Source organism: Lissotriton vulgaris, chromosome 5 (assembly GCF_964263255.1).
Source record: "Lissotriton vulgaris chromosome 5, aLisVul1.2, whole genome shotgun sequence".
In the NCBI taxonomy this organism is placed as follows: Eukaryota; Metazoa; Chordata; class Amphibia; order Caudata; family Salamandridae; genus Lissotriton; species Lissotriton vulgaris.
In genome coordinates, this window is record NC_141693.1 from 1,060,283,021 (window position 1) to 1,060,355,109 (window position 72,089).

Here is a 72,089-nt window from a genome sequence, read left to right on the forward strand (position 1 = left end):
TGGACCACACATTGCTCCTGCCATGCTGCCAGTGATAGTAACAACGCAACTATTAACTGTCACACTCCTACAAGTGTGACTATTCAGACTATTCCAGGCCCCCAAAGGTATAAGAATTACTTGGGCAGCAGGAAATACTCATTTTTAATGTATATTTAATTAATAATTACCTTTTGTTGTGGTAATCTCTAAATTAGCCAGCCAGCGTCAAACTTGTGACATACAGTCACAAGCACCGGTGTTGACAATTAAGGGCTGGTGCCAGGCACCGGAAACCACTGGCTCAAATTAGGCACTGCTCACCACTCACCCCAGAGCTGTGAGCAGTGGGAAAGCAGCTAAAGGGAGTGAATTAACTTTAGCTAAGCTTCCACAGCACCCTAAATCCAGCATTTCATAAACAATGGTGGGCAAACGACCTTCTTAAAGTGCCCTTGACTCTCTCTTACAGTAGGTGGGTCTGAGTTTTACAATTTAATCTGTCAGAGGTGCTGAGAAGTACAAATCAACAACCACATTGCAATACAGTCGAAAGATAAGGAACTTACTCTTTAGACAAAGACTGATGTTAAAATATTAATCATGTTTAGACTAGATAGAAATAGAAGGTAAAGGGGGAAACAAGTCATTACAATAAAATACATTTACCTATTCATTGAATAAAAGATAAAATAAAAATCAACAAAATAACCAATAGCGCTTTTATATTCCTTATCACACATACTAAAGATCCCCTAAACAGAAATAATCTGCAAAATGTGTAAATGTCCTTGTCCACCAGAGATATGTAGCAAGTTATGAGTGTTGTCTTTGGGGATGCATTAACATATGTGCATATGAAGGGGCTATATTTGTATGGGTGATTGAGAGCCTGTGTCGTATGTACTTGCAGCACAGGAAATACCTTTCGCCATATGTCACACCTTACATGTGTAACACAAACATACAATATTTTAGTTTAAATCGGCAACATTAAAAGTGCAGGAAAATATATTTTTTTTAAAGTTCATAATATGCACTTTAAATTTCTCTCATAAAAAAAATGGCTGTACTTTTTCGTTATACTTATGGTACAGTGTCTACTGGCCACTCGGAGTAAAGGGCTAACTGTTTGCTAATGCCTTTGAAATGGGAGAAAAATGAAATGAAGAGGAAACTTACTCATTAAGGTAACTTCCATTTTAATTTTCTTCCATTTAAAAGCATTCAGAAACATCATTTAGTTCACAGCTCCAATATTAGGTTGACAAGGAATTTTATTTAAGAGTTACATACCTCAGTGCTTCAGTTGTTCACCTCTGTGGCCTAGCCTGGGTCATAAATATGACTGAGCACTGCTTTTTATCAGGGCCTGCTATCTGCAGCCTGATGACAATAATACAAAATAAGCACAGTGTTCCTTTATCTTTAAAAGGAATATATGACCTTGTGCTTATTTATAAATGAACTGGTCTGTGAGCTAATCTGAAGGTGTCTGGGAGCTACTGGTAACTAGTGGTGGACTGGTTGGAGACACCTGCTCCATGCAGTGCTAAACACCAACCAAATAGTGGATGTATACTGATTAATTTAAGGATATTGCTGCCATGTTCTGAACAGTCAATTTCTTCAATCTTTAGCACGTATGTGTAGTGTTGGACTGGCAAGTGGGGCTGACAGTTCAGTGTATGGGATGGTATTTTTTTCTGGTTGTGGGCCCGTTTTATAGTCTGCTGGGCCAGCTTTACTGTTGACTTCCCTGTTAAAAAAAAAAGCATTTCCTGCAACAATCTCAAATCCATGCAGTCTTACATTCCTTGCAAAAACACTTAGAGTGTCTTTGAAAGTTCAAAACTGCCACAATTTGCAAAGATGGACAATTTATTTAGCTATTTGATTTGCTAATGGGGGCCACTTTTATTTTGGTGCCTGGGCCTGTTTTCTTTCCCCGTCGCGCCCTGCTTCTGTGTTATATTTAACTTTACAATTACCATGTTCTTTATTTCTTTGTGATAAGTAAAGTAGTGTGAACGTTTATACAGTGATGGCACATCCTTCACGCCTGCTGCAACAGAGCTCTGCCTTCACTTTGAATCTGCTGCATAGACTAGAATAGTTGAGAGTTGAGGCAATTGAAACCTCTTGCTACATTCTTGAATTTCTTGTCGCTCCTTCTCCTCCCCTCTATGTCTACCATCAGTGGGCTATATGTGAGAAATAACAATCCCAGGCATACACTGAGGAAAATACACAATAGATTCAACAAACAAACTAGCTCAGTTAGAAAAAATATTCATATTTTAATTTGATAAAAAGGGATAATAAAAATTAAGTACATTAATCACAATTGATAAAAATAATGATACATATGTATTCACAAAACAGATAAAAAAGTGGTCAAATGGTATCCAGTCAACGCGTTTCGACATATACAATATGCCTTCATCAGGACTTTAACCATCAACAAGCTCTGTAAGACATAATTATAACATAACTATTAGTATTTGTTAATTAAGTTATGTGCTGCTTCAAAGACCAACTTGTATGTATAGGTATTTTAACTGTTTAGTTGTCTTATTAGAGCGGTATATCATTAGCTTGGAAGGAAGATTGTACTTTTTACCAATAGAATGTAGTAACAAACTCCAAACTAGTTCAGTTGTAATCATGTGATATTAGCTTTACAATAACAATAATACTATGTTATAATTATGTCTTACAGAGCTTGTTGATGGTTAAAGTCCTGATGAAGGCATATTGTATATGTCGAAACGCGTTGACTGGATACCATTTGACCACTTTTTTATCTGTTTTGTGAATATGTATCATTATTTTTATCAATTGTGATTAATGTACTTAATTTTTATTATCCCTTTTTATCAAATTAAAATATGAATATTTTTTCTAACTGAGCTAGTTTGTTTGTTGAATCTATTGTGTATTTTCCTCAGTGTATGCCTGGGATTGTTATTTCTCACATATTGTTGACCCTGTCCCAGGATATTTATCCTCATCAGGGGGTCCTTGCTACCTACTACCATCAGTGGGCTTCCAGCCTGCTGGCATGGCCTGTCTCTGGTCAGCAGTTAGCATGCACTGGATACATTAATTACATTTTGTTCATGAGCCACACTCAGTTCCGCACATGGCATCAGCCCCAATGTGTGATAACATGCCATAGTTAGCACTCATTTTTGACAACTTTCTTGGAGGGGAGCAACTAGGGTACCAGTAATCTATTGTCCCCTGGAAAATGCTACTGGACTGACCCAACGTCCTTCAAAATGCAAGCAGACAACAAGTCAACACATTGTATATCCACCCACTTCAATTTAAATTAAGCTACACACACCCACCATCGTAGTCGGGCACCCAAACACATCCAGCAATACACATATTCACTTATTGGCTTTATCAGCGCTTGATTTATAGAGGTGGTAACTTTGCAGCCACTGCTGCTCCTCGTACACATCTATGCTGTATGAGAACAGACATCCTGACCTCCTCCCCTTGATCTTGTCCTGGCGCATCCTTGTCCAGATTCCTACATCCAGAATCACTCAAGGAATCTAATAGTCTATTCCACTCCCTCCTCTCTACGGAACATATTAGAATGTGTGAGTCACTGTCGCACAAGAAAGAGTCAAGATAACAGTGGCCCACGCTTTACCTTGAAAACAGGCTCTGGTAAATGTGGCTGTCATCCCAGTCCTAAATTCTCTGCCTTGTCTCCCAATGCCTTCAGGTGGTCATAGCATGTTCAAGGCCGTGTGCCTTATGGCCAGGCACTTTATTCGTCAGCTCAAAAATCTGAAAACAACTTACATTGAATGTTCCCAATACTCCTTTGTGATTTCATCAAATTCTTTAAGATTCAAACCCAAATATTTTATTGGAATCCTTTCGAGTACATGAAGGATCTGTACTGGGCACACTGCCTGCCTGCTGTTCTTTGATTTACTGCTCCACCAAAGCCATAAGAACTCTTGTACCATAACATGGTCCATTCAAGAGAAGCATCACAATCTCGCTACTGAACTAGCAAAAGGCACAGATTAATCATGGCCTCAGCCTGTGAGCCGTCTTACATCAGAAAGGAGCTAATGAGCACAATGCGTTAGGTCAACATATGGGAATGAGGCTCCTATAGAAGACAACAACAATACAAATACTACCTGAGATGGACACCAAGGCACTCACAATTCTCTCATGCTCATTTGAGGCTCCTACGCTTTTGTCACCTCTGAAACCCAGCATGCAGTTATGTCTTTAGGCATAATATTTACGGTGGAAATCAAAGGACCACATATACAACTGGTGAGGCCACCTATAATGGGCAAACACCAAGATTGTGTATCGGTGTGTGTATTTGTGAGAGTGTGTGTGACCCTTTCTTCCAAATGTAATATTCATTCCCCCTTTCACTTTCACATTTCTTTCTATTTCACTTTTTTATTTCTCTTTTCTGTCATTCCTCCAAATCTTTTCCTCTCCACAGTTTCTGTTTTAATGGTGTCCCATCGCCATTTTCTTTACATCTTGGTTTTTGTTTCTTTTACTACAGCCCTGCCTTCTCCTTCAGGCTTCACAGCCAGCTATAGTACAGGTTTTTGACTTTTTTTTATGGTCTCTTTCCTTACTAGACGTGTTGATGGAGCATAAGGTTTGAAGTGTCTTTGCTTTTCCTAATAGAAATTATGATGGAGCAGACAGAGGGGCCAGAAGGAATGCAGCTCGGGCATTGGGACCCGGTTGGCCCCAATCTGGTGATAACACTGCAGGCATGGCCAATGAGGAGCCAGTGATATCCACCTTTGCCACGCCAATCTTGCACTGATGGATTTTAACTGGCTCACTACTTTGGCAACTACTTCTATTCCATGCTCTGGGCACGCCCGCCATCCATACTTATCTTCTCATTATTCTAATCTTCTGCAACCTTCCATCTCCACAATCTGTCTGATGTAGTGAATCATTGAATTCAAGACAGTTTTGCTGTATTCATGCATTAACTATCCTTCAACTTGCATGAGAAGCACATTACTCAGATAGATCCCAAAACAAAATTGATGTTTTCAATGAATAATTTTCTTCTGAAAATGTGCTTGTCACTTAAGGCCTTAACGTTTGGTGGTTGGGTTACTAGGATGGCTATCTCTTCTGCCATATTACAAGTGCCACAGGCTGTACTGACCTGAGTTGCAACATGGTCCATCCACCACCATGTTTATGACAGAATACCCCATGCGCCAAACTTTAAATAAGACCCCTAATTTTCTAAAAAAAGAAAAAAACTACAAATGGACTATTGCATTTTGGCTTGTACATTTTAAACATCTGTGTGCTTGGCTTTCCTTGGCTCTTGTGAAAAATGCCACCCATTACACTCGCTGTACCCCCCTAGGCACACTGATTCCGTTGACCGGCAGTGTGGTCGCCTGGCGGCTGGACTGATGTCAAGAGGGGGTTTATCTTCGTACCAGGTTTTCAGGAGACAGTTCATCTGGTCGAGGTCGGTGATCCCGCGAATCTGATCCTCTTCCTCCTCTTCCTCTTCCGACACTTTGGTTTTAAAATTTCTTAACCTCATCTCGTTCTGCATACTCTCAAAGAAGTAAACAATGCACTTGTGCGCAAATCCCCTTGCGTGCTCACAACAGGTCTCGTCGAAAACTTTCTGCTCCAGGTCAATGTAGTTGCTCCAGTAACGGGTTTGCAGGAAGGCAGTCTGGTTGAAGCAGGGCTTGAGGGACCGGGCTAGGAAGGCCAGTACAATCAGGAACAACAAAATACTCCAGCCAAGAGCCTAGACAAACAGAGAAATATAAACAAAAGGAAGGTTGTTAAACAGGTGTGAATGGGTCTGAGGCAGAACAAATGACTTCTTCTACGGTTGGGGCATGTGAAGAACAGTGGAAGTTGTCTAAAGAGCATCTAAGGGGAAGGAAGTTGTTACCTAATGCTTGGTGAATAATCTCTGGGCTCTTTCCAAATCCAGTTGGATTCTTGATTTTTTGCACCTACATTTGGATTTTGAAATTTGAGGTAAATAGCACACCTCCATGTTTTTTCCCCCTCAATCATTTTCACCTTATAAAATCTGGTGGCATTTGCATGGGGAAAAAGCCATAAAATACCTAGTTGTCATCAGTGCTTTAAATGGGCCAGTACTCACTGATACTGAGTACAGCACTTCTGATTTTTTTGGCACTCAGTACTGGCACTTCTCTGTAGCCAGGGAGAGTACTGGTATTCTGATCTGACCAGCAGAGGTCGAGTTAAAGACGAATGGCCAAAGGAACAAGGGATAGTGAGGCCAAGTTTTTTTGTTGAACACATACCACAAACTGTGACGGAAGAAACTGAAAACAGTGAGTTAAGTGACAGTGAAGACAAACAGCCAATATTAAGGAGAACGGCCAGAAGTTAGGAGATCAAAAAGAGCACAGGTGCCTTACAGGAGATATTCAGCCCCTGAGTTCCATATGATTTAGGTGGTAACAGTGCAGCTCTAACCGACGTTCAGTGAAACTGAACCCGCCACAGAAATTGCATCTCAAATTGATTCAATGACTAAATATACTGAGAAACGAACTGTGTTTTTTGTTTTATTATTCCTGAAATGAACATTGACTTTTTATGAACTTTGGATTTCAAAGAACTTTGCTTTACTGAATTAAGAAGATTCCCTGGGGCCAACACTGCAAAAGAATAGTAGAATTGTCATTCTAGAAGAAGACGGAGTAGGGATAGTTTGCTGCTTTTGCTACTTTGATGGTCTGATTGTAGAGAAGCCATGAATGTCTGTAATCCTGGTAAGCACCGGCTGATAGTATCTGGAATATTAAACATTGCTATCCTAGTATTATATGCTTTGCTTATAGGATTAACTTTGCCTACTCCCACCAACCCCATTAGGTCCCCCCTTAAACCTACCGCACCTATTTCTGCAATTGAAAAATTCCACAACTTTAATTTTGAACTGTTACACAAAGATGCTTCAAACTGAGATTTTTCCTCAAATGCTTATTTTAGGTTGCTTTATGAATACATTGACACAATGGATATAAAGAATTCTTATGATTGCACCCAATTTGATGCTTCAGTAGCTGAGGTATTACACCTCACCACATTCCTCTTATCTATGGTATCACCCATAGTATTTTATTTATCTTTAATATTAACAGCGCCAATCTGAGTATTGCTTTTCCATATATGACTCTGTCTTTTCAGAGGTTGCGATGTACAAACATTTGAATTCACATCCTAATGCCAATGAGACTGAAACAGTTTGGGGTTTCTTTCGGCCTGTAACTAGGCTTAACACTGCTTTTGCTCATAGACAGAATGTGATGTGTTCCAAGACTGCAATTGAAGATACATTTATCGATGAATTGAAAGATAGAAGAAGGGTGATTGAGGAAAGAAAAGAAATGGGAAAAGATAACTGGGCAAAGAAGGAAAATAAACAGTTGGGAACTCAAAATACATTAACTTTAGATAAGCAACACAGAGGCAAGTTGAGTGTGTGTATAGGGATTACATGTGGCACATTATAAGTTCATCAGAGCAAGTAAGTGTGAACATGCGTTTGAGTTAGGAGGTGATACAGAACCGATTATGGGAGCGAAGGATTCTGTTATTTCTGGGGTCTCGTAAATGTGTACGACCTCATGCCTATTTTGAATTACCCAGAAATTTGGCTGATACCTGTTATTTATCTGTAGTATTTCCAAAGCTCTATCATGTAGAAAGTTAAATGAGCATGACATGGGTTTCTTTGCAAGGCCAGAGCATAGTAGTAGTGCTTCTGAAATAGTTGGAGATATTTTTGCCACAAGGATTCCTTCTGTCAGGGTTGTTTTAAATGACCTCAAGATTAGGAAGCTTTCTACAATATCTGACACATTAGCAATTAGCACTGCTTGGTCATTGCTGACTGTTGATAGTAAAATCATAGCAATTAGATTCATGGTATTGCAAAATCAGTTTGCATTACATATTTTGCTGGCAAAGTAAGGCGGAGTCTGAAAGTTGTTGAAGGTTCAGCAATGCCACACTGGTATACCAGATAGGAGTGAGGAGATAAGAGGGTTTGTGGAAAACATCACTGATTTGAAACAGCACTAGAAGGATTTAGAAACTACAGCACATGGGAAGCAATTGGAAAGGGATTTGCCATAATAAGCAATTGATTGAGTAATACAGGTAGTGGGCTTTAAGGCTCTATATTGAACCCTATTAGATTTATTGCAATTTGTTTGATTTGTTTGTTTACTTTGTTTAAAGGATTCACATATATGAGATCAAAGAAGAAGTAGTTGAGAGGAAGGGAGCTAAGAAAAAGAGAAGCGAGTCAGTGTAAAATTTACACTGAAATTAAGTAACTGGTAAACTCCAGATGCAAGATGTTGTAGTTAACAGATTTTTGAGATGTCTCTAGAAAGATTAATTTGATTTGTGATGGACATACTAGCCATCAGTGGTGGGGGGAGCTTTGGAGCAGCATACATTTAGGTTCCACCTTCTGTTTATAACGTATATGCATTTACGTGTAACTCTTATATTCAACATGTGTTTAATTTCATTAATCTGTGTGTTCCACTCTAATAAGAACTTTGGTTGGCTATCACTTTCAAGTTTGTTAAGAAATCATACTTAACTGTACTGAGTTAGATGATAATCAGTGTAACTGCATTTACCAAATATGTATTTACACTTTAATAATAGTTGTTTGATTCCTAAGGTTAATAATATGGTATTGTGCTTCCATTTTGATTCTCGAAGAAATCTAGCCTGGAGTCAGGTCTTAGCTGAGCATTGCACGCTTTTAGGTTGGCAGTATGCTGGTTTTGTCTCTTCCACATGTGTGGTATCAGGTTCCTCGTTAGTTAGAGAAAGGGTTATTGTTATATATTAGACTGATAGTGAGGTCTGAGAAGGAAAAGCTAGCAGCAGAGTTGGAAAGATGACGGTGAAAGCAGCCTCCTGTGCTTGGCATACTAGGAAGATGCAACTCTCATGAGCAAGCACATGTGTACCTAATTGTGTGAGTATGGGAATTTTAGGGAGTTACCAGTTCCCATGAAATGCTGCCATGGGATTGGCTCCAGACTGTGTGAGCGAGATATAGATGTTCTGGAACCTTCAATTGTGCGTCTAATTAGTGTTCTATTGTAGTAAGGGCTGGGCCTTGTTGCGCACACTGTTAAGTTAGCATAGGCTTATCAGAAGTTTAAACGCCATTTTACCTTTTTGCCGCATTTGCACACGACACTGCATAAAACTGCTGTTGTTGGATGAACATGCAGAGAGTAAAGACATTTTAGCGCATTTTAAAATTATTGCTGCTACAATTAAGGAGGTTTTGTGGATTATACGTAAACATTGTCTAAAAACTAATAAGAAATGGTTTGATAAGAAGTGTACTAAAGCCTTAACAAATCTTAAACATGCGATTCATCAGAGACCACGGGATGTAACTCTGATCAGAGAACTACGGAAGAACTACAATACTGTACTGAAAGCCAGAAAGGATGTGATAAAAAGGGAGGCTTGGGACGAACTTTGTTCGGCGTCACAATCTAAGGATCAGGCTGCTTTCTGGAGGGTTATAAATACTCCGCTCCCTTATGATAACAAAGCACGCATGGAAATTGCCATTACAGAAGATGAATGGGTGGCCCATTTCTCCACCCTTTACATGACTGCTGAACTGGCGCTCGATACAGGCCCTGATCCAATGCTGGAAAATATGAATCTATCAAAAGATTTGGTCGTGACCCTCCCTGAAGTCCTGGCAAGTCTGAAGGCAACTAAGGGGGGCAAGGCGGCTGGGCCCGATGGCATACCAGCTGACCTTTATAAGGCTAATACTGATTTATGGGGGCCATTGTTGGTCCAGCTTTTTAATGTTGCTCTGACTAAAGGCCTAATCCCTACCTGGTTTACATCAATTATTGTTCCGATTTTTAAGAAAGGAGACAGGCAGAATTGCACATGTTATAGGCCGATTTCTTTATTAGATTCCTCCATAAAAATTCTTGGGAGAGTAGTTTTAGCTAAGTTTCAATGCTGGGCAGAAGAAAATGGGGTGATAAGTGATTTCCAATACCGATTTCAAAGGGGTTTGGGGACCGTTGAGCAAGGGTTAAACCTATTTATTTTGCAACAGAAGTATATAAGGGTTAAAAAACAACGCCTATATCTCACTTTTGTCGACTTATCGTCAGCCTTTGATTGTGTGTCCCATAATAAGTTGTGGGAAATAATGGTTGAACTGTGGGTAGATAAAGCTATTATATGCTTTCTGAGAGATTTATATTCTGGGGCCACTGCAACGGTACGGTAAAGAAGGTGAATGTAGCAGACACTGTGGGATAGGCCGTGGTGTACGCCAAGGGTGCGTTTTAGCGCCCTTTTTATTTTTAGTTTATATAAATGGCCTGGAGCATCACCTCGTGCAGGAGGGCAGGGATATGCCTATGGTGGGAAGGAGACCTGTCCCTGCACTACTGTATGCGGACGACGCAGTACTGATGGCACGCACCCCAATGGCTCTTCAAACTTTGGTTGATTCTTTTAATAGTTTCATGCTTAGCTTGGACTTGAAAATCAACTGCTCCAAGACATTTTCTATGTATTGTGGGACAAGAACACGCAGGCATTTGAAACCTATTTTTATAGATTCCAAACCCCTAGAGCAGACCTCTACTTTCCCGTATTTGGGCATCTTGTTTCATGAAAGTGGCTCATGGACTAGTGCTATTAATGCTAGAACCCTGTTGTTTTCTAAAACTGTTATGGCTTTACAGTGTTTTCTAAAAAAGTTGGGGAAAAAACCCATAAGGGAAATCTTAACCATCTACAATGCCAACTGTATAGCGGTAGCTACATACGGTTCTGGATTATGGGGTTATTCAAATATCAGTTCGATCCAAACCGTGGAAAATACGTTTTTACGGCACATTTTGTCCATCCCAGAAAGTACTGCAACTTTTATATGTCACGCTGAATTAGGTTTGGTGTATATTACTGACACAATTAAGATCCAGCCGATTCTTTTTTGGCATAGGGTTTGGACAAGCGATGACTGTGTGGTCAACCGGGCTATTTTAAAGGACGTATTAGTACTTGATAATATTAACAAAATTTAAATGGATATGTTATGTTAGAAATTTTCTTGAAGAACGAGCTGTATTCAATACTTTGAGGATCCATTATCTATGGTACACATTTCGAGAAGTGGATTAAAAAACTTGTGTATCGAACATCTCAAGGAACAAAGACGACTAGAGGAGGTGAAAAAAAAGACTGTCCTTGCCCACCAGTCGATCATAACTGGAGAGAAACTGCAGCCATACTTATCTTTATACATGTCCAACCATGAACGTTTCCTTTTAACCCGGTTTAGACTTAACATTGTCTTTAGGTTACTATCTTTCCCGGAGATGAATTGTTGGCTGAAAGACTTGTGTCCTTGCCCATGTGACGATGTGTCCATGCAATCCGATATTCATATTTTATTTTTTTGTAAATGTTATACTTTCTATCGTAGGAAACTTATCATCCCAATTCTTAAAGATCTAAATGTACATAGATGCCGCCTAGCGTTTTTAGAGCTTCAAAAAATGGAAACTGTTTTTATGGTAGCTTCACTCTCTGAATTTCTTAAACTGGTTTTTAATTGTCGTAAAACCCTTCGTATGAACTAATTCTTATGCTGTATTCATGCTTTTTAATATGTCTTTTTTCTGTGATTTTAAATAATTGTCATCTGACCCATTGTAAACTGTATTTTACATGCTACTTTCAAGGTTATTCTCTGTTTTTAACCGAATAAAGTACTTTTGAACCTTTGAACTGTTGTTGTAAGTTAGGCTGCGTGAAAGGCTTCACATGAGAATGGCTTGTTTTCAGCATCCCTAGACTTACATTGTGACTCTAGTCTGCACACTGAGTTTTAAAGCCTCCAAGGTCATCATAACAAGGTGGCTATTGTTCGGGCTAATCGGCTCACGTTTTTAGCCATACCATAAATGCAGCTGCAGCCAATGTGATTCTGGAGTATTTAATATCGCACTGTAAGCATGATTGCAGAAATTTGGAAGAATCCAGTTTTTCTAGAGAGACAGAGAACTTTTGCAGGGTGGGCGTTCCGACGCAGGAACGCCTCCCAAAAGTGGCTGAGTGAAATCTACAAGATTTTCACTCAGTCACTTTTAAGGCCATGCTGCGTCAAAACCCTGCGCCTGCTTCAAGCAGGCGCAAGGATTGACGCAGCATGTTAGGAATAGGACACCCCCGAGCCTTGCTGGAGCTGCATCACGCTTGCGACATGATTCCAGCAATGCGCCGCCTTTCCGACGGAGGATGCGACACGCATCTGCCCATCCATGCGCCACGGTGCGCCACATTGTAAATGCGACGCATCAGTGGTGGCGCACGGGTGGGCAGATGCGACGCAACTCTTCTGGCGCATCCCTGCTGATTAGCAGAGATGCGCCAGAAGTAGTATATCTGCCCAATAGTTCCTAGCTAGGGAGGGTGATTCACTAGGCGCTATAGGACCTATTTTCACCATCATTATAATATGATTTCTCCCTTTGTGTTTTATGGAATTGTAACAATGCTGATCATATTATTTCTAATCATATGTCTGCTTATGTTAGCAAAGATACAGCATCTTATAGCACGTCATTAAAATAAATATTTTAACCTTTCCCGTGTCTTGTTTTTACTCCTGTTGTGGACTTGTATGAGAGTATAACAAAAGAGTGTTCTTGCCTCCCACCATTCCTGAGTATAACCTAAGTCGCATGTTCTGGGTTGTCTAATCATTGGTTCCTTTGCTATAGGACGAAGAGCTAATGTGACACTGATGCTAGCTGGTTAGGGTTTCTAGGCACTGAGGTGAGTTTTTTGGTACACCACAATTCACTGAGGTCCTGGGTCTCTGTGCACAGTTCTGTGTAGGAGCAGAATCCCTGAGACACTATAGTTAGTTAGAGCAGACCTTACCCCCGACTTAGAAGCGAGAAGATCTCTCTGTTGGGTTTCCCCCTGAGTAGAGGATTCATGCTGGACACTTTTGTTTCCTCTGACTTTCTACTGAGGTTCATTGCATGCTAACATCTTCTTACCTTCCTCTTCAGAAATTCCCAACACTCTTTCATTTCTTAATTTAGACAGGGTGAGTTTCTTCATGGAAGACATCATTTGGATATTTTGCATTGTTTACATTTTGATTGTTTCTATTGGGTATTTCTTAATACTAAAATGTAGGGTATTTGAACATCTTAATATCCTGTTTGGATTTTTTATATTTTCTCGACCACTGCCAATTTTGTCGAGTGATGATTTCACTGATATGGAAAACAAATCTCTACAGTTGAATACCATTGTCTCTGTTGTTATTGTGAAGCCACATTGGTTTATTGTACTGGAATTGTATTTTTGAATTTAGGTCCCTCTCAACACTTCAAGTTGGCAACCAAAGGTCTATATGACCAGTGGGGGATTCTGTTTGATGGTTTTACCAAGAGATTGAGATTCAAATACCCCATCTCCATCAACTGCTGGTGCCTGTAGGAAAAATCCATGTGCCAATAAATGCTGTTGCAGGCAGAGCTCTTCTCAACTGTGGGTATCTCAACTTGAATGATACGCAGTACACAGTTGAGGGTCAGCCTACTGGCTGGCTGTATAAATCTTCAATGTATTGTTTATGTCAGAACCTCTTTTACCAAAGCAGCAAAGCAGAATTTATCCAGTTAAAAATTTCAGAGGCTGTAACTAGGTTGAATATGTGAGGGAAGATTTTATTGTTACTGCACAGTAGGTACATATTATGTATGAGGCAATCTTGAACAGGTTTTGCCTGTCCTTCATCTGGTAGGTGGTGTGTGTGTGTTTGTAAGCTGCCACCCTGCTGAAGCCTATGTTGCCCATGCTCTGTGTGTGTGAGGAAAGTTTTCATTGCTAATACTTGTTCTTTGTCTCTTAGGGCCAGATGTAGGCGCCCTAATACCGGTCGGTAACGGCCGAATTCGGCCGTTAACAACCGGTATTAGGGTTTTCAGATGTAGGGGGCCTATATTTTACCGATTCTGTAAATTTACCGAATCGGTAAATTTACCGAATCGGTAAAATACCGCATCGGTTATTTTTACCGATTCGGTAAATTCACATGTAGGTGGCACTCCTAAGAGTGCCACAGGCCCTTAAGAATCGGTATTTTACCACCCAATCCTATTGGGTGGTAAAATACCGAATTCAGGTGTGCATGCACATCTGTGCATGCACACCTGTGCAATGTGGCACACAGACATGCCCTTTGGGTAGTACTATTAAAATGCTGCATCTTGGCACACACCACCACCCTGTCTCTCTTTGACTCATTCGGCAGCCATATTCTGCCACTTGGCTTCTTCCAGTTACGACCCTCCTTCTATTCCTCACCCTATGCATTATATCAGTCACTGGGATCAGTTTATCCCTGCTTCTTCCCCCACTGCACGTGTCCACATTTTCCACCAATCCACCTGCATGTTCTTCAAATCCGAACTTGTCCCCTTTCATTCTGCCTCTGGAATATGAAGTTTACTGGGAACAAGAGCAGGCAGCATGGCCAAAACACCACCCCTTCTTCTGTGTCAAGCCCTAATAACACTCTTCTCTCAATACCCTACCATATCTTACAATCACAGATATACTGAGATGATTTCACAATGACTGGGACCTTAATCTCAGACATTTCATCCCTAAATATCCTCCATTCACTGACCTTGGCCACCTCTTACCCTGATGTCCTTACCAGGGCCGCTTTAGGGCAGTGCGACTGGTGCGGCTGCACTGGGCGCTGACCTTTGGAATGGGGCGCTGACCTCGGGGGTTGGAGGGGGGGCACTGTGTTTAGCAATAACGTATGATTAGAGAGATGAGGGGCACTTTTGCCAGGTGGTAGTGGGAAAATCCGAGAAGGTGGTCATGGGGTATTGGGGCACTAAAAATTATTTTGCACCGGGCACCACCAGCGCTAAATCCAAAGCCAGCCCTGGTCCTACCTGTCTGTCTTTGACTCCCACACCCATGGAACACATCCAATTCCAGTTCGAAATTTAATGACCACTGTTAAAACTGTTAAAATGATTTGGACAATGGCATATGTACTTTAAAAGATATCAATACCCTTAAACCCCGGTTGCCCTGTATCGAATGGGATATCAGGAGAAATGGAGTCCCTAGAGGTAACTTCCTATTTATAGGTCTTGCATGTTTTTTATCAACATACTCAAGCATGTGCATTTATCCATCCACACATTGATCCATACAGCATTCCACCAACATTTATCCATTCACAAACCCCATCTTGCTATTGACCCAAACATTCATCAATCATCTGTGCATTCATTCATAAACCTGACTCTGAAGGTCTACCTGGATATGCGATGGCACCTGCATGTGTGTTTTACATATGTTTACATCCATGCATACATATAAAGGAACCAGATCCAACCATTACAACAAAAGTTCATATATTGGCTTGTAATGGTGCCCTTGTTCAGAAGAGGCATGCAGGAAGTGTTACCTGTGACCAGCAGCGCAGGTACCTGGATATGGCCTTCCTGGAAGTGTGGTTTTTCACAAGCTCATCCTCTTTGCACGGGACCTTGGAGAGCAAGATTAGAACCTCCAGGGACGTTTTATTCGCAAAGCCAGAGAATCTGTCGGCATCAATTGACTCGCTGAAGGCGCAGATGAAGCACTTTCCGTCGAGGAGGGTGACAATTATCCAGACCACAGGAGCGATCATTGCCCGCTGGATCACAGAAGTGCACATGTACCTACAACAAGAAGTAGACAAGAGGTCGCGTTAGGCATCTCAGAATCTTAACTGTGTGGGACCAGGGTTAGACTCAAATCATACAAAGTATTCATTTAAAGCTAAACACATGATGCCATGCATTGTGAAATATTTGAAAAGCATATCTATGTGTATTTGTCATGCAATTATCTGTATCACACTGGCCTATTTTCCATTTGTTCAAGGTATATCAGAGGTGGACTTGAGCTGGACATCTGAAGGAAGACGCAAATGTCAGGCACGAGCCAAAGGTGTATTCTAATGTGGATGTGGGGAAATAGAGTTATCTTCAATCTCTAATATCTCACCCACCAATCAGAAAATTAGCCTTGCTGCCAAAACCGACTGTGTTTAGCACAATGCGCTGCCTATGACTCATTTGTATCTCCTGCACCAAAAGGTCCTGGTAGTCTCTTCTTGCTTCTGCAGTTTGATATGGGTCCATGGTCTTCAAAGCACTTGCCTTAACAAATGAACAAGAGAGGAATGGCACTGTGTACTACAGAAGATGCGACATCTTTCTAGCGAGTATTTTTCCAGTTCTTACACACTTCAGATATTTCACTAATAACTTGGTAACGAATGACTCACCTGAACTATAATAGTTAAATTATTGTGTGACTTTCCTTTTTACTCAGAGGCACATCAGGGAAAACAGAAAACAAATGTGATTTCATTCTTTCTATGGCGGAGCCCACGTATTTATATCACACCCCTGACTTCCATTTTTAAATCCTGTTAACCACAAGCACCTCCATTGATGATATAACAATAGGAAATCGATGCACAAAGACTGGCTTATCGCCATATCTGTAAAACACACTGCAGTGTTCTTTCACATTTCAGTTCTCTTTCTAAAGGCTTATTAAAAACACCTCCACTCCAGAAGGTGGGATGAAGAAAGGACTCTCATTTGCAATAAAGATGGCAGCATGCGGCCTTTATACTCCTAATGGGCTTGTAATATTAGATATTCCTGCAATGCCTGCAAAAAATACCTTTTGGATAAAAGCTGACCAACTTTGATCAATTCTGTATTAATCAGTATCAAGTCTTAATGATATGAGTGTTCAACCAAGAATTGAAAGCGATCATCATTCATTAATAGCAAAGCTCCAACTTCTAGGCTTAAAGAGGCACCCACTAACTTAGTTTTGAAATCCTGAAACATGATACTGCCATCTAGACAAAATACTCAGAAATTAATTGCAAGAAAGTATTACTCAGAAGCAAGCTCCAAAGAATGATTTAATTCAAGCCTTCATGAATATGCTCACATTCATCCCCGGTATCCAAAAATCTCTCCAACCTAAAATCAAGAAATGATTCCATGCAAAACTTCAAATGGTTCGATGAGAAATGTTATGCAAAAAAATACTAACCCTAATGGAAGACTTAAAAAATAGGTATCAGAACCGACAGGGGAGATGATACTAAACAGTTTAAGAGAAGAATATAAGCTAAACTTAAGAAGACACTACTACATTTTCAAAGATTGGAATCTGGTACAAAGTGGGCTACACCAAAGTGACACAAGTAGATTTTGGTAATTAGTCAAATGGGGTTGCAGAGGGACACCTACAAACCTAAACGTGGGTATCCAATGGCTCTGAAAGTTTTCTGCTCTACATGAGAACAATAATAGCTTCGAGAAAGAATGTGAAGATGGGCCAGAGTCAGTAAGCTTATTAGGCTCAAATTAAGATTTACAATTTACTGAAGAAGAAATTATTAATGCGATTTAAGGCCAATGGCCACATTATGCACCCGGTCCAGATAAAAGGTTATTGGATGTTTTTCGAACCAAGGCATATTGGTCCCCCTTTTTTAGGCAGTCTGCAAACTGATCTGGAAATTCGAAGGAGTTCCCTGCTAATGGAGAACAGAGAATATCATCTCTATTTTCAAACAAGCATTTGCAATGCAATAGGTCTCGCATTAGGAAAGTTTGAGCTATTGGTATTGTAAATGACATTTTTTTATTTATTTATGTTTTGGTTTTGAAAATTGCGAAATTAATAGCTTTGTCATTTACAATGCCATTAGTTATAACTTTCGCAAATGTGACACCTATAGCATTTGCAATGCAATATGTGCTGTATTTACGTGACTTACATGTATTGCTATTACAAATAACAATGGCTATTTTTAAAAATAATTAATATTCAAATAAAAGTTATTGTAATTTATAATGGCAATAGCTTAAACTTTTGTAAATAACTTTTGTGAAGATTATGTTCAGTGTATTTTATTGTGACGAAAAACAGAAGTGAAATATTAACATATTTTTGTGACATTTGTAATAAAGCTTGAAACATTGAGAGAGCATATTTGAATCAGTGATGCTGTGGCTGCGCTGAGTGATGCTGTGGCTGCGCTGAGTGATGCTGTGGCTGCGCTGAGTGATGCTGTGGCTGCGCTGAGTGATGCTGTGGCTGCACTGAGTGATGCTGTGGCTGCGCTGAGTGATGCTGTGGCTGCACTGAGTGATGCTGTGGCTGCGCTGAGTGATGTGGTGGTGCTGAGTGATGCTGTGGTGGTGCTGAGTGATGCTGTGGTGGTGCTGAGTGGTGCTGTGGTGATGCTGAATGATGCTGTGGTGGTGCATAGTGGTGCTGTGGTGGTGCAGAGTGGTGCTGTGGTGGTGCTGAGAGATAATGTGGTGGTGCTGAGTGATAATGTGGTGGTGCTGAGTGATAATGTGGTGATGCCGAGTGGTGCTGTGGTGGTGCTGAATGATGCTGTGGTGGTGCAGAGTGGTGCTGTGGTGGTGCTGAGTGATAATGTGGTGGTGCTGAGTGATAATGTGGTGGTGCTGAGTGGTGCTGTGGTGGTGCTGAGTGATAATGTGGTGGTGCTGAGCGGTGCTGTGGTGGTGCTGAGTGATAATGTGGTGGTGCCGAGTGGTGCTGTGGTGGTGCTGAGGTGGTGCTGAATGATAATATTGTGGTGCCGAGTGATTCTGTGGTGGTGTTGAGTGGTGCTGTGGTGGTGCTGAGTGATGCTGTGGTGGTGCTGAGTGATAATGTGGTGGTGCAGAGTGATAATGTGGTGGTGCTGAGTGATAATGTGGTGGTGCTGAGTGATAATGTGGTGGTGCTGAATGATAATGTGGCGGTGCTGAATGATAATGTGGTGGTGCTGAATGATAATGTGGTGGTGCTGAGTGATAATGTGGTGGTGCTGAGTGATGATGGGCTAGCGCTGAGTGATGATGTGGTGATGCAGAGGGCAGAAAGGCACAAAAAACGAGTCTAACAGAGGACATAAGGGCAGAAAAACAAGGGAAAAACGAGTCTAACAGAGGGCAGAAGGGCACAAAAAACTAGTCTAACTGAGGGCACAAAGGCACAAAAAACGTTGGCACAAAGGCACAAAAAACGAGTATATCAGAGGGCACAAAGGCACAAAAACGAGTCTAACAGAGGGCAGAAAGGCACAATAAACGAGTCTAACAGAGGGCATAAGGGCAGAAAAACAAGGGAAAAACGAGTCTAACAGAGGGTTGCAAGAGTTTGAAAAGAACTAAGATTGGCTTTCCGAAAAAGTTTTTTAAAATCTTTTTCTAAATTTAAGGTGGTAGACGCTGAGTTATTTCAGCGCGACGGAAGGTGGGGGATGGGAGGGGGGATTGGGTGAGCCCTGATAAGAAAAATTCCTTTGTAACAAAGTTAGTAAGTAGACTGGTGTAATGGATGGCGAAATTATGAGCCAATGACAAATTCATAACAATCTGTTATGAATTCCTCATTGGAAGATAATCCTCTGCTTTTGAGAAAACAAAAAAAGCATGTGTAGCAGTCTTAGTGACTGAAAGAAGAGACTGCAAATAAATCACAATACCTTTGAAGAAATCTCACTAATTCTATGTAGCACGGCATATGAGTCGCAGAAAAGGAGCCAAAAACATAGTAAAACTGATTTAGAAAACTGCAAGGAATATGTGAAAGGTCCAAACCTATTGTGTAACCAATGAATCCGTGCCAGAGAAAACATACTTCTTTCAAATACTAACTTAAGGGCTATGAAGGAATTGCCACTACTGGTATGAGTAGCAGTGTACGAATCCGTGGAGAGCAGCTACTGGAAGAGGCTTTTCCAGGCGGTAACAGACACGAAAGGACACCATTATGATTCTGATCATGAACTGTGAGAACCACTGCATTTGACTGAGCAAATTCCAGAAATGTCACAACTGCTCTGAATTAATGGAGGCATACTGACAAAGAAGACCGGAATTTCGTTATGGTGCAAACCTAACATTTGAACAGCTCGCGCATTTGGTCTGGTTGCATTGGAGGTTGGATCAGTTCTCAGAGGTCAAGTCAATGGCACTTCTGCGCAATAACACTACCATCTAATTTAGGGGGGGGGGGGGTGTCGCATTGGACGCATGCGGCTCCCGGGCCGTACAGTAATATACTGTATTAGACCCAAAGGAACAAATGCTCCCAATAATTCTGCTATCTACTGGATGCACTGCTAGCGGTGAACGAATCGAGAACCCTTTCAAAATCCTTTACTAATTGCTTAAGGAGAAAGGAGCAGGAAGGGACAAATAGCACTCACATGCCACAACATTCCACAGCTGTTTGTTTTGAGGTTTTCATAAAATCACAATGAATCCCACATACTCTACCCATCCTTTTCTGTGGATAAAAGCACCATCCGTGGAAAGCAACACTGCTACAGCACAATGAAAAGTAACACTGCTTCAATCTCTTCTGTGTCTCAATGGAAGCTTAATACATTTTCAACAAGCCGTGAGCGTGCGCATCCCGAAACCGGAAGTTCGGGAGCGTCACGCCTGTCATGGAGCCGGACTTCCGTCTTGCGCGAAGCCCGCGCCCACGGAGTGGATGGCCCAGGAGCAGTTGGGACGCACAGCAGAAGTCAGGAGTGGCGGCTGAGGCCGCTGACGCGGTAAGTGGGGCGCCGCGGTGATATGTGTGTCTGTGTGCGCGTGTTTGTATGCAGTGTGCGTGTGTGCGTATGCCTGCGTGTTTGTGTGCGTGTGTGTGAGCCAAGCGAAAGCAGGGGCTGTGTGTGCGTCTGCGCAAGCGCATCTCAGAAGCGTGCTCAAACGGACAAAACTGACACTGGAAAAGCGCGCGTCCAACTCGTGTCTACATTCCCAGAAACGGGCAACAATAGTTGTCGAGCAGACAGCAAGCAATGCTTTGCATTGCTTGCACGTCTAGGCTCGACCTAAAAAGGCTCACGATCAGACAGTGCAAACTATTTATCAATGTCATTGTTGGATGGAGCAGGGAAAATATAAAGGAAGCTACTACTAAACCATATACAAGACTATGTTGAAAGGGGCCGGAGCCTGGCTGGCTGCTGGAAGTTTTCATCACCGTGGTGGGCACATTCGATCAGCAATGATCAGGCAACAAGGCTCTGTTTCATGTGCATTAAATATGTGAAGTTAAAAAACCTTCCACTGTTCCTGCCTATTTTAGACAAGAAAACAGCCTTAGACTCAGTCAACCCAACACTTATTTGGTCCACGCTGAGGAAAAAGGAGATGCCTGAAAACCTACTATTTGTTTGGTATCAGATATATAAAATATAATTTTGAGTTCTTTCCCATCAAATATCTCAACAACATCTGTTTCATTGCCTCAGTATATTGCGTTACGTGTTGAACATATGCATCTGAACTCCCTGATTTGAAGAAATGAATGGAAATCTGTTCAGCTATCTTTGTTCTCTCCACTCACCAACTGCAGGTCAGTAAGCATTCTAGATACTGCAGACTGCATATTCAGGGATCTAACATGCACATTATATTCCATGAAATTTAGAATTCTCAAGAAAGTATTATATAACTTTTCTGTAATCAAGATAAATGTATTAAACTCACAGCAGTGAACAATGGCATAGACAATTTACAATTATCTGATAATAGGTTTTATTTTGACCAAAGTCAGTACATTGCATTGAGATATTTCATCAGGGCTATCTCATAACAAGGAGGTCATCAATGATTCCCCAACTCCTTAACTACAACCCATTACCTGGCTTCAAATTCAGCAATCTTGTAGAATTTGCTGACATTAATGGAAGATCAGCTCAAGACCAGCAAATATTCAGGTGTCTGAAAGACCTCTCACCTTGAAACCATACAAATTCTGGTACTGGACTCTAAATTTCATATTGCGTGATTTTTGTAAAAAAATACATCGCTGGCATGGAGCAAAGTTCCATTTGATCTAAACATATGAAGTAACTGTGCCTTTTTTTTGCAAAATCCTCAATGAATCTTCACAATCTCAGGAATTATTGTCCAAACAATTATGATAGTGTTAGAAGGTGGTTCTGACACTCTGAGCCGCCCAGATTATTCGCTTTTTCAGCACCTATTTGTTGAGCTTTTACTGTGGGAGAGCCTCCTAAGTTGGGACTCACCCACAGCGAAGTGATGATGAAAGAGACTCCATGTGGATTTTACTGGTGTCCCCCTAGCTTGACTAGGCCGCTGCGCAGCAGCTGGAGTCGGGGGCACTGGGCTGGTTACAGTTGACAGTGCCGAAGATCCGAACTGCCAGAAATGGGGGTAGATCCTTTTCAAGGGTGGCCCCAGAAACCTGGAACACCTTACCTCTACCCCTCCGTCTGGAGACGGATCATAAGAAATATCGTAAACTACTCAAAACCCGGTTGTTTAACTTAGCTCTGTAATTCAAACCTTTCTCTGTTCTGTCCTGCCGTGAACACTAGCAAGCGCTATGAGACCTTATGGTGATATATGCGCTCTACAAATACCAAATACAAATACAAATACAAGACACATGTGTACTTGCGTTTGCACACATGTAGGGGCTGCGTAGGGGAGATTCCTGGCATGAGCAGCCCAAGCTATAAAGTGAATGGTGTGGCAGGACTTATGCAGAATTGGGTGGTGACATGTAATAGGCTGTATACACTTGGAAGAAACATGCCAGGGAACGTCAGTGTGTTTTACTGTTTTCACTTCATTATTCTCCTATGGGGATGTGGAGCCCATGTGCTAGTTTCACTTTCCTAAGGCCTACCAATTCCAGACATGCACTAAAGTCCACTGTAACTTGTGTGAGAAGAAGTATTCTGCCCAGAGTTATATTTGTACTGATTTTGGGTCATTATTCTGAATTAGCCCATAACCAGGGCCTGGCTGGGGGCTGACCTCAGCAGGCTGGATTAATGACCTTCCTTCCATGAGCAAAGGCCTCCTCTCCAAAGAACAGAAGATGGGTGGAGCTACAGGCTCATCCATCAGCAGCAGCTACCAAGCACCTGGCTGCATGAGGGAGAAGGCAGCGTGGGGGGAGGGGATTTCAGAGATCATGTGGCAGAAGACCCCTGTATGATGCCATCTTGAACCAACCCAGAGGCCTGGGCAGGAAGGAGGGAGCAGGGGCAGTGAAGTGATGTGTCGCTGTTTGATAGGACAAACATAAACTTTCTGCCAGCCCCCTCCCCAAACTTTACAAAGCTTTGCACAGGAAGATAAGCTCTCTCTGGGGTGTGGTCTGCTGAGGCAGAGGGTGCTGGAGCCTGGCCCCATGGGCAGTTGGAAGGAGGAACCCCCTGACTTTCCCAGGATTCTGAACAGCGCCAGGAGAAGAGACCAGGGCCAGTGCACAGAAGCAGGAGGCTCTGTGCAGGGAGTGGAGAGGCCCAGGAGGAGAGCCAGGCAAAAGGCTGGTGCAGGGAGCCAGTGAAGACGCTTCCTGCTGAATGCACTCTCATTGAGACCACGAGGGTGATGGAGTGTGCTTCCAGTGGCTGGGGAGCTCCACCAGGAGCAAGAGGAGGTGAAAATGGTGCAAATCGGCAGCCTGGGGTCCAAGATATGCCCCCAGAAGGTAGGCAACCTTTGACCTCCAAGAAGACTGACAACAAAGCTCGTGGAGCTCTGCCACCGGTCTTTAATGGGCCCCCAGGGTTAAGTCCTGGGGGCTGCCCGACAGCAGAAGTGAAGTTGGGGAGCGTCATTGCGCTCCCCGTAAAAATGCCATGCAGAGGGTCCAGAAGCCCACCCTGGCCCCCACCGAAATGAGAGACAGGGGAGCGCCGTCGTGCCCCCCTGGGCATGGTGTGAGGGGCCCGGGCTCCCAACTCCAGGCTCCGAAGAGGGTAGAAGAGTGGAGGGGGCACTCAATCGCACAACCCCCCTCGCAAGGAAGCTAAGTCGGGGAGCGCCATCGTGCTCCCGTTGAAGAATGGCTCCAAAGCTGCCTGCAGAGAAGATGAACGCCCCCGTGAAGAGCCCTGGGGCCCAGGACGAATAACTCCAGGCCGCAATGCCTGTGGCGGAGAAGAAGGCAATCCGGGGAGCGCCGTCGCGCTCCCCGTGAAGAATTGCCCATGGTTCCCGGGACCCCACCTCCAGGCCTCCGAAGTGCATTGGAAGAATGGGGGAGTGCCGTCGCACTCCCCAGTGGCTGCCAAGAGGAGGGGGGATTGCCGTCGCACTCCCCCCAGGCCAGCGGAACCAGTGCGAGCCTCCATGCCTGCCCGCCGGAGCGGGCAGACCAGAAACGCGATGCCTGCTCCCTCAGCAGCACGCGAGGGTGCTGGCCGTGCGAGGAGCAGGCAGGAAAGACCGGGGTGGGCTTCTCAGGTGGCTTTCCATCAAGGTAGCAATGTGGAGGCCCGGGCCCCACGAGAAGATGAGCGGCCGGGGATGAGATCCCCGGGCCGCAAGAAGCACTAACCGCGCAGGAGCAGCCGGGGGTTGGCTCCCCGAGCTGCGATGTATCCCCTGGGGGTCCGGGTGGGACCGGGCCCCTCACTGACGAGCGGGATGCGGCGAAGCCCCCAGCGGGGTGATCGTGGCTCTCCCCGACGCAGTGGGAGAGCCGCTACTAGAACATGCATGACAACGTGGCAATTCGCCCCATAATGCCATAACGTCCCATAGGGCATTATTGGGGATTTGCAACGTTGTCTAGACCGGCCGGCAAGGGAAAAACAGTGTTTTCTCTGTTTGTGGTGGCCCCAGGAGGACGGGGTCACCACCAAGTAAGTGCCATGGTGCAGGGGGAGCTGCAGGAGCAAAGCAGTCTCCCCCAGCACGAAGAATGAAAAGTCCCTCTTTAAGTCTCATGGGAACCTAAAAGAAACAACCCCTCAAGGGCTCAGTCAGCATTGAATCACCTCCTGGGCTGGAACATTTGTTCTACAGCTGGGGGTGTATCGAGAAGTGCTTCATGGAGTGAAGGGCTTGAGTTGGGGATGTCTGGAGAAGGGCATCCCCTGGAGGCGAAGAGGTGGAATTGCACCACAAATGTATTTAACCACGTTATTTCTTTTAAGGGGACTGAAAGTCACATGTGTAAGGTGATGTCATAAGTAGTAGATAAGCTTTATTTGATAAAAGATTTATCATAAAAGCAATACACGTGTAAAAAAATAAAATAATAATCACAGGGTTAAATGGCCACATTTAGAAGGAGCACAGATATCATAATAACCATATAAATTAAAAATCATTAAAAAAGCCACAGTATATACAAATTAAAATTAATGATTAATTTCATAAATCCATTATCGCAAATGCATAAAAAGAAGGGAATAAGAGCCGAATGTTTTCCCAACATTAAGGTGTTACATCAAATCAGTCGCCCCATGTCTTCCAAATTTAAGGTCCCACTACGCTCTTTCCTAAGGCTTTTATTCGTATTAACCAAGCACACCCTAGGTATTTGGCTACTCCACAAACTAATGTCAGAGAGGAGGTGTCAGTTTTCAAGATACGCAGGGCAGCGACGTGGCTCATGAAGCCCAATGACTTACATACTGGCTTAAGCCACTTTTCTCTAGCATTTTTGTAGGCCGGACATGCCGGAAAAAAGTGAGCAATAGACTCCTCAGGGTGTGCACAGCTTGGGCAAGGTGAAGGAACTGAGTTTGACCCTTTCCATAATGATGTCAGAGTATTGAGTTGCAGGGTTCCAAATCTTCATATACAGCGACCTGTCCCTAGGGACCTGGATGAAGTCGAGATAGGGTTCCAGTCTACAGGTGTTTTTGTGTTCAAAGAACCCCTCAGTTTGTTTCCCTGTCTGTTGGATGGATAGGTCACGTTTCGACACCCAGTCCCAGTAGGCACGCTTTAAGTCCTGTTTAGATGGAGGAATCTGGCTAGCCCAAGCCTCACTTAATCCAATAAGGCCAGTAAGAGGCCTAAGGTCAGCCAGCCATTTTATCCTGCGCCCAGTGTCAATTGACAACAACTCATCAAAAGCCGCAGCATAATTAGACAGCTCAGTAGACCTCTTAAGGCGGGGCCAGAAAAGCAAGGGGCGAAGCATAGCAATATCCTGAATATGTCTCCTTCCTGTATCGTAAAACAAAGGCTTCAAGGGGGTAGAGGCAGGAAGCGAGGTTAGGTCTCTTAAAAATTTGTTTTTCGGACCTGGATAGTTCTCCAAGATTCTCCATATCCCAGAGTTCAGCCCCGTAGAGGGCCGAGGATAATGCTTTCCCTTCATAAATAGCAAGCGCCGGGGCGACCGGCCTGCTCACCGAGAGATTCTGCTCTCTAACAATAGCCCCGGACACCTATGGTTTAAAAGCATCTTATCTAAATGGGAGGACCCCTTCATACTTTTCGAGATTCTAATCCCCAGATAATCAAAGGACTCAACCACATCTAGTGGGACATCGTTTAGGGTGATATTATTCCTAAAGCGTTTGGAGGGGTCATCAACTTGGTTTTACTGGTGTTGATAGCTAACCCCTGCTCCTTACAAAATGAATCAAATCTATTCAGCAGTTTCTGTAGACCATCCGGTGACTTGGAAATTAAGAGAGTATCGTTGGCAAAAAAGAGGGTAGGTGTCTTCTCGCCTGCCAACACTGGAGCGTCTGTTGGTTCCTTATTGAGGTAGCCCACCACCCCATTGATGAACAGTGAAAATAGGGTGGGGGCCAGCACGCATCCTTGGCGTACCCCTCTGTTCACCACGATCCTCTCTGTAACCTCCCCTTGGGTTCCCCATCTAATTCTTGCATAGTTACCTGTATTGTTATTGTTATTGTTACCTTGAGTTTATATAGCGCCAAATCACCGACAGGTCTCTAGGCGCTCAGACAGATGAAAACTCCAGCAACGGCTTAATGCGTAATACAGGCCAACAAAGGTAGGATTTTACATCGCGCCCAAAGCTTTCCTGAACAACAATGTTTTCAGCAACTTCCTGAAACGCAAGAGATTTACTTCTCTACGTAGGGCTTCTGGTAGCTTATTCCGTAACTGAGGGACTTGGACTGAGAAAGATCTCCCTCCCTTAGTTACCAGCTTGTAACGGGGACAAGCCAGTAACTGAGTATCGGAGGACCTAAGTGTTCGCTTGGGGTTATACACCTCCAGGCGATCTTTGATATAAGCAGGTGATTGCCCATAAATTGCCTTATGAGCCGTACATAGGCTTTTGAACTCTACCCTCTCTTTTATCAGGAGCCAATGTAGGCTGTGCAATAGAGGGGAGGCATGGGTCCTTCTAGGGAGCCTAAAGATTAATCGTGCCACGTCGTTCATAACAACCTGCAATCTATTGGTCAGGGTTTTGGGGAGACCTAAATAGAGGGCGTTCCCATAGTCTAATCTTGAGATAATGGTTGCAACAACAACCGAACGGAGCATGGATGAAGAAAGAATGGGAACTAGCTTGCGCAGCTGTCTAATTAAGTTGGTACAGCTCCCTACGGCAGAGGAAATCTGACTACCCATTGGCAGTTCGTGGTCGAGCTTAATGGCCAGACTTTTCACATTTGCACATGATTTTGGGGTAGGACCTAACTCCTGTGGCCAATATAGGCCACTCCAAGGTGAATTAGTAGTTGAAACTACCAGAACCTCCGTTATATCCGGATTTATTTCCAACAGATTTACAGTCATCCACCCGACCGTGTGTCTAAGGATGTTCTGAGCATGGGTCTGCGCCGCAACTGTATTATCAATACTAAGTAGCAGCTGAGTATCGTAAGCGTAGTTAAATACTTTGCAGCCCATGTTAGCCAAATAATCAATCAATGGTTGCAGGTACAGATTAAACAGTAATGGGGATAGTGCGGAGCCCTGCGGGACCCCGCACTCCAAGGTGCCCACATCAGATGTACAGTCCCCCAATTGGATCCTCTGCGTCCTCCCCGATAGAAATGATTGAAGCCACTTGTAGGCCACGTCCCTAACCCCAAAGGCAGCCAATCTGTCCAGGAGCAGGGTATGGCTGACAGTATCGAACACCGCTGAAAGATCTAAAAGTATCAGGGCGCTCGGTTTCTTACAGTCAGCCATACCTCTTAATTCATCCAACACCGAGAGCATCACCAACTCGGTGCTGTGATGTGCCCGGAACCCTGCCTGCCGCTCATGGAGTAGATGATGAGACTCCAGGTATAAGGACAGGGACTTCAGGACATGCTGCTCCAAGATCTTAGACAGAAAAGGCAATTGGGAGATCGGCCTATAGTTTTTTAGGACAGCAGGGTCGGCACCTGACTTTTTTATTAGGGGCTTGACTCGAGCCTCCTTGAAACCTGCTGGTATATGGCCGATCTCCAATGAGCTGTTAAGGAGAGAGATGATGTGCTCCTCCAAAATAGGGCGTGCCAAGCGAAAAACACTAGGGGGACACGGATCCGCTGGAGAACCTGACTTGGTTCTACCCATCAGCTGTTCAAGGCTTAAGGCATCTATCTCTGGGAACTTCGAGATGGTGAATTCCGAAGGGCTCTGGGGGTCCGACGGTAAGACGAGACCCCTCAAGGTGTTATTTTTAATATCAGAGAGAATAGTATCCACTTTCTCCAAAAAGTAACGTTGGAAAGTGTTACAGTCTATTGTTATTTCAGAGTTTTCTGGTTTCTTACTCAACTCTGATAGAATTTTGAAGTTTTCTTTCTGAATGTTCTCAGCCTTATTTATACGGGACTCATAGTATTCTGCTTTAGCTAGCAGGATAAGCTTTTTGTATGATTGAAGAGAAGCTTTATACTGTTCCCGATCTATGGCCTCTTTAGTTTTCCTCCATTTTCTCTCCAAACCACGAAGTTTCCTTTTGTGCTCCCTCAGAAGCGGGGTAAACCATGGGGCTCCTTTACCTGACCCTTTTATTTTCTGTGTCCTTTCAGGTGCTATCTTGTCAATTGCTTGTCTCAGGTTCCATGTAAGGTCCGTGTAACTCTGATCCAGGTCACCTCCAGCGACCAATGGTCGGACATATTTCGGAAAGGTATCTGTCAAAGTTTTTAAATCAACTTTTTTCCATTGGCGGACTTTCCCAACTCTAAAAGGTGGGTGGCCTGAAAGAGCATCAATATGGATAACACAATTCACCAAATGATGATCCGACCACGTACAGGGTAGAACATCCATAAGGACCACATTTGAATCTGAGGTCCATATAAGATCAAGGGTATGACCCTTGATGTGTGTAGGTGCTTCAACAAGTTGTTTGATACCCAGTGAGGTCATAGTTGTCTCCAGTTGGCGAGATGCCAGATCTTTATGAGAATTATCCCAATGCATATTAAAATCCCCAGTTACCACAACTTTTTGATATCTTGTACAGATATCCGACATAATAGGGGCAAATAAATCATTAAATGATGGGGTGGAGTTAGGCGGACGATAGACTGTGAGGACTGCGAGGCATGAGTTGTTCAAAAAAATCTTTACCCCAAGTAGGTCCGCTAGGTCCACTGTTTCAGCCATTATTTTAACGACTGTTAAGTGTTTTTTAAAAAGGATTGCTACTCCTCCCCCACGGGCGTTATCTGCACGATTGTGCCATAGCGCATCGTAATTGTTTGGGAGGGCGGCTATGATGTCCGGCAGGGAGTTATCACCCATCCATGTCTCTGTAAGGGTTAAAATATCAATATCTCCATCCTGAAGAAGGGTGAAGATTTCCAAATAATGTTTATGAAGCGACCTCGTATTCAGGCTAGTTAGCTTCAATGAGGAAGACTAGGTCCTAGATTTACCACTATAAGGTCGTAGGATATTATTCTCCTTTAGTTTGGTCATGGCTGTAGAATCCAGACTCTGCACACCTGTATCCAGTTGGTGTAGCTCTCTCGATGTATATATCAACCTACGACCAAGAGTCCAGGCCCCTGGGCCCGTCCGTGCGCGGACAGGCGCAGACGGGCTGGACTCTGGCGCGACTCCGGCGCGCACACGCTGCGCGCACACTCTGCGCGCTTGCATGGCCACCTTAAGTAGCTGTCGATGGTGTCCAGGGACCACTAGCCCGCTGACAAAGACGGCGCTGCTGGGTGTCCCGAGTTACCCCCAAGATGGCCGCAGTGAAAGGAAAACGCGAGGAAAGGGACCCGCCAAAAGAGCGGTGAGTGTCACTATTACAGTGCAAGTATGCAGATGTCCAAGTTTTAAAATCAGGGGAAATGCAACTCAATTAAAATAAAATACACAAAACGGGGATTTAAAAAGAGCACACTGTTAGCGGTACTAATGTCAGAGGGCGATTTGCCTAAGCGCTACCTTAATCGTGGCACGCACGCACGCATTACCTGTATGCAATCTTATCAGGAAGTCAAGAATATAAGATGGCATACCCAGGTGCTGAACCACCTTCCAGAGCTTGTCCCGGGGGACCAGGTCAAAAGCGGTCTTCAGATCTATGAAAGCCAGGTACAAACTCCCTTTACCCAAAAGGACTGACTTCCAATAGATCATTAAGAATCTGAGGACCTGATCCATTGTTCCCACCTTCTGCCTGAAACCTGCTTGGAAATGTGACAGGATGTTTCCATCCTCTATCCAGGTTCTGTACCTCGAGAAAAGAACCCTGCCAACCACCTTCTGTATCACGTCAATTAGACTGATTGGCCGGTAGTTGGCAGGGTCCTCCCTATTGCCCTTTTTAAATATTGGGACCACCTCGGCTCCTTTCCAGGAGTCCGGAACGGTAAATCCTCTTGCTATCAAATTCATAACCAGGAGGATAAGTTGGCCCATGGCATGGGATCACACAGAAGCAGGTCCCCGGGGAGACCATCCGGGCCTGCTGCCTTCCCTGGGGAAATGCTATGTATTGCTTGCTCCACCTCATGGAGATCAAACCTGTCCATTATTTCATAGTCTTCTCAAATAAATGGAGCGGTTTCCATGGATAGGGGCTCTGGGCAATCTTCCCCTGAGTAGAGATTCGAGAAGTGCTCACGCCATTGTTGGCATGTAATGTGATTGGGCAGTGGGTCCACTATTTTCCTATCCCTACGGTTAATTATGTTCCAGAATAGAGTGGGATCCCTCTGCGTCGATGCCTCCTTCAATTCCTGCCAATGAGCCTCCTCCCAGATTTGTTTGACCTCCACCAAGGCCAAGGCCCTCACATATTCTTTCCTCGCTATCTTGACTACAGTTGGGTCATTCAATCTAATACTGAGTCCTGTGATGTCATAAGCAAAGTGGGGTTATGTTGCCAGACATGCCTGCTAGGGTGTCTAGCTGTATATGTGTAATCCTCTGATTTCATCTGTGATGCCTTTAGGGGCTGTAAATGCCTTCTAATGATCAACAAATGTAATTAGTACTATCATCCTGAAGTGATGCTTAAACATATTTTCTTGCTGCTGTTCTTAGGTGAAGAACCTAGACTGTTAGCCTTTAAGATGTAGAGTTGTATACTTTGTGGTCAGTAGGAAATGCTCAGTCAGGGTTGTGTGTCACCAGGGCAGGTGAGCCTATTTAAAATGCTTGTTAAGGTAATGGGGTGGGTCACCACTGGGATGATGCCTAGCTCCAGGTTATGTTCGACTAACTGCATTTGGGGGCAAGATGATGTGCATACATGCGAGTGGTGGTACTAGACCCCATCCCCCTGCGGGAGGGGTGGGGATGTTATGCAATGTCACAAAGTAATTCCAACAGCTTATGTATATTTGTAAATTGGAGCATAGTATTGAGTAGTTTGTGTGTTTAATAAATGTACTCTTACCTTTATAAAGCAAAGTACAGACTGGACAATCAATTATTGAGTGTTATGGCGGCAAACCTGTAATGGCAGTTACTAGCCCACACCACCTCCCTTTTAGTAATCCTCAGATTGCTCTGCAACGCTACCCTCTGAGAGACAGGCGCTATAATTGGGTGTTTGGTTCCCAGTGAAGGAAAAATGTAGTAATGTTATTTGTGCAGACCTCACAGATACTGCCTCGTTTTCCAACAGATAGACATAGGTGAAACCCCTCCTGGTCTTCATTGAGACAAAACAATCTGTAGTTCTCTTATGTAGTGAGTGTTCAATGAGTCTGATGTATGAATGTGATTTTGGAAATGACATGGCAGGACCTTAGAGTGAGATAAAGTTTAGAGGTAGCTTTTCTGGATCCTAGATCTGTCAATGACGTTTGAAACTGTTGACCAAATGCTATTTAAAGGAGTCATGCCATCTGGTTTTGAGAATTCTACTATGTAGAACATACAGTGCATAACTTTATCATCTTGTCAGTCAAAAATTACCAAGATGACATGTGCATTACTACAAAGCTTTAAATCATTACTAGACCTTGTAACCATACAAGTAGTTGCATTGGCAAGTGTAATTTGTCACTTTCTGTTGTCATTTCTGAAGAAAAGCCTTTGCAGAATGGCTTATACCAGAATATATTATGTGCTAAAAAAGAAAAATGTAACTATTATTAGTGACTTCACTGTAAAACCTCCCTCTACCCAGCCCCTCACCTCTTAATCAAAGTGTCTTGAAGTGGTCAAGAATATAGGAGCCTATTTTGACTTGACACCACAAATTTCAACAGTTGTAAAAGTTGGCTTCTGTCAATTGATAACCTTGAAGGGAATGTTCCCCCTGGCTACTTTGAATAAGTTGAAGGCTGTTATGGCCAAGACTAGCCAAAGTGCGCATGAGACAATAATTCACCAGGCACTCCACAAATCTGGTCTGTATGTTAGGGTGGGAAGAAAAAAGCCATTACTCAAGAACGTCCTCACTGAATCTCATTTCAAGAATGCAAAAATGCTCAGGAGACACTGTAGACGTATTACAAAATGCTTCAAGGTCCGAAGAAATGAAATGAATATGGATATTTTGTGCCAGAATGCAAGAGGTTATGTTTGGCACAAACCAAGCGCAGCATGTTACCCAAAGAACACCATCCGTCCTGTAAAGAGCCAATATCATGTCATGGATGCTTCTGATTGGCAATGATTGGGTTACTTATTAGGATGTAGAGGGAATACGAATGGACCTAAATAGAGAAAAAACACCAGGAAAACTAAACATTTCGTTTAATGCAAGAAACCTTAAACAGGAGGATAAACTCACCGTTCAGCGTGAAACCATCTCAGTTAAAGCTGCAAAAGTTTGGCTAAGGTACAAAAAGATACACCTTCCTGAGTGCAAGGGTCATATTGCTGTATAATACAAAATCTTTTCAGTCCCAACTATTCATACAGGAGTGTAACAATCATTAAGAACAGCATCCTTCATTTCAGGAAAGTAATTCTTCTTTCTAACCATTACTGACCCAAAATATTCATTACAGTAAAATGATTGTGTAGGAAAGAGGTAGAGTTTTGTTCCCTTATGACCCCCACTTCTCCATCTGCGCTGCAGAGTCCATGGATTCGAGAACATAACAGCCTAATAATTATTACAAAGTTGTGCTTGATGGCACTTGCAATAACCCAGGCATTTTGGTGAATGATCACCTAACTCTAAATGTGACTTGAAGTTTGGTAAACTCTCACACTTTCATGGAGTTCAGGTTGTTAGGCACGTCCACGTGGACCATCCTTTAATCCTGCACTACATTCGACACCATGATGACGTCTGGGCTTATCACTGAATTTCCCTGATTGTATCTCAACAATGTGGTCTTCTGGTTTGTCCTTCCTCTCTGTCCATGTGCTTTCCCTTTGTTAATATGCACCGCGGGAGGAAGATAACTTTGAATGCTACAAGATGAACTTTTGTTTAGTGACTGCAATTATCTTGGCTAGTACTGTGACCACTTTGAGGAACTCTATGTCCTGACACAACCTTTGTGCTCCAAGTCTGATAAAGGGCCATAAGATAGTTAGAAAGAGAGATCAGGCAATGAATGCAATATGGCCCAGGCAGAAGCAGTGGGCATTTGGCAAGGAGCCGAAGACAGGGTAACCTGATATATGCTCATCAGTTCATTCATATATCACTCCACCTGTACATCAACCCACATGCGGAGCTGTACTAACCCACATGTGGTTGTGCGCAGGCACCCTCTCACCAGTTCAACATCTCATATGTACTTCCACACTCCTCTGTATCTCCATCTACAAATGGATACCCTATCCATCATGCTAGACTTGTTTCTGTCGGACTATTTGTAATTTGTAATTGTAATTTGTAAAGCGCGTTATCACCGTCAGGTCTCTAAGCGCTGTGAGAAGGTACTGCCTTTCACCGGGTGAAAATGGTATACACTAGAATGCGCCACATGCCTCCGAAAATAGTACTGTCTTGAGCTTCATCCTAAAGGGAAGCAGAGAATGCTCCTTACGTACATTCTCTGGCAGCTTGTCCAGATTAGGGGGATGCAAGTAGAACAGGCTCTTCCTCCGAAGGAGGACAGGAAGAAACAAGGGCAGACCAACAGACTGGCCTCTGATGACCGTAGTGTTCTACTTGGATTGCATTTGACTAGGCTATCTTTAATATGCCTCGGGCCTTGACCGTAAATGGCTTTATGTGCAATGCAGAGGCCTTTAAAATGTGTTCTCTGCCTGATTGGAAGTCAATGTAGCTGGCGTAAAAGGGGGGTGGCATGAGTTTGTCTAGGCACTCTGAAGATTAGTCTGGCAGCATCATTCATGATAATCAACTGTCTACCTTAAGAACATGCAGCTCTTTATTTACTAATTTGAGCTTCTCTCTATACATGCATCAATCCATCTGAGCACAGAACACAGTTCGAACCATTTATAGCTCAACTTACACACCAACGTAGATGTTAGAACTCCTTTCAGAGGCCCATGGAGCAGCATGCATACCTGCGCCCAACCGTGGGGGTTGAGGCGTTTCACTCCTGACGTCCCAGGACCCAACTTACTATGGGCTCTGAGCAACTGGGCCACGTACCACTTCAGCATTGATGTAAGACGGAAGAGCCAATGCCATTACCTTGCATGCCTTTACCATGCGTCCTTTGCCTCACATACGTCTTTACCACACAAGTCATTACCATGAATATGCCTTTACCACTCATACCTTTACAATGAAAATGTAAGTATATTGCAGGTAAGTGAAAACTGTGTGTGTGTGTGTATATATATCTCTCCCCCTCCCACCATCTGCAAAGCCCTAAGGGGATGTCGTCCCCGGGGCTGGGGGTCTGTCACGGACCACCCGCCATTTAAATATTTAGTGCCCTGTGGAGGTGGCGGTCACTGGGGTGTGTGGGGGGTTCAAGACCCCCCACACAGGTTTTTTTTAAATTGAAAAAAAAATAAGCCCCGGGGCTGCAGGGGGGCATTGTGCCTCACCGCAATGTTAATTACATTAAGCCCCGGGGTTGGCAGTCCCCGGGGCTCAGGGGCCATAGAGGCCCCTCAAAAATTATACTATTAAGCCCCGGGGGGTGGCGCTCCCCGGGGCTGTGGGGGGGCCGTGTGCCCCCGCATATATTATGTTAAAGCCCCGGGGGTGGCGGTCGCCGGGGCAGTGTGGGGGGGATTGGCCACCCCACACTTTTTTCCTCAAGCCCCCGGGATTTGGCCCCCTCAGGGGCTAATTAGACTGGAAGCGGTTTTTTGGGGGGATCGGCAGGATCCGCGCATCCTGCGCAGATTTTGCCGATTTTTTAAAAAATTAGGGTCTTGGGGGTCCTTGTAGGACCCCTTGAACAGGCCTAGGGGGTCAGGGTGTTTCTACCCTGCCCATTTTTCGTGTTTTACATGTTTTTTTATAGGTTTCTTGTGCCACTGTTCTACAGAGGCACAAGATGGTTACCAACACTTCCTGGTTTGGAGTGTTGACAGCCAATTAGCATGCAGCTCGTACACGGCAGGGTCCGCGGATCCTCCGATGCCATAGATATATATGTACTTTTAAATGTCATTTTTTCAGGAACTACTGAACGGCTTTACACCATTGAAGCAAAAGGCATGAGTCTAAACTGAGGACTACAACTTTGCCAAATTTGGTGTAATTACGTTCAGCTGTTTGGGCTGTAGCCGCGATGAACGGTACCTATGGAAAATTGCATGAGGAAAACACGTTTTGGGACCCCCCTTTTTTTTCGGGCACCTGCTTCACGAATCACCCCAAGGCTTACAGGATAGGAGCGGACAGAAGCGCCCCACCAGTTTTAAAAAATTTGTGAAGATTCGTCAACCGGCGCCAAAGTTGTTTCAAATAGAATGTTGCGGATTTCCTATATCTACCCACTGGTGACCGCCAGTAGGTAAATATATATATATATATATTACTTGTTCCCCTCGGGCTCCTGCTTCGTTCTTGTGGAGGAAGGTTTTCGTTTATATATTTTGTGCTTGCCAGTTGCACAATTCAGGAGCACCGCCACGTTTGGGATCTGGAAAACTGCTGGCATCTGCTTTACGGCATCTACGGTTTCCCGGGAGGGATAGTCCAGTTCCCGCTTCGCTAACAGAGGACCGGAAGCAGTGAGGTAATCTACCTCGTTTTGGACATTGTGCTAATTGCATATTTGATCCCTGCACATTGGATCTCCTGTCCTGTATGCAAGGCTGTGGCGTCATACGGGGACTTGAGGACTGGTTTGTTGGCTCTAGGGCAGTGGGAGGCTTGGTCATTGTGTCCTGCTGTGTGACCGCGGTGAAGATTACCTACCCGCCTTCCCCATTTCACCGACCCGAATTGCCGCGATCATATGGCCTTTGGGAGTTGTAGTCCTCTAAGTCAAACGGACTACGACAGGTGTGTCTTATCGCCAGGGGGAGGAGCGGATCACGCCAACACTACATCTGAGGCAGCAGGAATGATACAACACAGATGAGAGCTCCCGGTGTTGGGTACTGAGGAAGGCTCCACGCCGAAATGCATATGCCGCCCCTGGGACTGCCTGTTTGCCAAAAAAACCCATCTTACTTGTTCCCCTCGGGCTCCTGCTTCGTTCTTGTGGAGGAAGGTTTTCGTTTATATATTTTGTGCTTGCCAGTTGCACAATTCAGGAGCACCGCCACGTTTGGGATCTGGACAACTGCTGGCATCTTTTCTGGTGAAGAATTGGCTTGGTAGTTTAGTCTGCCCTGTTCCCATGATGCACTGGGCCAGGGACAGACTGATTTGCATATAGCCAGGTTCTGAGCTGGGATGGGGCAGTGAGATAAATAACGGTGATGGATCAAGCCCTGATCTTTGGACTGGGTAAGAGTGGTCTGTTTAACTCAGACACTCTGTTCATCACCACCCCCTTTTTGTAAATCGTTTTTGGCCACTATAGGTGTGGCAGGGTATACTCAGACATGAGTCCCTTTCTCACTGCTCCATCAGGATTCAAGCAAGCCGGGCCGAAGAAGGCTGAAATGCCAGAAACCGGTCCCCGGTAGCTTGTCTCCTTTCTGGTGAAGAATTGGCTTGGTAGTTTAGTCTGCCCTGTTCCCATGATGCACTGGGCCAGGGACAGACTGATTTGCATATAGCCAAGTTCTGAGCTGGGATGGGGCAGTGAGATAAATAACGGTGATGGATCAAGCCCTGATCTTTGGACTGGGTAAGAGTGGTCTGTTTAACTCAGACACTCTGTTCATCACCACCCCCTTTTTGTAAATCGTTTGTGGCCACTATAGGTGTGGCAGGGTATACTCAGACATGAGTCCCTTTCTCACTGCTCCATCAGGATTCAAGCAAGCCGGGCCGAAGAAGGCTGAAATGCCAGAAACCGGTCCCCGGTGGCTTGTCTCCTTTCTGGTGAAGAATTGGCTTGGTAGTTTAGTCTGCCCTGTTCCCATGATGCACTGGGCCAGGGACAGACTGATTTGCATATAGCCAGGTTCTGAGCTGGGATGGGGCAGTGAGATAAATAACGGTGATGGATCAAGCCCTGATCTTTGGACTGGGTAAGAGTGGTCTGTTTAACTCAGACACTCTGTTCATCACCACCCCCTTTTTGTAAATCGTAGGCATCTGCTTTACGGCATCTACGGTTTCCCGGGAGGGATAGTCCAGTTCCCGCTTCGCTAATAGAGTACTCAAAGCAGTGAGGTAATCTACCTCGTTTTGGACATTGTGCTAAATGCATATTTAATCCCTGCACATTGGATCTCCTGTATGCGAGGCTGTGGCATCATAAGGGGACTTGAGGACTGGTTTGTTGGCTCTAGGGCAGTGGAAGGCTTGGTCATCGTGTCCTGCTGTGTGACCGCGGTGAAGATTACCTACACGCCTTCCCCATTCACCGACCCGAATTGCCGCGATCATATGGCCTTTTGGGAGTTTTAGTCCTCTAAATCAAACGGACTACGACAGGTGTGCCTTATCGCCAGGGGGAGGAGCGGATCATGCCAACACTACATCTGAGGCAGCAGGAATGATACAACACAGATGAGGGCTCCCGGTGTTGGGTACTGAGGAAGGCTCCATGCCGAAATGCATATGCCGCCACTGAGACTGCCTGTTTGCCAATAAAACCCGTCTTACTTGTTTCCTTCGGGCTCCTGCTTCGTTCTTGTGGAGGAAGGTTTTCGTTTATATATTTTGTGCTTGCCAGTTGCACAATTCAGGAGCACCGCCACGTTTGGGATCTGGACAACCGCTGGCATCTGCTTTACGGCATCTACGGTTTCCCGGGAGGGATAGTCTAGTTCCCGCTTCGCTAACAGAGGACCAGAAGCAGTGAGGTAATCTACCTCGTTTTGGACATTGTGCTAACTGCATATTTGATCTCTGCACATTGGATCTCCTGTATGCGAGGCTGTGGCGTCATAAGGGACTTGAGGACTGGTTTGTTGGCTCTAGGGCAGTGGAAGGCTTGGTCATCGTGTCCTGCTGTGTGACCGCAGTGAAGATTACCTACACGCCTTCCCCATTTCACCGACCCGAATTGCCGCGATCATATGGCCTTTTGGGAGTTGTAGTCCTCTAAGTCAAACGAACTACGACAGGTGTGCCTTATCGCCAGGGGGAGGAGCGGATCACGCCAACACTACATCTGAGGCAGCAGGAATGATACAACACAGATGAGGGCTCCCGGTGTTGGGTACTGAGGAAGGCTCCACGCCCAAATGCATATGCCGCCACTGGGACTGTCTGTTTGCCGATAAAACCCGTCTTACTTGTTCCCCTCGGGCTCCTGCTTTGTTCTTGTGGAGGAAGGTTTTCGTTTATATATTTTGTGCTTGCCAGTTGCACAATTCAGGAGCACCACCACGTTTGGGATCTGGACAACTGCTGGCATCTGCTTTACGGCATCTACGGTTTCCCGGGAGGGATAGTCCAGTTCCCGCTTCGCTAACAGAGGACCCGAAGCAGTGAGGTAATCTACCTCGTTTTGGACTTTGTGCTAACTGCATATTTGATCTCTGCACATTGGATCTCCTGTATGTGAGGCTGTGGCGTCATAAGGGGACTTGAGGACTGGTTTGTTGGCTCTAGGGCAGTGGAAGGCTTGGTCATCGTGTCCTGCTGTGTGACCGCGGTGAAGATTACCTACACGCCTTTCCCATTTCACCGACCCGAATTGCCGCAATCATATGGCCTTTTGGGAGTTGTAGTCCTCTAAGTCAAACGGACTACGACAGGTGTGCCTTATCGCCAGGGGGAGGAGCGGATCACACCAACACTACATCTGAGGCAGCAGGAATGATACAACACAGATGAGGGCTCCCAGTGTTGGGTACTGAGGAAGGCTCCACGCCGAAATGCATATGCCGCCACTGGGACTGCCTGTTTGCCAATAAAACCCGTCTTACTTGTTCCCCTCGGGCTCCTGCTTCGTTCTTGTGGAGGAATGTTTTTGTGTATATATATATATATATATATATATATATATATATATATATATATATATATATATATATATATATATATATATATATATATATATATATATATATATATATATATATATATATATATATATATATATATATATATATATATATATATATATAATGTGTGTGTGTGTTATTTCCTTATCAACCCCCAACTCCCTTACTCAACCACCACTAAACCCTAAAAATATCTTTGCCACCCAAATACCCTGACCCACCCTAAATCCTATAAATACCTTTAACATCCAAATACCCTCACCCAACCAAAACTCTAAAAATACCCTTATCACCCAAATACCCTTACCTACCCTAAACCATAAAAATACCATTACCACCCAAATGCCCTTACCCATCCTAAACCCAACAAATACCCTAGCCACTCATATTTCCTCACCCAACCAAAACTCTAAAAATACCCTTACCACCCAAATACCTTCACCCAAACTAAATCCTAAAAAAACTCTTACCATCCATCCAAATAAACTTACTCACCCTAAACCTTAAAATACTCTTGCTATCCAAATACCCTTACTCACCCCTAAATCCTACAAATAACCTTACCACCCAATTAGCTTCTCCCACCCTAAACCATAAAAACACCCATGCCACCCAAATACCCTCACCCACCCTAAACCATAAAAACACCCTTGCCACCCAAATACGGACACCCACCCTAACTTCTAAAAATACACTTGCCACCCAATACCCCTATCCACCGGTAAACTATAAATGTCCCTTATCACCCACTACCCTTACCTATCCCGAAAATATAGGATGATTCTTTACGACATTCTCAACAACAATAAAAGCGTACTGGTTATTCTAGCTGTGTATCGAAAATTTGGGGTGATCCATCAAGCGGGGGACAAGAAAAATGGGAGGGGGTAAAAAAAAGTGTGTTTCCCATGTTAATTCTCATGGGGATTTGAAACACAACTACAGCCCAACCCCCTGGACGGAATTACATCAAATGTGGCAGAAAGGTAGCTCTTGGTAAAGAAAGCACACTTTCTGTTATGTGGTTTGAATACATTCAGTAGTTTTTGAGAAATTAACGGAAAACCAAATTTGTATATCTAGAGACGCGGATCCTCCGGGGTCTGACAGTCCCAGTACTGAAATCTGATTGGCTGCAAACACTTCAACCAGGAAGTGTTGGCAGCCTTCTTGGGACTCGGCTTCAACTCCAGGGAAAAAAACATTTCTTTTTAAATTTTTGCCACAAAATCGTGACGGAGTCACAATCCACAGCAAAAATGTTTTTAAAATGAATCGTGGGCTCCTGTGCTTTTTTGAAGATTTGTCCCCGGGTGGGCCAGGTCCCGGGGGCTTATTTTTATCTTAAATAAGGGAAGAGGGCACACAAGGCCCCCCTCCCCATGCCAGACTTGGCCCCTGGGGCCGCCACCTGCCTGGGGCTGACAGAGTGTTAAACAAAATGGAGGAGGGCCACGCAGTCTTCCTCCTGAGACTCTAACAGCCCCGGAAACCACCACCTCCCTAGGGCTTTATGAAAAAAAGAAGGGGGCTATGCGGACCCCCTTCCGTTGCCCGATTGGGCTCCTGGGACCACCATCTCTCCAGGGCCATGGATATAATAATGGGAAGGGGGCCACGCTGCCCTCCCGCCTGGGCCATGTACTGCCCTGTGGACCATAACTTTCATGGAGCAGGTCTGTGCATTCAAAAGAAGGGGGGCTGCGCTGCCCTCTTCTGGAGCCATTATTGGCCCTTGGGACCGCCACTCCCAACCGGCTCCTGCTATGTCCTGTGATGTCCAGCCCGGGGACATAGCAGTTTATTTTTGCTTGGTGGGAGCTGACAGCTCCCGTCAAGTGAGAGCAAAAATAACTCTGCTTCCAGCAAGCTGGAGCTGTCAATCTGCTCCAGCTTGTTGGAAACAGATGGCACAGTTATTCCCACACACAGGGAGCTGCAAATTTAGCATCTTCCTGCATGCGGGAGCAATGTCAGCTCCCACAGGAGGCAAGGATCGGTCTGGGGAGGGGGACCGCACAGACCCTCTTCCAATTATAGAAGAGGACAAAACAGAGGGCAGAAAAAGTAACAGAAAAGGCAAAACGGAGGGCAGTAAAATGAGAAGGCAAAACAAAGGGCAGAAAAACGAGCAGGAAAGGCAAAACAGAGAGCAGAAAAACTAGTAGAAAAGGCAAAATAAAGCAAAAGAGGGCAAAACAGAGGGTACTCCCACAGTCACACACCCACTCAGAGACTCATGCACCCACTTACAGACTCACTGAGACACTCATGCATCTGCTCACAGACCCATCAGACACTATAGTATCCACTCATTGACCCACTCATTGACCCACTCAGACACTCACGCACCCTGTCAGACACCCATTCAGACACTCACGCACCCACTCATGACCCACTCAGCCACTCAAGCATCCACTCACACACCCAGTGAGACCCTTATGCAGCCACTCAAATACCCACTGAGACACTCCCATACCCACTCACACACCCACTGAGAAACTCATGCTTTCGCTCACACACTCACTCTCAAAGGTTACAGTTAGGGAACAAAATTGAAAAAAAACTTAGAAATGACCTTAAAAAACTAACAGGACGATTAGCAAATAACATTTTAAAAAACCTCAGAAATGTAGTGACAAAACTAAAGGCTAGAGGGGCATTATAGTTAGGAAATAGCATTACAAAAAAACCTTAGAAATTAATCAAAAAAATCAGGTTACAGGGACAATATAGTTAGGCTTAGATTTCACTTGGACAAAACCATTGAAATTCAGCAGTTATAGTTACTTGAGCTAACTACAACTTATGCCCCGTAATGCACTGCTTATGACCTCACATATTACATCAGTCATGACCAGGTCAGTGACATCACTGATTACATCTTGAATTACATCACTGATGATGTCATCAACAGACCTCTACTCAACCCCATGCAGTCTCTCATAAACCTACTCATCAGTCCACATAAGCACTCACATACCCATTCATAGACCCATAGTTACTCACACCCACTCACTCATCCATACAACCACTGATGTACCCACTCATCCACTCACTCTCTCATACATCCACTCACACACCAAGTCATACAACCACTCACAAACTGACTCATACACTCATACAGCCACTTACACATGCAGTCACGTACCCATACAGGCACTCACACATGCATTCACTCACCCATGCAGACACTGACTCACCCACTCACTCATCCATACAGGCACTGAGACACTATCTCACACACTTACACAGATACTTACACACCCAATCACACATCCACTTACAAACCCATACAACTACTCACACATGTACAAACACATGCCCACAACCACTCACACACCCACTCATACACCCACTTACACACCCATACAACCACTCACACATTTATACACCCACTCATACACCCATACAACTATTCACACACCAACTTACAAACCCATACAACCACTCACACACCCACTCACACCCCCATATCCACACATGCATCCATACAACCACACACACACACTCAAACACACACAACCACTTACAAAACCACTCACACACTCAACCAACCACTCACACACTCAACCAACCACTCACACAACTACTCACACACCACACAGCTACTCAGAAACCCACTCACTCACCCATACACTACTCATACACCCACTCACACACCTATACAGGCACTCAGACACCCACTCACACACTGATACAGACAGTCACACAGCAACTCAGATCACATATGTTAGACATAGTATCTCTCATTACTAGTACACCTAGTAAACGAATCTAACTTTTATAGTAGGCTAGTATATATGTTTAGAACTTGTAAACTCTTAGAAAACACTTACACTCAATTGATGATGTCATCAGTGATGTCATCATATATATTGGTTTTACTTATCTGATAAATACTTAAATTTTCGCTGTAAAGGTATGCGTGGTAAGGGCATATGCGTGGTAAAAACATGTGTGGTAAAGGCATGTGTGGTACAGACATATGCGTTGTAATGGATGTGTGTTAACGGTATTGCGTGGTAATGACCACACAATAAAGGAGATTTCCCCTTCTGCACTTGACTCAGTTCTAGTGTGAGTTGAGCAGTCCAAGGATTCTCAGGGAGGTGGTAGGTGTTGGTTGAACACAGCCTCACAACTCTGAACACGCCTAGCAATCCCAATAAATGATTGTCCAGTCAAATATTTTCTTTTTTGAAAAAGTAGTATTTATACACATACAGAAAGTATAATATGGTACACCACAAATAATATTCACAGTCTTCGTAAGCCAGGTATGCAACTGTTTCCCAGGTCAGCTCTCAAGTCCATTTTAAGGACATTTTTATTCCCCATTTGCATGAGGAAACATCCAAGCTAGGCCCTGATAGTGAGTTCAATAATAGCTTTGCAGAAGCCAAAGTGTCCCTGTGCCATAGCCCGTCAGTCAGAGCAACTTCCTCCAGAAGCCTAGTAGTCAGTCTCTCTGAGTCCAGTGGCAGGTCTTGGGGGCTCCCAGATTGTTGAATAATTGTTCTTCTTCCGCAGGTCACAGCCTATTTCTTCTTCATGGCAGCACGCTGCTTCAGGGTGATGGGTCCTTCACTTCACCACACCCATTCCAGATACACTGGGGTTGTCGTAGCAGCACGCATAGTGCAATGGCCTCTTCAGCTTACAGGGGCACACAGGGTGGAAGTCCTCTTCTTGGTCTAGCGCTACACCAGGGCTATGCCCCTAAATCATCACTGTGACACTGACCTGACATATGGGGGTCATGGACTGCGTACACTGGCAGACAGCCCAATCAGTATGACAGTACACACGGGCAGACAGCCCTATCGATGCAGTGGTCACGCCTGACCCAAATTTAACAGTATGCTCCCAGTGCCCGCTATGCAGGATCTCTTCTGAAACTCATTCCTTCCAGGTGATCTCCTTCTCCTTACTGGGCCCTCTTTTCTTGGGTCGGGCAGAAGCTGGTGCTACCGGCTCTAAACGAGTGCTCTTGATTCTCCTGTGTGATACACCCTCATTCTGCATTGGCAGACTCTTAGTCCCCACTCTTAGTCAGAACATGCAGAATTCGTGCTGAGCTTCTCTATGCCAATATACAGCTTCAGGTTGACAGTTTAGGAGCTGAACCTCCCCTCAATATGATCCATTTCCAGATACAAATGTGATGTAACCCTACTCTTTAAGGTTTTCTATTCCCTTGGAGCTGATCGAGGGAGAAAGCAGCTGATCGAGTCTGGACACGCTGTGTCTCTGCAAGCTTCTGGTTGCGGTTGCAGGTTGCGGGAAGACGGGGGCGCGGCGGCGGAGACAAGCGGGCAAGCGGAGACAAGCAGCGGTGGTAGACGTTGAAAAGATGGAGCCGGAGACGGGCGGGCGGGCTGAGGCCCAGGAGTCGACCTCGTCTGCGAGCCACTTTGGAACCCGGGAAGTCCACCACTTGGCGACACAGCCCCAATTTTTCACCTTTCATCCTTGATTTTACATCTGCACAGGCCATTTAATAGCAGCCTCAGCAACAGAAGTGAGGTGAATGAAGCCGCTTGCTCAAAAGTCAGTTGTGCCTAGTGTGTCTGGAGGTGATATAAGACTAAGAACAAGACTAAAAACATGGGGTGATCCTGGGGCCCGACAGATCCCCCCCTTTTTCCATCTTACTTTTCCAGTATTGTTTGACATAGGACAATACAAGTTAAAAGGCCACCTCAGCAGCAGCACCCCCAGTTGCAACAGCAACTTTTCTGCAGCCTGTAGTGAAAGACCAAGAGTGACTAAGTGGGTCTAAGTGAGAGACTGTGTGGGAGTCTGCCTATACCCTGAGCGTGGCAGCTTTTAGCAGCTGTTGCTGAGTGTGAGCCCAGGACCCTGTGGAAGTGGCCCAGCTAGGTTTGGGTGCAGCTTACGGGGGCACTAGCGAGCTCCCACTTGGATGGTAGCAAGCTTCTACCAAGCTCCTGAAGCTCCTCACCTCTCCCCCCATGTGATCCTGCTCTTGTTACAACTTTACATTCCCTGGCCTTTGAAAAATGCTTGGGGGGTTACCTGGCAGTAGGTATTCAGCCTGGATTGCAGCCTGCCAGTCACCTATTACCCCAGCCCTATGAACTTGAATTAGGTCTGGTGGGGATGGTAAAAACAATCAATCAGGCTAGCAGGCAGCTCTTCCAGGCTAGGGAGTCAACCTGCAATTATAACTGCCCAGGAAAAAGTTGCAATACTCCTCGAGGTAAAGTAATCATGTGAGAAGGGTGCCATTCTATTGGTAAGGGCACCTGAATATATTTCTTGGAACATTTATTCGTGGAGGTAATATAGCAAGGTAACAGCCACGATTCGTTTTGAGATCGCTAACCTGAAACCAACAAGAAGACTAACAAGGATGAGATCTGATAAGGTGCAGTGTAAGGTGCAAACCCCAATGAAAAGAAAGCGAGAACGGACACCGCTCTGGGAGACCTTATCGCAAAAAGCAAACCACAAATCCAATTGAGTCGATCTGTTGTCAATGATCCCCCTGTTTTGAGGAAATGTAGTGCCATACATAACTAGGAACTGGACTCAAACCTGGACCCGGAGCTACACTTAGAACTACACTTAGAAGGTAACTCCAAGGTTTTAACTACCTCAGACTGCACTGCGGGCTTGAGGTCAGGCCAGTTCACTGACAAAGGCAAAGATAAGGTAGATATAAAATCGTTGGATCAGCATAACCTGTCAAAAATAACAGATTATTTCTGGCCAACATGCAAACATGACGCTACTGAAAAAGCAAATATGGATGACAAATTTCGACCAGAAAAAATGATGAACGCTATTAATCATGTTTACACCTCCCCACTTCTTAACTCAGCATCTCTTCCAAACTTACAACCATCAGGCGGGTCACTCCTGCATGCCCCTGAAGATGTGCTGTTTACGGATACAGGAACAGCAGGCGCCGATGGGTGAGCACCGAAAGGAGCACCTCAATTTTCTGCATTTCCTGAATTTAAATTAAACAACAACAAGGATCCTCCTCTTCTAATCCCCGAGGAGGGGGCAAATATAATCAACCAGTGAGCAACTATAGAGGAGGAGTTAACCAAAAGAGTACGGACGGTGATACCTGGAGAAAAACCCTCTAATCTGTGGTCCGCTATATTGAACTCAATGCAAGCAATAGTACTGCCTCTAACTTACCACTCTTACAAAATGGATATCCAGGTGGACTTACTTAACACCATGGCGATATATGTGTCTGGAATTGACGAGAAGCTCGAAAAACTAGGCGCATTAGTCGCAAGGGCCCAATCAAACCATTTAAATGACTTTAAAATATGTTCATGCAGGGAGGTAGTCGACAAATTAGTGCAACTCCCGGCAATCATGGAAGCTATATTGGGTGAAGTTAAAAACAACATGGGCCCGAGTTTCGGCCAGGAGCAACATTGAAAGAGGAAATATGCAATCCAAAGATGGCAACCCTATGGAGTCAAGTAGTCCCCAATAATAGACAGGCAGAGGAAGACCTTGTGGAAGTAGTGGATGATAACCTCGAAACTCCTTCCAGGGTCCACTATGAATTTCGTATTGAAAGAAGCACAAAAACGAACGCTCCTGTGTTACCCTGACAATCCAAAAGGGAAAAGAAATAAGCCAGGAAAAGATGGAATAAAACCCACCCAGGTAGCTTAGACATCATTTAACCTTCTCTAATTGCTCAACGGTAAAACCAGGATTGTCTAGCGATGGCTCAAAAGGACCCGCACGTACATGATACCACCGTGGCCCCATTTCTTGACATTGCCCACAACAAGATAGTACCCCCCGTAAATTTAATGGACTCATATACCACACCCAGCGGGCCTTTGTCGTCATGTAGCTCCCAATCAGAGGGAATAACTAGGGTCCAATATGCGGCTGAGATGATTAAACACGGCTCTCTGAGATACCGCAAGTGACAAAGTGCATGGAGGAAGAAACTCAGACACAGCCCACAGTGGAGCAGGCTCTCCTGTAACCTCAGTTGCAGGCGGTAATTGATAAAAACCTATTGACTTCAAGAGGTCAGGTCGGTTTTGATGAACACCTCAGTGGTTCAAACAACATTGGTCAGATGCTGGTATCGATCCCAGAATTTAAATTGAGGGGCTCGCAAGACATCTTAAACCATTCAACCATCCTTAAGTTGCCTGACCCGTGTCAAGGCTGAAGACAATTTTTGCATCAAGTTCCTAGCTGCTAAAAGACGACAGTTTACCGATCCCATTCTGGTCACCTTTTCATCCATGATGCTTCCGGCTCAGATTCTGGGAAAGAAAAAGCACTTAATAGATTGGGGCATTGAAGTAATTATCTATCATGGGGATAGATACCCCCATGTGCTCCTAGCAGGATCTCCACAGGTGAGCAATTGGCTTCTAATAGGTCTGTACTAAGAGGAGCCAGCGAAAGGTCTCCTCTGCGGTCCATCATAAACCTGACTCTTACCTCACTAAGATGACAATTAAAGTAATCAACGAAATAGTCACCGGCCAGCTGCGAAGACTCGTAACAACTAATGAGCAAAAAACCACCTGGGCTGGTTACCGCAAGCCCTGTCTCGAATCAGGAGCATTCAAGATTGAGGCGAGGTAAGGCCACCAGAAAAGGTTCCGGGCAGCCTTGTTCTTGGAACATCAATGGTCTACAGACAAAATACTCAGATCCAGAATTTACAGGATTCCTGAGCTTTTTTGACATCTTCATGTTCCAGGAAACCTGGGCGCTGACTAGTATCCCTCTCATTGGCTACAAAGAATACACAAAACAAACAGAAAGAAAGAGCGCCTATGGAAGGGCAAAAGGGGCTTGGCAATTTATATAAATACCAATTTAGCAAGTGAAACAGTGGAAGTTTTCGTGGACGACCCAAACATGCTGGTATTAAAACTGGAAGGTTGGGCAAGAATTCTAAAGATCCAATTATCATCACCAACCTGTACATCAATCCAAAGCAAAAAGAGGCATCATCTAGAAGAATGGCAGCACATGTATCTCAGTTGAAAGATCGCCATAACAAGTCACGTTGGCTAGTATCCGGAGACTTCAACCTCAACCTTTTTCACTGTCCGTCCGAGAAACACACAGATGCAGTTGGCCCCCTCCCTGAGCAAGCAATGCCATTGAAAACACGGAGGGACAAACCAGGAGAAGAGCTGCTGGCACTAAATGGTCGAAAACCATCTGACATTCCACCTGCCTGGACAAGGGTCTGGGGTAACGTGGTTTCAATCATAGACTACACCTTCATCTCAATGCCCTTTTATAACCAGGTTTACAGTATACGCCATCATGTGGAGAGCGACCACAATCCACAGGTCATCATGGTGAACGCATCCCTGTGCAAACTTGAGACATTTTGTACGTTTTTGGGAGAAACACACTCAGAAAATCTGAAACGCCTGAATGGACTTCCGATTCCATCGACGCAATAGCAGAAGATGCAGTTTCTAGTTTACATGTCTTAATCCAAATTGATCCCATTCCCAATCCAATAGCGACATGGGAGACTTTCGCCAATCATATTACTAAAAATCTAAATAAGAACAGCCAAAAAAAGGAAACAGGCAAACTTTTACGACAATGGCATCAACACCCTGGAGACCCAGATCTACTACAACAACTTCGCAATGAGAGACGGCGGCTAAGAAAAGAGATATGGATGTATAAACAATCCAAACAAGAAACGCTCTGGGCCCAGTTACTACACGCCTCTAAAACACACGACTTGAAAAGACTCTGGCAGATAATCAATAGAAATGTGAAAGGTCCTGCAGCTGCAAATAACGCAAATATTAGCGAGATGGAATGGAAACATTATCTAAAATCACACTTCAAGAGCGGTTTGACGCTTACAACTAGCCCCTACCGCCCTAATAAAACCTGTATGGCACAGTGGATAATAACAGCGACCGAGGTATAGAAGGTCATCAAAAAATCCCGGGCAGACTGCACCCCTGGCCACAGGCATATTGAAACACCTCATTCCACAATGGGCGATCTTTTTAGCAACAATGTTTAACTTCATTCTGGAAAACGATGTTATTCTTGACAGCTGGAGGGTCTCAATACTCCACCTCATTTATAAAAAAGGCTTGGCTTGCTCACCCAGCAACTATAGCTTAATAGCACTGATGGATGTTCAGTTAGAATATTTTTCAACATTGCTATTGCATGATCTAGAATCTTGGTTGCATGACATAGGAAGACTCCCCTTAAATCAAACTGGCTTTTTACTGGGTAAAGGCACTTTAACCAATCTTATGACCCTGAGCTTATTTAGGAATAGAGCAACTGGGACTTCTCTTTACATGTGCTTTGTTGACTCTAAAATAGCTTATGATGGTGTCCCTCAGGACAAACTTTGGGCCAAACTCTAGCGTTGGGGATATCCCACCAAATATCATCCGAGCAATTAAGCTGGTATACTCCGGGACCTGGGTTAAGATCAAAATTGGAGATGGCTCATCCGTATCAAAGAAGGTGCAAACAACATCTGATGTAAAACAGGGCTGTGTCCTAGCCCTAATTCTTTTTAACTTATTTTTGGCAGATTTCTCTACTGAGCTCGACGAACTGAAGGCTCACGCTCTGAGCGTTGGCAGTCGGCAGATGCTGCATATCCTCTACGCCGACGACCTGGTACTGTGTAGCAACACTCGAATAGGCCTTCAAAGCATGCTTAATTCTCTTGGAGCTTACACTGAAAAGAATGGCCTGGAAATAAATCTTTTGAAAACAAGTGTGATGTTATGTAATCGTTCTTCTAGGAAAATCAAATATGGCTCATTAATGGAAACAGAATTGACAAGGTTAAACTATACGTATACCTAGGAGTGAAAATAGACACAAAAGGATCCTTTGGTTCCCAGAAGAAGGTGATCAGGGCGAAAGGGCAGGCCATTAATTATGGCTTTTTGTCATTGGCCAGATCAATTCGAGGCCATGATCTGAAACCCATGGGATTTGTATGAAAGCCAAATTGCTGCCAACCCTCGCATATGGATTAGAGATAATGCTAGGTGATGAGGCTCTTTTGCTGGACAAATTGATGATAAGAGCCTACAAACAAACCTTCAGGCTCCCTAGGTCGGCCTCTCCTGCACAGCTCTGGTTAGAATTCCTACTGACAAAACAGACACTTGCTAGGCCGTCGGCATTTGTAAAGCTCTGTCATAATCTGCGAGCAGCAGCTGTAAACACCCTGGCTAATTTAGTCTGGACTGAAATCAATTAACAATCGGGTAATGACTTCTTACAAGAAATATCTTGAAAATAGCATTAGGATGCTAGGATTGAGTGACTCGTGGACCTCTAATACCACTGGGCAAACCTTTAAGGCATTAGTACACAAATGAATCAAACTGCAAAGCTGGATGGCAGATAAGGAAAGTCTTTCTAGATGTCGTCATGGGTGGCTGGTGTTGAAATCATTGTAAAGAGAAAGGAGGACCCCACGCAGACTTGTAGGGGACTGGGGGGAAGAGTATTTGAAAAAAATGAAGTCCCAAAAGAATGGACAGTGTAGGAATGTGTCCAATTTCAATCAGTACTCTTAGGGGTAAAACCTATTGATCTACAAAACAGCATGCCATCAATTGGGCGGGAAAGGCAAAGGTACAAAGGTACAATGTGGTGTGTTCAAATTTCTAACGTTTTCTTAAAAAACAAAGGAATGATGAATTGTTATAAGATACTGCAACATTTACTAATTTCAAAATTCAAGGAGATAGTCATCACAATACATATTTGGTAAAATTCTGTTTGGATTTATTCTTACACACAATTAATACATTATTCATAATCACAATATTAAAAACAACATATTATACATTTTATTAAAAATTGAGAATTAAAAAACAAAGAATCAAAACAAGTCGACACGGCGTTTCGGTTTTCTGCTAGTACACCTTCTTCAGGACTGATTCTGAATAAATTTAAAAAACACAGAGTTACCATATAAAAAACTGCACCAAAAAGCGATGGTAACTCTGTGTTTTTTTAATTTATTCAGAATCAGTCCTGAAGAAGGTGTACTAGCAGAAAACCGAAACGCCGCGTCGACTTGTTTTGATTCTTTGTTTTTTAATTCTCAATTTTTAATAAAATGTATAATATGTTGTTTTTCATATTGTGATTATGAATAATGTATTAATTGTGTGTAAGAATAAATTCAAACAGAATTTTACCAAATATGTATTGTGATGACTATCTCCTTGAATTTTGAAATTAGTAAATGTTGCAGTATCTTATAACAATTCATCATTCCTTTTGTTTTTTAAGAAAATGTTAGAAATTTGAACACACCACATTGTACCTTTGTACCTTTGCCTTTCCCGCCCAATTGATGGCATGCTGTTTTGTAGATCAATAGGTTTTACCCCTAAGAGTACTGATTGAAATTGGACACATTCCTACACTGTCCATTCTTTTGGGACTTCATTTTTTTCAAATGGTGTTGAAATCATACTCCATTCTAAGAGAATCATCCTCGCTGGCAGCACCTTTCTACCGGAAGATCAAACAGTCATTTCTTGCCTTAAGATTCGGAGAAATACCACACAGACCTTATGCCAAAATGGAGGATGGCTAGTTTAAGTGAAGACCGGTCCTGCCGTCTATGCCACCAGGGGAATGAACCATTGCTCCACAACGTATGCATCTGTCCTGCATTAATAGTTCAACAAAGATCTTTATTAAGACGGAAGTTCCTTGAACAAGAAATTAGGGCGTGCGGGCCTGCACTGGTGGAGTCTATGGACACATGCAATACAATGCTGAACATTAGACTAACTCAATTGTTGAATATTTTTAAAAAGATTATCAGCTTACAGGTTGGACGATGAGTTATCTGGAGGGGTTTCCCAATTCGATCTTTCAAAATGTGATAAATCAGTAACCTTTAAGGTAAACTTAATATGAGCAGATAATCTTCAAGGACGGGTTGCTAGGGATTGCTATAATTAGCTGTTCCCTATCCCATTAAGCTCAGGCAACTACCTTGTTTATCCTGGCATTTTAATGATGCGAAGTCTTGCACACTTGCACCTTCATAGGGGGAACCATAGTCCATTCTGGCATCGTACATATTCCTGCCCCAGTCCTGCTCATAAGTACTTTATTTACCTATATTAATTTACTTAAGGGAACTTTAGTCACCCATATGGCAATTTTACACATTATACACTAGGGAAAAGACCCATCCCTGATCATCTACTTTTACCCAATCTACATCTGTAGTTGGCACCTCTATTTAAAAACCTAGGAAAGAAAGCTGAAGAAAGTGAAGGACTCGTGATACGATGCTCAGTAGTCATAATAGATGTATGACAAACCCCTTTTTTAAATCCTTTTTGAATATATTTTTAAACTTTATGTCCTGTATGATCTTGTTTATGGTTTTAATTGACTAATAAACTATTGTTAATAATAAATACTCTTTATGATTCTTTTATCAGCTCCATCTACTTCCTGATATGTCATCAGGCCCCATTTACCAGTGACCTCTTTCTGAATCTTAGAGCCCTGTTAAAGTGTACTGAAGACCCTGCCTCTTCCTTCTTCCTTTGTTTAGGTGTCCCACCTAGCTCTCAAGAATGCAGCAATCCACAAGTACGTATTGATGCTTCTCTAGCACATGATCCTCCAGCACGCCCTGGATCTCCCAATGGGAAAACTACAGGCTTGCATGCACTGTACCCCTCACAGGCACCTTTGCATCTTTATTGCTGCAAGCAAAAACTTGTTAGCCCTCCATGTGCTCTCCCACTTGTGGCCCCTGTGCACACCAGCGTGATACACAAACACTTGCATGTGCTGTCTCTGGTGCACAGACAAAATATCGACTCCAAAATATCGACTGGACATAATATCGAGTTTTAAATATAGACTGGACAAAATATCGACTGGACATAATATCGACTACAAAAATATCGTTTTTCAGGTAAGTGAAGTAATATCGACTGTGTAAAATATAGATAGCAAAAATATCGAATTTTTAATAATATATAATATTTTATAGTGTATTTTTATGTAATAATATGTGTGAAAAGTGTGTATTAATGTTATAAAATATTTTATTAAATGAATTTTGTTTTTTTAATAATTGCGTAATGTAATTCTGTAGCGGGTTGTGGGTTTATAGGGGAATAGGGTGGGAAGTAATTTAATAATAATTAATTAATTAATATATGTTTGTAAATATTTATAATTAATAATTAATTGATAATTAATTAATAATAATTAGTTAATTAATTAATATAATTTTGTACATATTTTGTATTAGTAATTAATTGGTAATTAATTAATTATAATTAGTTAATTACATTAATTAGAGTACATTTTAATATATATAATTTTGTGTTATTGTTAAGTAATTAATTGGGAAAAAATAATATTCATTATTAAAATAATTACAGCTAATGAGCTAATATATTTACTTTATTATTATTGTTAATTAATAATTATTTGGTAATTAAATAATATTGATACATTTTGGGTAAAGGAGTATTTTTAGGGTTCAGGGTCAGTTTTCAGTTTTTGGGTAAAGGGGCATTTTTAGGGTTCAGGGTCAGTTTTCAGTTTTTGGGTAAAGGGACATTTTTAGGGTTCAGGGTCATTTTTCAGTTTTTGGGTAAAGGGGCATTTTTAGGGTTCAGGGTCAGTTTTCAGTTTTTGGGTAAAGGGGCATTTTTAGGGTTCAGGGTCAGTTTTCAGTTTTTGGGTAAAGGGGCATTTTTAGGGTTCAGGGTCAGTTTTCAGTTTTTGGGTAAAGGGGCATTTTTAGGGTTCAGGGTCAGTTTTTAGTTTTTGGCTAAAGGGGTATTTTTAGGGTTCAGGGTCAGTTTTGGGTTTTTGGGTAAAGGGGTATATTTTAGGGTTCAGGGTCAACAAATAAGATTATAAAAAATTATTTTTATTATTTTCATTTATTATTTAATTATTATAATTTAATTTAAGTATTTTTAAGTATATTTTAGTAATTAAAATTTAATATTAATTTAATTTAACACTGTTTTTAATAAAGTCGATATTTTTTACATCTATATTATTGTTAACGATATTTTGTACTCGATATTTTTGTACTTACCTGTTTGTAGATACAAACTCGATATTTTGACTGTCGATATTTTGTCCACGATATTTTGGCAAGTCGATATTTTGTCCCTCGATATTATTTCAGTGATCCGCTGTCTCTATGTACTGTAGCTCTCTCAGGTTCACATATATGCCAATGTATGCTCTCACACATGCATGTGCTGTTCCCATGTACTGTAGCAATCAGGCTCATGCACATACCTGCGTGTGAACTTGACACATGCATGGACTGTCCCCATGTACTGTAGCAATCACAGGCTCATGCCAATGTGGTGCTCTCAAACATGTATAACATGTCTCTACATCTTTCCATATGTAGGCCAAGGTTGAGCTGAGCACACAGCAGTGGAACACTTACAAGTGGCCTAGTAGGCCCTACTCCCATGACACAGGTCAGAAAGAATGCCCCACCACCGTGCTCCCTGTTACAATGGTAGCCCTACAAGGATAGCTTGTGGTGCATCCATCCATAAGCAGACACCAATCCGCGAGACAGGCCTAGGTTATGGTGCACACACTTCAATCAATCATGGCTGTTAAAGTGCAACTACTCACCCGTGAGGGTCTCAAGGTGTTGGGGGCAGCTCTGTTTAGTGTGGGAATCACCCGAAGGGCCAGGTTGAGGTCCTTAGTGGATTGGGGGTCAGCTGAAGAGCCAGGTCTTGAGGTCCCTCCTGAACTGGGACAGCGTGGGTGCCTGTCGGAGCTAGAGGGGGAGGTTGTTCCAGACCTTGGCTATGAGGTAGACAAAGGACTTTCCTCCTGTCCTGGTCCTGTGGATGCCAGGGACAGTGGACAGCGAGAGGTCGGCTGATTGGAGGTGTATTTTGGGTATGTAGTAGGAGAGGTGGCTGCTCAGGTATGTTGGTCCGGTGTTCTGCAGGGCCTTGTATGCATGAGTGAGGATCTGTGTTCACTCATGACCAAAAATCGCTACCAAGGATCCAAATATCACATCAGCTGGTGAACTGAGGGCAGGGGTTCACGTCTACTACCATGTGGGGGACTTTTCTGTCCCAACAGAAGACATGCATCTTTACATTTACATAAACATTAAATGGTCCATATCAGTGAACTTGCATACCTCCTCATCTCAGCACCCCCACCCTTGTATATCCACCCATCCATTCTTTTAAGTTGATATCCACTTATCTCTCTATTTACATAGATTTACAACACTCATCTCGGCATCCTTTCTCTGGAACACTCATTGCTATGGCTCCACTCATCCTCCCACCTTTTAATCAACACATACACTGACCAGCACCGCCAACCATCTCTGCATCTGCCAATCAGTCTAGCCATCATAGTATTCACTAACCTATACCCAAATACATACAATTACCGATGGTCTCACACATCCCCTCTTCTTTACATTCATCCACCTTCCTTGGCATTGACCCACCAACTTATCCATCCATCCAGGCACCAGTACATCATCTGTCTCTGCATTCATTCACCGTTACACATATACACATCTGCACTTCTGGCTCATTCATCTGTGCTTCCATCCATTTCTCCGTCCATCCACCTGTATATCTCAATATCTAGACATCAACTTTTCAACTGCCTGTACATGTATCAATCCACACCTGTGCCCATTTATTTGTCCACACACACATACATCATATCATCTGTAAATGCACTTTGATTCCACCACTCCACTCAAACATCTGCACCAATCCATCTGTGTATTATTGTGCGACGAAGTGCATTTGATTTACTTGAGCATCTATCCATTTAAACACGTATGCCTCCACTCGTCCACTACCTGTACATCCATCCTCCAGTACATTGATTTGTCCCAAGGAACTGGGAAAAGATATGCTGGTCACTTTTTGAAAAATGCACCTAATGCAATAATTGTCAAATCTCGAATTTATTGCAAGGGCAGACTAAATGTATAGATAACTTGGTGCTTTTTGGATTTGCCCCACTTTGAGGTACATTTGTGAACTCGTGCCACCATAAAACAAGACGTCAAAAAGGGAAACCTAAATCCCAAAATATGCAAATCTATGAAAGGCATATCACCTGCTCATCAATATGGTTAGTACAAAATAATAGGAATGTAGTTATCAAAGTGGCACAGAACATCCCAGGGCAGAAATGCAATATTATTCAGTAGTATTGTAAGAAAATGTGAATGGAATTATGATATTTAAACCTTATCCATAGGACACCTGGAATTGCAGTCAAATATCTGAATACAGTCATCAAAATTTACAAGCATGCCTGGAAGTAACAAAACGCATACCGGATGGAGGTCCTGTAAGTCTGAGTTTTAACAGATAGTGGAATGGGGAATGAAGAAATAAACAGAATACGCCTAGAGCTTTCTTGTTCACGATGCAGTGCTATGCAAAAATGTGTGCAACCTTTCATTCATTAATTACTTCATTCAACCATTCAAAGAAGATGTAATCTATACAATACCTGACGATAGCAAAGTTCTTCTTTCTTCTGCCTATGGGTCGCCTCCACTCCTCCAGCATGATCACCGTCTGCCTGTTCACCAGCATCCCACAGAGGAAGAATATTGTGGGTGGCACAAACATGATGCCCATCCCGTACATCATGTTGTACCGGGGCAGACATGGGCAGTTGAAGTCGAAGGAGGTGTAGATCTTCACGCTGGCCAGGGCGAGCAGTGCGCAGATCCCGTTCATCACCGACTCAGAGTTGGACTGGAAGTACTGGAAGATCATACGGAACTTCTCCATGGCGCTGGTTGATGTTGATGTTGATAAATGACTACTTGAAGTTTACGTCAGGTTGGATTTTCCCTTATGTTTCAGCTGCTCTGATAATATCCACTATTTTTTTTAAGAAGGAGCAAATACTACCCTTCTTTGACAATCTTGGATTTTCTTGGTGAAGCTCTACTACAACACAAGTATTTTCATGTTGATCGTCAGTAAATCAGAGTGAGGAAAAACCCTCTCACCTTTCAATTCAAGTAATAGTTTTATTTTAGTTCATATCATGTGCAGAGGGAGCAGTTGTCTCTCTGACGAGCAAAGTATCGCCGGTGCATCACAGCCCCCCTAAACTATACTCACTCGTCAAGTAATTGGCGGTCCCTTCTGGGCTTCGAGGCTCTGGCTGGGACCAGTGGATGTTCAGCAAGTCACTTCCTAGTTTGTTGTGATGGAAAATTAGCCATTGGCGGCAGGCTTTGGGAGAGTGACTCGGCTATTCAAATGCACGGATTTGTTTGTGCTCGTGCCTCCTCCCAGAGTATTTGCATAGCTCACAACAATACAGCGACCAGGCAGCTGAGGGTACCTCTTTCACTGCTCCCCACCCTCAAACCAGCTGCAGATCAAACAGCATGAAGGCCGACAACAAAGGGAGCCACGCTGGACGTAGGGGAGTGGCAGTGACGCAGCAACTGTCAAACAATGGGTGGTAAAATAAAGTCACGTGCCCATCGGCTGCAGTTGATACACCGAACATTCTAAAGCATTCCTTTAGGGAAAGCTGCATTTCTGACAACACTTCTTCTGAAAGCAAGCATTGTTGCTCGTCAGTATTGTGCAATCAGGTGTTATACAGTGTATCAGGATGCTATATAGTGACACATGGACACAGGTGAAGACAGGGAGGCTCTATCGAGGCACTTTGAGATTGCGCAGGTCATGAGACAGGGGGGCCTTCTGTCACCCCTACTGTTTGTCTTACTGATGCAGCCACTGGCCGAACTGATCAGAAAAGATGCACTTGTGAGAGAATTCCAATGGATAGACCTGTGTAAGACTGTATTTATCTCCATGCGGAGGATGTCCTCATTTCCATGCAGAACCACCGAATTACTAGGGACCGATTAATTAGAACTAAAATTATATGAATATGCATCTGCCCTGGTTGTTAACCAACGCAAGATAGCTCTGAGACCACTGCGGGGGACATACAGACAGGGCAGTTGTGGTAACCAAGCTCCCTGCAATACTTGTAAACTTTAATACTAAGTAGTGACGTTGTCCCCCCAACCCCTCCTGGAAAACTGGAACCTCAACATTCTTCCTCTGCTCATCAGAACTAGTGAGGACCTAAAACGATGGTCTAGGGGCTGTCTTTCTTGATAATATACAGAAACGCTGTCTACAAAATGTAAATCCTACTTAGGTGGCTCTTTACATTGGAAAACAAACTACCACTACATTATAAAAAATAACATCAAGACTTAATTCCAAAGAGAGAGATTTTCTGTGGGCTGGAAATCAGTCTAGCATCTCCTTCCTCACATGTACCCTATCAGTCTATGACAGGGAGATCGGAGCTGCTGACTTGCAGCTACACTATTGGGCAGCTCACCTGGTCAACATAAATAACTGATTCCATGGTAGCCGAAGTTACTCTAATGGGTGGAGCATTATGTATATGTGCTTCTTTCACAAACTCAGGACTGAATACTCCCTGCTTTATCACCATTTTTAAATTCCTCCAACTAAGGCATGCTTTGGGGTAGTACCAACTGGAAGTGGCCAACTATCCAGAATTCAACAATCTTGAGGCCAAGATGATGACGGGAACTTTGGGTAGAGATAGCATATCGAAACTTTATCGCTTTTTGGTGTTAAATGCCTGACTTCACTATGAGTTTGACCTCCGCTTCCTTGATAAGTCCAAAGTCCTAAGGCAACTCAATTAACACTCAAAGGAACAACAATACTACATAAGCTGAAGGAACCAAATATTACAAATGTACAAAATATATTTTATTATCTTGAGGCAATACAAAACCAATGATTATTAATTAAAGTAATCTACATGCTCACTCCAGTCATGTCCACATCCACTCAAACATCCACACATCTGAAAACACAATAGAAATATTAAATGCGTATGATTAACTCTGCAAAAGCTAGTCAGTCTCCCTAATACAAATATCGATGGTTCAATGGTAAATTCATACTATTTTTGTAATAGTATTGACCAGTCAGTGACTGTGTACAAGAAGTGCGTGTGGTGTGCGATGATACTAGATTGATGAACTGGCTGGCAGTGGTACTTGACACAGATAGATTTTATTTTACGCGCACTGAAGCCACAGCCAGCCAGTTAGCTAGGCCTGGGAGGAGGCGCCCCTTATCCCCGGCACCCGGCACCCCCCCCGACCCCCTCCTTTTCAATTTCACCCCGATATTTGCAGCGCCAACAGCGCGGCCGTCCTGGGGCATCTGAGCCGGGTCCGGCTCTCCTCCTGACTCCTGGGCCTGCGTTCATGCGTTGGGGTTATTTATTTATTATTTATGGGTTTTTAAATATAGTGCTGACTTTACCCGAGGGTGTCAGGGCGCTTCACAATAGGAACAGAACTGAAACATGAGAAGTGAGAACATTACAAGTGAACAAATTACAAAAGCAAAAGTTACATTACATGAGGCGAAAGTGACAATTGTGAGCAAACAAAATACAAGAGGTAGCAAACGGTGCAGGAGGAAAAAGTGACGTGTGCAGGTTACAAAAAGCGTACACAGTACAAGTAGAGTTCTAATACTGCAGGTAATGGAGGACACTCAAACACAAGAACAAACGTTACGTAGGCATTGGTGGCACTTGTGTAAGTATCGAAAGCAAACAAAATATAAGAGGTAGCAAACAGTGTGTTATAAGAGAACAGTGACGTGTGCATGTTACAAAAGAGGACCAAACACAGGTAAAGGGTATTATTGCAATAAATGACAGTCTCTCAAACCACACGAACACACTGGGAAGGCACTTCCATAGTCATGGAGAATAGAACGTAATTTTTTTTTAATACAGTCACTGTCTGTCAGTGACTGTGTACAAGAAGTCAGTGGCGGATGGTGACATTTGAAAGTGGTGCGGCGTAAAACGTTTGTCATACTCCAGGAGGTGCAAGAAGGATCCGATCTCCGACCCCAACGCAGGCCCAGGAGAGCTGGACCCGAGTCAGATGCCCAGCACAGCCGCGCTGTCGGCGCTAACATTCAGTGAAAGGCTGCCCCTGCAATATCTCAGCAGGATGGCTATATGTGCGTGCACCGTGCAGATAACGTCGGAGGGTGGCACCTCCCTCCCCCCCTCATTCTCACCCCGACGATATCTGCACAGTGGACGCACATATAGCCATCCTGCTGAGATATTGCAGGCGCAGCCTTTCACTAAATGTCAGCGCCGACAGCACGGCTGTCCTGGGCATCTGACCCGGGTCCAGCTCTCCTGGGCCTGCGTTGGGGTCGGAGATCGGATCCTTCTTGCACCTCCTGGAGTATGACAAACGTTTTACTCCTCACCACTTTCAAATGTCACCGTCCTCCACTGATTTCATTATATAGGTAGATTTATCTACCATTTGTTTTGCATAGCATACTGTTTGCAGTTTGTGTCCTTGATCTTTCTGTCATCATTTTATTTTATTTGGGTCTTTCACATATAATTTTATATCGTAATTGGTTTATATTTGTGTTTTTCTCTGTTTTTTCGAGGTGCATATCTGTGTTTTTTCTTCGTTTATCTATGGAAGCTTTACAGATGTTTGGGTTTACCGATGAGCAATGTGCGCTATTAGTAGGTAATCGATCCCAATGTAACTACCTGACAGGAACCTGTGGGAATCCTGCAAATAATGAGGATTTAAATGCATTATTCCTACTAAAGAAGAACATCAGAAGAATAGAGCTATGTAGTCAATTCATGCTTGACTACTTAAGGACAGGAGTCATCCCACAAGGCCCCCGAGTGGAGAATATACCAGGGCTATTTGTTCAGGTAAGGTATTCCTGGAGAAATGGTCTTTAATTGTTAATCGTTGCTCTTGTGACTTCATCATTCTTATAGTAGAAACAGCCAAAGAGCTTGTTCAAACCTTGTTGACTGAGATGATAGCATTAGAAGACAAGATTCAGAAGAGTAATGCCCTAGATGAGGCAAAAAAAGCTCACGTCTTATTCACATTATCTAATTAAGAGAAAGACAGATAAGTTGAAAAAGGACATAAGATTTACCATCAAAGAGAGGACGTACCTGTATCTCAGTGAACACTTCTACAGTCAAGGAGAATATCATGAATCAGATTCTGCAGGATACCAGCAACCTGCACTTAAAGTAACAACCTTTTCAGATACATCTGACTCAGAAAATGAAGGAAGTTCCCATCATTTCAACTCAGAAGGGGATTGAGCAGCCTATCCATCTAACCAAACAACAGGCCATCCTTTTTTAGGTAGGCGAGCAGCACGGCGAGGTCCCTGGAGACCTAGGTATCAACCAAGATACCGGGACAATTTCAACCGGGGCAGCTATCAACAGAACAACCCACAATTTTTAGTGACTCGGAATGCTCAGTATTGGAGATCATAGAGAAAATACACATTTTCAATTTGTCAAATAAGCCTTTAGAACAATCCACTATTGCGCTTTTATCTAAAGGGCTTTCTTTTGTACCATACACTGGTGCAAATTTTTTTAAATTATTTCATGACATTTTGATCTTTTTCCGTAAAATACATTTGAAAAAGTTATTTTTAGAAACATATTGTAATGAGAATCATTTGGACGATCATACAGGGTTGCGTCCGATATCCTCCTTTAGCCCTACTCTTGACCAAGTTGTAACGGAAGTGAGTTATTTTGAAAATGCAGTACTGACTCGCCTTAAAACCATGAATAATAAAATATCATGTCATTCCCCCAACTTGGACAAGAAGGAATTGAATGTCCTATGTGATCTTAGGGGCAATTCAGATGTAACTATTAAAAACTGCAATAAAGGTGGCAGTATAGTGGTGTTGGATACTGACAACTATGTAAATAAAATTCAGGCCCTGTTAAATGATATGGAGCATTATCTACCCGTAAAACTAGACCCTCCCTCTAGAGTGAAAGGAAAGATCCATAATCTCCCTAAGACAGCCTTGGAACAGGCACTATTTGTCAAAATTAAGTTGAGTTTCTTAATATTGATCATCCTAGGATGGTGAGCATATATGGAGTACCAAAGATCCATTAGAACAGTTCTGACCCCCATATTGCCCCATAGTTACCACAATAGGCTCTGTCACCGAACCTGTTTCCAAATATGTGGATCGCATTCTATGTCCACATATAGCTAAAACTGCCTTGCACATTAAAGACACCAAAGCTATGATTAAAACTGTTGAAGGTCTTCATTTCAATGCCATGAGTTAAGCCCTAGTCACGTTGGCCATTGAGTCTCTATAGAGCAACACAGCTCAGGTAGATGTCTTAAAGGCAGTACAGTGGTTTATTGAACAATATCAAATAGACTGTTGTGCTGTCTTCATTATAGAGATCCAACAGGTAGTATTAGAGAAGAACACCTTTGAAGTCAATGGAAGCCTCTACAGACAAACAAAGGGAGTCAGCATGGGAGCTTCTTGCACTCTCACAGTTGCAAACATCTACATGGCTCATTTTGAGATTACCTTCATATATAACAAAATAGCCCCTTTCATGAATCCATCAATCATTGGGTATGTTATATTGATGACATCTATTTTATTTGGTGTGGTGAGCTAGACTCTCTTGATAAATGTCCTGCATGGATCAATCAGTTTGATTCCAATCTGAAATTTACAGCTAACGTCAGTAATCAGAAAATTGAATTTCTAGACATAGAAATTAAGGAGCAGAACCACACTTTAGAAGTTGACCTTTATGTAAAACCAAAAACCAGAAATACACTAATACACTTTAACAATTACCATCCTAAGACTCAGAAGAAAAGTATTCCGTTTGGGCAGTTTCTCCAGTTGCAGCGAAATTGTACTAACCTACCAGATTATGATACAAGATCTATCATGATGAAATGTAAGTTCATATCTAGAGAGTATCCTAGAAGATTGGTACGTGAGGCGGTCAAATATGCCAGTTTCCATGATAGAGATTATCTGCTGGGAAACCATCCACCCAAAGGGGAGCCTAAATTGGTCTGTGTAACCAGACATTTAACTCTCAATGAGAGAGTTTGCCAGATTATATGTGCCAACTGGTATATTTGGAATGTCAATGCGGATCCGAGTGACATACTGCCACGTCCCATGTTTACCCATAGGCGCAACAAAAATCTGAAAGACCATGTAGTCCATTCTCGTATGAAAGCAAAGACACCCTACATTCAGAAAACAATTGACGGCCAACATGCAGTAGTTGGCAATTACAAGTGTTCACAATGTAAAGCAAGTGACAACGGCATTATCACAGCAACGTTTAAACACAATGCACATAATTTTGTCATGAAATGATTTACTAATTTTAAGACTAAGAACATTGTATATCTTTTATTGTGCCCATGCAAATTAAGATATGTAGGGGAAACATCTAGATCTTCAGCTACACGACTCATGGAACATCGATACGCTATCCATACCAACAAAATCATGGCACCCCTTGTGAAGCAATATCTAGGACTAGGGCACCGACCTGAGGAAGTTGATTGACTTACATTAGAAAAAATAAACCACACGCCAGGCTGTGATCTTGAAGCTATCAGAAAAAGCAGAGAAGTATATTGTATTTTCACTCTAGACACGGAGTCCCGTGGTTTAAATCTGGAAATTCCATGGGAGCAAGCCATACGTTATAATGCTGGTTGAGTTTCAGGATACTCGTCATAACATTCGCTGAGTTATAGGGCAATCATTATGAGTTTGATTTCAGTATTAATATTTCAGTATTTTTTTGGGGGGGAAATCCTTTTATTGGAAATAAAACAAACAAACAAATATTAAAAAACAAATACAATGTGGTACAATAATCAACCATCACAAGCAGTCATGATCTGGATACAGTTACTATCAAAGCTAAAACATAGGGTCAACAATTCGATCACATATCATACAGTTTCCTCTATTTTCAAACGTCAGATATCTTCGTTGTCTATCAGTGTGAAAGGGGGAGTCGGGGAATGGGGTACAGAGCAAACACCTGCTTTCGTTCCATGTGCCCCAGATTTTCGTCCATTTGTGCAGGCAGCCCCTACTCTTGTAAATCACTCTCTCTGCCTGCATACACCAGTCCATATTGGACTCCCAATCAGTGTGGCACAGTGGGACCCCTCCCTTCCATGTATGCGCAATTTTCCGTTACGCCACCATGCAACCGAACGATAGCCATAATCTCTCTAAGCGGGAAAGGTCAGTGGCCTCCCAGTTTTTTAAAAGACAGAGCCAGGGGGAAAGAGTAATAGGTACCTTACTGATGCGGGACAAATTCAATACAACCCTCTCCCAATAATGTTGAAGGACCGGGCATTTCCACCACTGGTGCAAATGAGTGCCAACATAACCGCATCCTCGAGGTCAAGCCGGGGTGTCCAGCAAACCCATCTTGACCAGCGAGGCACTTGTATAATAGACTCTATGGAGTAATTTAAGCTGTAATAGTTTGAAGCGGAACAAATCACCACCGTGCGGGGGAGACGAGGGCTTCCCGCCAGTCGTCATCGTCTGTGTCCCTAATGTCAGTCACCCATTTGGAACACAGTCTATCCTGGGAGCCCGGTGTGTTGTTCAGGATTTTACGATAGGTTAGTGAGGTGGCCTTCTACTGGAGGTACTCATCCAGGAGCCTGTCCTCCAGGGGTGCTTAAACTGGTAAGTCCATTCCTTTTGGGATCGCCCGGCTAAGAGCACTGCAATCTTGGAGGTAGCGAAAAGTCTCCCCACTCTGCAGTTGGTAGTCTCTCTTCAAGGAGTCACTCCACCCGCCGTCCACATATCACCAACCTTTGAGATGCCGATTAGTTCCTATTTATCGAACCCCTGGTTCCTAGACAACATCCCCAATTGGTACCAGTCAAGCAATGGGGTCACCTGTGTAACTCGGTCTTTCCATCCAAGAGCAGCTGTCGCTTTGTTCCACAGAGCCACAGTGGTGGAGGTTGGGAAGAATCTGGGAGAGTGTTTTGCATCGCCATAAAGTGCCCTAAGATGGCTACCTTGAAGCATATTATGTCTGTCCATCCTATAGGCAGGGTCCTCAATAGGACAATGTGTCCAGTGGTTCAAGACAACGAGCTGAGAGGCCCATTAGCAGGATTCAATGGCTGGCAAGGCAATGCTGCTGTCATACCAGCTTTTCGTAAGCTTGGTGAGGGCGATATGGGGAGCTCCACCATCCCAAAGCAGGGCACGCATCTCAGCATCAAAAGATTGAAAATAGCGAGGCGGAACCACGTGCGGAGTACTCTGTAGGACATTTAGAAAGCGCGGTAGCGCCATCATTTTGTAGAGGCCAGCTTTACCTAGTAGCGTGAGCAACAATAATTTCCAGTACTGTACATCCACCCGAAGGCGGTTCAGGGGTGCACCAGATTCCTATCGTAAAAAAACAGAGGAATCTTGTGTAATGTAGATACCTAAATACTGGAAGCCGTTACAATTTTGGCTTCACAGCCCCTGAGAAGCAGTGGGGGAGCTCCGGTCAGCACATATCCCAGTTAATAGTATAACCGGAGTACTTTTGGATGAGAGTAAAAATATGTAGTACCCTGTGAATTGAGAAGAGGGGACTTGCTAGATAAAGCAAAATGTCATTTGCGTACAGGGAGATCTTATCTCCCCAATCTTCCGGCCAGTTGAGACTTCTGATAAGGGGGTTCCCCATATCCAAAAAGCCAGTGGCGCAAGAGTCAAGGCAAAGAGCAATGGCGACAGGGGGCGAACCTGTCTGATTCCTTTCCGCAAAAGGAAGGAAGCTGACTGCGCGCTGTTTACGGCACCCCGTGCCGTGGCTGTGAATAGAGGAGGCGTACCCAAGACAAGAATTGAGGACCGTACCCATATCGCTTGAGTGCGGCAAACAAAAAGGGCCACTCAATCATGTCGAATGCCATTTTGCCATCAGGTGACATAATGATGGAGTCTTCTTGGATGGTAAAGGTCTGCCCCATCACCCTGTGTAGAGATTCAACGCTGTGTTTCTAGCCGGCATGGAGCCAGATTGGTCCAGGTGTAAAGTTTATAACGATAGGGCGAAAGGTGCCAGGCAAGGAGTTTAGCTAGGATTTTGACTTCCGGATCCAAGAGGGAAATAAATCTGTATGAACTGCAATGTTCAGGAGGCTTATCCTTCTTATAAATGACTGCAATTGTCGCAAGACGTTGTGTCTCGGGTAACACACCGGCCTTCAAACTCTCGTCGTACATTCGCACAAGGAATGGGACAATTGAGGAGGCATTGGGTTTATAAAGCTCAATGGGGAGGCCACTAGGGCCCATGGCCTAACTGGACTGCAAAGCGCCAATTGCCTTTGACACCTCTACGCCCGTCAGGGCAGCATTAAGATCTTCTACCTCTTGTGGTTCTAAGACCTGCAAAGGCAAGTTGATAACAGTTCTGCCGCCTCCACTTGGGTGGATGAATTCGTTGTAGTATAAACCCGCCTGAAATGGTCAGAAAAATTCCTCCGCAATCCCCCTCTGTCATGTACTAAACTACTGTTACATCCTTCATCATTTATTTCTCATTATTTATTTCTCTTTGTAAGTCTTGCCATTGAATGTTCCTTGTTATGCTTGTATGCATGTATTTTCTATTACCTGGCAACAGCACTTAGCAACATAGAATGCTGTTCATTGAAGCTTGGTCAGCAGTTGGAGACTGAAGGCTCATCTAGAGAGACACTCTGTTAGCTCAGGAGCACTGTATCTATTTTTAGAGAATAAATCTTCATTTCTACTCGTAAAAGACTCTGGATTCTTCTTATCAGATACAACATCTACCCTCCCTGTCGATAATCTGATAATCTGATAATCTGAGCAACCCGTCTCTTAGTCATCTCTCTCTTATCAAGCCATGCAAGCAGTTTACTGTCTTTGTTGCCTATATCATAGACCCGATTCTGTGTGGCCCGGTACTGGGCCCTCGCCGATTCCTCTGCTGTATCTCTAATATTTCAGTATTAATATTTCTGAAATACTGGTATAGTGTTCTATGCCAGTTTAACACTATTCAGGTACATCTTTTCTTGGGATATAGCTATGCCATCATTTTCTCGTTATCATTGACTCTTTGAGGAGAACATGTCCAGCAAGTATAGTTCTTTATGTTAAAAAAACAATTTGCCACTTACCTTGGAAGCAGGTTGTACTAATACTGATAGTTATGTATGGCATCCTTACTCCCTTATTATTTGGCTACCGTGGCTGTGATAGTGACTACTTTTTCATTACTTTTTCATTCTTTTTTCTTTATCCATTTACTTCTATGGTCAGGTTGGTGTCAATAGCAATAGGGATAATGACGTCTTCCGGCTGCTGAAGCTTTTGCACATCAATAATCTATCCAGTAAAATAAATATCGGTAAGATATTATTTTATTTTGCGCTTACCTCTTGTTAGCTGTCGTAAATCTTTCAACACATATCTAAGAGCATCTAGTACCGTTCTAGATCCACAGAATTCATGGTTACAGCAGCAGGTGCAAAGGTCTACATCAGTCTTGCTGTACGCCATTTAACATGTAAGTCTTGTTCTGGGGCAGAACTGTTTAGCCTCATTATCTTGGCTGCATGGTAGGGCGGACGCATACCTTTTGGATTGTTGTAGAGACATTATCTTGACATAGAGCACCAGTGTAAATCTATCGGGAGGCCCCCCTTTTTTAGGTCTTGTAGAGAGAGACCTAATGCCGTCCATCCACAAAGCTGACTTTTACGATCCGGATTTGGCCTCAGGCATTCACCCCAGCAGCATTTCTCCTCCCCTTACCATTTGCTCCTGCCTCCTAGAGCTTCAAAGGGATCTGCTTCACACTTCACGGCCGCCGTGACTCACATTTCTCCTTCCTTCATGCCCAGCCCACCTCCCAGCGCTGCCTTGTTTTCCATAAAGAAGGAAGGGACAAGGGAGAGACGTGAGTAGGAGAAAAGATGACAGAAATTAAGACTTAGTTCAAGCATCCGACTAGCTACTAAAATGCCATTGTTGTAACAGCCATGTACAGAAATTATTTAAAAACCATTTAAACAGGAATATTTATCCCGGAGAAGGCGCATATCTGGTATTTGATCACATCCTGATTTCTTGTGAGAATAACCGAAAATCATTCTACTTTGAATTGTCGGCCTTAGTTAAGATAACAAAATAAATAAATAACTAACAAAAAAAAAACGTGCGACTCACCAACACTGTGACTGTGTCCATGTTGACATGACACCATTCCACTTCCAGGGGCCTCGCCTGTATTACCCCATCTAATTGTATTCTTTTTCTTTGGTTTGTTCTGACATTAAGTGAGCGGCAGTGCCTTATACATTTCTTCAAAAACAGAACGTCCAAAACGGACGTGTGCACCGCGAGCGATCTGCGGGAAAGCAATGCCGGGCTCCATAGCAGTGAGTGCTGCATTTACTACCGCATTTCTGCAATAGCTGCAGGCCTGGTTCCTCCTCGCAGGGAGGGGCTCTCAGCCCATCAGTCACTCCCTCCACCCTACAATATGTCCTGCTTTTCGTGCCAAGAAAAGCGATTTCGTGAAAAGCGGCAGGCCAGCGTGTAGGTGCAAACGTGATGTGTGCTGCAGACTGAGCTGCGCTGATAAAGGGACGCTTCAGTGGCCATTTGTAAATCAAATGTCTGCAGTTAATACTAAAGCTGGTTCGGGTGGTGTGTTTTTTTTTATGTGTGGGAGAGCAACCTTTATCTAAACTGTTATTTAGAAATGGTACGTTTTGTAGGTATTTGCTGTTTCTTTGCAGACTCAACATCACACCTCCTCACACACCCTCTCACCTCACACACCCTTTCACCCTCACACACCCTCACTCACCCTCACACCCTCACTCACCTTCACCCCTCACACACCCTCACCCTCACACACCCTCACTCACCCTCACCCATCCTCACTCACCCTCACACACCCTCACTCACCCTTACTCACCCTCACTCACCCTCTCACCCTAACACATCCTCACACCCTCTCACCCTCACACATCCTCACACCCTCTCACCCTCACACACCCTCACGCACCCTAACACACCCTCACCCCCCTCACTCACCCTCACACACCCTCACACCCTCACTCACACCCTCACGCACCCTCACTCAACCTCACACCCTCACCCTCACAACCCCTCTCACACCCTCACACACCCTTACCCTCACACCGTCACCCCCCCTCACCCTCACACCCCCTCACCCGCACACACCCTCAGCCTCACACACCCTCACTCACCCTCACCCTCACAACCCCTCACCCGCACACACCCTCACCCTCACACACCCTCACTCACCCTCACACCCTCACCCTCACACCCCCTCACCCGCCCAACCCTCTCACCCTCACACACCATCACACCCTCGCCCTCACCCTCACACACCCTCAACACACCCTCACTCACCCTTACTCACTCACCCTCATACACCCTCATCAGCATAGCATAACAAAACATAGCATGGCATAACAAAAAAAGCATAGGATACACAACCTCACAACCCTCTCACCCTCTCACCCTCACCCTCGCTCTAACACACTCACCCTCACTCACCCACCCACCCACCCTCACTCACTCACTCACTCACCCACCCTCACTCATCCATCCACCCTCACTCACTCACCCACCCTCACCCACTCACCCACCCTCACCCACCCACCCTCACTCACCCTCCCCAGCTTAGCATAACAAAACATAGCATAGCATAACAAAACAAAGCAGAGGATAGGAAAACATAGCATAGCATAACAAAGCATAGCATAGCATAACAAAACACAACAAAACATACCATAGCATAACAAAACATAGCATAACAAAACAAAGCATAGCAAAACAAAACATAGAATAGTATAACAAAGCATAGCATTGCAAAACAAAACATAGCAAAACACAACAAAGCAAAGCATAACAAAGCATAGCATAACAAAGCATATCATAACAAAGCATAGCAAAACAAAACATAGCAAAACACAACAAACCATAGCATACATAACAAAACATAGCATAGCATAGCATAACAAAACACAACAAAGCATAGCATAGCATAACAAAACACAACATAGCATAGCATAACAAAACAAAGCTTAGCATAGCATAACAAAACATAGCATAACAAAACATAGCATAACAAAGCATAGCATAACAAAACAAAGCTTAGCATAGCATAACAAAACATAGCATAACAAAACATAGCATAACAAAGCATAGCATAACAATACATAGCATACCAAAACAAAGCATAGCATAACAAAGCATAGCCTAACAAAACATCTCATAACAAAGCATAGCCTAGCAAAACACAACAAAACATAGCATAGCATAACAAAACACAACAAAACATAGCATGGCTTAACAAAACATAACATAGCATAGCAAAACACAGCATAGCATACCAAACATAGCATAGCATAACAAATCATAGCATAGCAAAACAAAGCATAGCATAATAAAACACAACAAAACATAGCATAGCATAACAAAGCATAGCAGAGCAAAATATAGCATAGCATAACAAAGCATAGCATAGCATAACAAAACATAGCATAGCATAACATAGCATAGCATAGCATAGCAAAACATAGCATAGCATAGCATAACAAAACATAGCATAGCATAACAAAACAGCATAGCATAGCATAACAAAACAAAACATAGGATAGCAAAACAAAACATAGCATAGCATACAGCATCACTCAGCACCACCACAGCATCACTCTGTGGCACCACAACATCACGAGCTCCACCACAGCATCAATCTGTGCAACCATTCAACAACAACTGGTTCAAATATGTTATCCCAATGTTTCAAGCTTTATTACAAATGTAAGAAAAAGATGTTAATATTTGACATATGTTCTTGGATTTTCGTCACAATAAAATACACTGAACATAATCTTCACAAATGTTATTTACAAAAGTTTAAGCTATTGCCATTATAAATTACAATAACTTTTATTTAAGTATTAATTATTAAAAAAAATTATAAACCATTGTTATTTGTAATATCAATACATGTAAGTCACGTAAATACAACACATATTGCATTACAAATGCTATAGGTGTCACATTTGCGAAAGTTATAACTATTGGCATGGTAAATGACAAAGCTATTAATTTCACTATTTTCAAAAACAAAACCTAAATAAAAAATTTGTCATTTACAATACCAATAGCTCAAACATTCCTAATACGAGACCTATTGCATTGCAAA

At 43.5% G+C, this 72,089-nt stretch overlaps 1 protein-coding gene across 1 annotated transcript; it reads right to left on the bottom strand.

Moving 5' to 3' along the window:
• Nucleotides 1-5,308: 5,308 nt before the first annotated feature.
• On the bottom strand, nucleotides 5,309-57,676 carry LOC147712007 (calcium homeostasis modulator protein 3-like). The gene is made up of 3 exons (XM_086920276.1): nucleotides 57,390-57,676; nucleotides 15,569-15,824; nucleotides 5,309-5,785 (listed from the first exon to the last, which is right to left on the bottom strand). Exons 1-3 carry the CDS (start codon nucleotides 57,674-57,676, stop codon nucleotides 5,309-5,311), a joined length of 1,020 nt encoding a protein of 339 aa, XP_086776402.1.
• Nucleotides 57,677-72,089: the final 14,413 nt, after the last annotated feature.

What these genes read in the sequence shown, in the direction of transcription:
- LOC147712007 (XM_086920276.1), bottom strand. Translation starts at nt 57,676, where the DNA reads ATGGAGAAGTTCCGTATGATCTTCCAGTACTTCCAGTCCAACTCTGAG. An exon ending in AAGAACTTTGCTATCGTCAG is followed by an intron (nt 15,825 to 57,389) that starts GTATTGTATAGA and finishes TTCTTGTTGTAG; the next exon opens with GTACATGTGCACTTCTGTGA. An exon ending in ACCTGCGCTGCTGGTCACAG is followed by an intron (nt 5,786 to 15,568) that starts GTAACACTTCCT and finishes CTGTTTGTCTAG; the next exon opens with GCTCTTGGCTGGAGTATTTT.